Source organism: Agelaius tricolor, unplaced genomic scaffold (assembly GCF_023055355.1).
Source record: "Agelaius tricolor isolate 1412-34295 unplaced genomic scaffold, bAgeTri1.0.p SCAF_18, whole genome shotgun sequence".
NCBI classification, from domain to species: Eukaryota; Metazoa; Chordata; class Aves; order Passeriformes; family Icteridae; genus Agelaius; species Agelaius tricolor.
Genome location: NW_027269278.1, coordinates 15,207,575 through 15,276,899, shown reverse-complemented (window position 1 = coordinate 15,276,899; position 69,325 = coordinate 15,207,575). Strand labels below are relative to the sequence as shown.

At 47.8% G+C, this 69,325-nt stretch overlaps 3 protein-coding genes across 5 annotated transcripts in view; 2 read left to right on the top strand and 1 right to left on the bottom strand.

Annotated features, from left to right (window-relative positions):
• The window catches only part of LOC139597537 (pancreatic secretory trypsin inhibitor-like), a 4,880-nt gene extending 4,570 nt beyond the window's left edge, over positions 1-310 (bottom strand). The window contains exon 1 of the mRNA XM_071442965.1: positions 256-310. Coding sequence (XP_071299066.1) covers positions 256-310 — 55 coding nt within the window. The remainder of the gene's footprint in view (positions 1-255) is intronic.
• Positions 311-37,238: 36,928 nt separating this feature from the next.
• On the top strand, positions 37,239-53,613 carry LOC139597781 (serine protease inhibitor Kazal-type 5-like). 2 transcript variants are annotated; one of them, XM_071443474.1, is made up of 8 exons: positions 37,239-37,942; positions 38,455-38,521; positions 40,089-40,216; positions 40,303-40,354; positions 42,639-42,769; positions 43,371-43,443; positions 43,917-43,978; positions 44,786-45,494. In XM_071443474.1, the coding sequence occupies exons 1-8, from the start codon at positions 37,566-37,568 to the stop codon at positions 45,030-45,032; spliced, it is 1,137 nt and encodes a 378-aa protein (XP_071299575.1). In that variant the 5' UTR covers positions 37,239-37,565; the 3' UTR covers positions 45,033-45,494. The 2 variants fall into 2 exon arrangements, with proteins under 2 accessions (XP_071299575.1, XP_071299576.1); XM_071443475.1 differs by lacking the exons at positions 43,917-43,978; positions 44,786-45,494 and adding an exon at positions 50,701-53,613.
• Positions 50,108-68,536, top strand: LOC139597780 (ovoinhibitor-like). 2 transcript variants are annotated; one of them, XM_071443472.1, is made up of 17 exons: positions 50,108-50,753; positions 54,520-54,705; positions 58,138-58,157; positions 58,949-59,085; positions 59,245-59,305; positions 59,797-59,930; positions 60,376-60,433; positions 61,421-61,557; positions 61,937-61,997; positions 62,735-62,871; positions 63,337-63,397; positions 65,061-65,194; positions 65,270-65,330; positions 66,624-66,760; positions 67,341-67,401; positions 67,769-67,884; positions 68,347-68,536. In XM_071443472.1, exons 2-17 carry the CDS (start codon positions 54,591-54,593, stop codon positions 68,390-68,392), a joined length of 1,476 nt encoding a protein of 491 aa, XP_071299573.1. In that variant the 5' UTR covers positions 50,108-50,753; positions 54,520-54,590; the 3' UTR covers positions 68,393-68,536. The 2 variants fall into 2 exon arrangements, with proteins under 2 accessions (XP_071299573.1, XP_071299574.1); XM_071443473.1 differs by lacking the exons at positions 50,108-50,753; positions 54,520-54,705 and adding an exon at positions 56,193-57,347.
• The last annotated feature ends 789 nt before the right edge of the window (positions 68,537-69,325 follow it).

Below are 69,325 nucleotides of genomic sequence, written 5' to 3'. Positions count from 1 at the left end.
ATCCTACCCCTGAAGAAAGAGCAGCAGGTCTGTTCACTTTTGGGAGCAAGTGCACCCTTTCAAAGCCTTTGTTTTGGGTTTGTTCACAGACAGGTACAGGTTTAATGCACATTGGCCACTGCAGCATTCCCTGCCAAGGGCCACAGCAAGGTCCCAGCACCAGCTGGAATCTTCCCACACTCACCTTCCCATGTGGCAGACCTGGCAGTTTTAGCAAGGAGAGGAAATAGCTCCTAAGCAAAATGTTGGACTCACCTTGGTAGAAGAAAAGAGCCAGGGAGAGGAGCAGGAAAACACCAGCTACCTTCATGGTGGAGGTGATGTTCTACTGAGCACAGCAGAGAGAAACTGGGACACTCCTGGGTGTGTCAGAGATCCTGTCTCTGGCACTCTGCTGGGACATTTATACCTTTCCCCACTCCTGGCACCACACCACAGAGCCAGCTCCACCCTGCAGTGCTGTGGTGACAACATTCAGAGCATGGGGACAGCACCAGGTGGCACCTGGCTCATTGGAGGGCGCAAGGATGAAAGCTCTGCCAGGCCAATGGAGGAAATCATCCTTATCTGCAGCAAGGACTGGGGCCCTGTCCCAGGTGTGGGGGTCAGCCCTGGGTCTGCCCTCCTGTGATAAAGCAACAAAGAGCCAAGATTGGAGAAAAGGGCAGGACAACCAGGGAAAGGCAGTCAGCAGCACTGTGGCTTTGATTAATGACCCTGCTGCTGCCACTTGCAGGGTGAAGCTCCCTGCTGGAGCCACCTCTGGGTGAAGATGGCTTTGATCCACACAAACCTTCCCTGCTGTGACCACAGAGCAGAGCTGGGGGCTGCAGCTCCCCTTCCCTCCCTGGGCAGGCGGGAATGGGAGCAAGGATGGCTCTGGAGAGCACACAGAGCTTGCTGTGCCTTGGGCTTGCCCGTGGCTGCAGATCCAGTGCTGCTGTTTTGGCTGCACATCTCTGACTGCAGACAGCAGCTGAAATGAGCTGCTGGGTCAGATGCTGCTCCCTTCCCCTCTCCCTGCCTGCATTGGGAGTAAACCCTGGGGATTTCCCACAGTTACACCACCAGTGGTGCATTGCAGAGAGTGGATCAGTCCCCTGGGGATTAGAAGGATTAATTAATGTTTCTAAAGTGCTTTGATATCTCAGCCATAAATCACTGGAGAAGTGCAAAGCAAATTATTACTAATGGGGGCTTATGACTCAAAGACAGATTTTTAATTAGCTGAACAGGAAAAAGTCAATGCCAAGAGCGATTCAAGGAGCTGTTTGAGAGGGAGAAATCTCAGCTCCATTGGCAGCTGCGCCATTGTCCAAGGGATACCCCATCCCCAGTGTGGCTCTGGAGGGTGCTTTCCCCTGCCATGAACATCTCTTTTGATTTTGCTTCAGTGGACATGGGCAGATTCCTCCCTCTTGGACTGGTTTTCCCTCTGCTCTCTCTGGGCTGACCTGCAACATGAGGCAGAAAGAACAGCTCCTGGTGGCATCTGTTATTTCATTAATTCAGAGAGTAAAGCTGGCTTTGGGTATGACCTGCTCAGCAGCTCTCAGGAGCTGGGCTGGGTGTTAGTGGACCTTTGAGCACAGAAAACAATCCTTTAGTGTGCCTGGGACAGTGGTTCAGGTGCTGTTATCACCCTCTGAGGAGCAAGGGAGGGAGGGATAATTTTTTATAGCTAAAAGAGGTTCCCCTCAGTCCAACACCGTCCCCTGGCTTTTTTCCTCTTCAATCTAAGACATGTAAATAGAGCAGTGCTGAAAAGAGTTTCTCTGATTTCCCATGTTTGGGGCGTGCCCACTCCCGGTAAAACACATTTTTCAGTTTCAAGATCCTTGTTGTAGCCAGGAAATGTGATAGTTTGGATTGTCCAGGAACAGAAATGTTTTTCCTCAGATTCCTTGGAAACATCCAGGCTCATTTCCAGACTTGAGTTTGACGGGTACATCCTCACTGTTTATGCTCTGCAGGTGGCAACTGTGCTGGCTCCTGGGACATTTCAGGGTGTGTGATGCCGTGGTTTTCTCCTTCCAATCCAGAAGCCAGAGGCATCAAAGCACAGGCAGGCTGCTGACCTTCCCCTGCCTCCTGGACACTCCTCTCTTCATCCTCTTACTGCTGAGGCTCCTGATAGCTTTGCACTGGCTGATTTTCATGTTCCCAACTGCTCCCAGAGCTGGATGAGATTAAGTACTTTGCTACTGAGGAAGGTTGAAGAAGCTCCAGATTATGCAGTGCAGTGGACTGAACTTAATTATTCCACAACGAATTGAGCCAAACCAACAGACTCAAGGGCAGTTGCCTCTGCCAAAAGAAGATTCCAGCATAGGCTGCAGCTGAACAGCAGGCACACTTGGGTTTTAATGCAGTTTCTCCCTTAGCAAATGCTCTTCCTTTCCAAGCATCTCCACTGACAGCTGTGTCTTTATGAGATGCCTTCAAAAACAGGGGATTTCAGGGCTCCTCTCTCCTGATTGACAACAATTCGATATCCTTCAGGAAAATCAAACAGAAATGCTTGGGGCTCATTTGACTGGGGAGGAATGGAAAAGAGCTGCGAGCTGCTGCTGCTGCACGGGGTGCTCCTGCGCCGTGCTCGGCAGTGTGGGCTTTCTCAGGATGTGTCACCTTGTCAGAGCAGCGTGTTCCTCCAAACACATCAGCTGGAGGAGTAGAGAGAAATGAGTCAGGTGGCTCTGCCAGCCGTGCTGTGTGCGTTGCTGAGCCTGTCGTGGAGAAATGGAGGGGCCAGGAGGGTTCCAAGGCAGGGGCTGGCATGGGATGGTGTCCCCTCGGCCACCTTGTTGGGTGGTGGCCACCACACATGGGCAAGGACACAAGATCTCTGCAGTTGCTGCTGGTGTCTCCTCCTGGGTGCTGGGAGCACTTGGAGAGAGAACTGATGCTACACAAGGCACGAGGGGAAGGGGCAGTGGGTAAGGAGGCAAATTGAGCTGCCAGGTCTGCCCCCAGGTGGACCAGCAGGAAGAGGTGATTCTCCTTCTGAGGATGAATTTCTGTATTGTCTTTTGGCCAAACTCAAGTGTTTTCAAGTTACATTCATTTCAGTAGTAAAGTGTTGCAAAGGGATAAAAAATTACATTGCAGGGCAATTAAAAATCTGGGAAACTACCTATTTCCCTGTGCTGGTCCCTCCATGACAATCTGGAGGATCACTTGTTGTAACCAGGGCTGGAATTTGTTTTTTTTTTGTGGAGACTTGATGTACAAAGAGAAAGCCACCAGTGCCCCCAGGAAACCAACGGAGTCACCAGTCCAAAGCATTCAAAGAAGATCACAAACCAGACCCGGATTATCATGAATCACAGCTTAGAAGTCACAAATTATTCTTAAACCCCTTCCAAATAATGGTGTTTTCCAACAAGTTCATTAGGAGTGGTTCACATTTTCCACCCTTCTCCTGGAGCAGAGAGAGAATGGGCTAAAGCAGGAGCAGAGCTCCTTGTGCTGTCCCAACCCTTTCACCAAGGAATGACCATGACCAAGACCTGCAGCATGGCCCTGTGCTGGTGGCATCCCTGAGCTTGGTGCCTTGGTGGAGGCTGTGGGGACCTTCCTTGGGATTCATGAAGCACAGGCTCCAGAGGTACCCGAGGCTCCTCCGTGCTCAGGGTCTCAGCAGGGCAGCTGGGCACTTTGCTGCTGCCCTGCAGTGGGTGGCATGAGTGAAACTGGGAGAAAGGCTGATGCAAATGTGAAAATTCCCAAGATGATCAAAGCTCTTTTGGGTCCAAAATGCTGCTTGTGCTGGATTTAAAAGTTAAAATGCCTAAATTTGTGCTACCTGCCAGGCCTGGATCTTGCAGGTGTAGCCAAGACCTTGCCCATGGTATCCAAGGTGGTTTGGAAAGGTGTGTGAGACAGACCAAGCCCTTTTGCATCAGCAAGGTGAGAGCAGTGTGCAGGGATCAGCTGCTCCTCTGTCCAGGGAATACTGCTCAAACACTGATTTTTCCTGCAGGAAAAAACCAAACCCAAACCATAATTTGGTCGGTAGTGATTTTTGTCTTGGATTCTTTCCCATTTAATGCTGAGAAAGCTATTCTGTTCTTTGGGTGCATGGGAGATATTGAACATTCTGACAGTTTAGGAAAAGGGATCCTGTGAGTGGCTGCTGAGAAAGCATCACATATTTTTTCCTGCTGCAGGAGAATCTCTGGAGCCCAGGACAGTATATCAATTTGTTTTCTCTTCTGTTCTGGATATCTTGGGACCTCTGGTTTCTGGGGAGGGGGCTGGGCATAGCTACAGGATAACATTACCAAAACATCATTTCTACTTTTACGAAAGCTTCTGTTTGTTATCCTTCAGCAAGGGCAGCGTGTCCATGAGAGAGACCTTTGGAAATCTGCAGGCATCAGCAGCTTTGCCTGAGCCTGGGTATTGCTGACAGCAGTGTCTAAGGACAAACACATCACATAAATCATAGCTTGTTGGGTTGTTCAGAAGAGGCTGTGACTGGATGCCAATCAAATGCTTCCCAAGGAGGATGAATGTGCTGGGGACAGCTCCGTGCTTGTAAGGATTCCTGGCTGACATTGACTGGGGTGGAGCTCCCAGCCTGGTGTGGAAGTTGCCAGCCCAGCTCCTCTGCTCTCCCACCTCTCAGTGGCACCAAACCCCACGGGTTCAGTCCATGGAACCCTTTCCCTCCTCTGCTGTGATTTACTGGTGGTGGCACGAGTCTGCTGGGAATGACTCTGGGCTGTGGCCAGCTCTGCTGACCCTGGGGCTCTGTCCCTTGCAGGTGGGACCCTGGGTCAGTGCAGGGGTGCCAGCTCCAGGACAGGCTTTCCCCCCTTTCTCCCCTGATCTCTCATGCCCCTCTCCTTGGGCCTCTTGCAGGATCCCCATGGGATGGAGAGGCAGTGAGAGCACACGGAGCGAGGGTCGATCCCTCAGGAGCTGAAACATGGAGCTCTGCTTTTCTTGCTTTCCCTGGCATTACTGAAGAAAAAAGGATCATTTTTCCCACTCCTACAGAAAGTGCCAAAAGCAAAGTATTCCTCATAAAATTGCTTCTTTATTAAATCCTATCTGCCTCCCACCCCCACGCCCGACTGCCCCTGCGGCTGCCGGGGAGATCCAGGGCAGAGTGATTAAGCACTGCAGCTGATAATTGGGCAAACACAGATTTCAATCTCCTCCAGCAAATCACTCCCCCTTTCTCCAACTCGAAGCAGCACCCTGTGCCCACTCCCTCTTCCACAGAGCTTCACCAGATGGGAAGCATATGGTCCCTGTCCTTTCGGGGTCACAGACTCAGGGGGATGATCCAGTCTAATCTGTCCTTCTGCTCAGCTCAGGCAGCTCTGTCTCTGCACCCAAGGACCACATGTCCCCTGTCCAGGGCTGGATCTCACTCTGAAGTGTGTGTGTGAGGTAACTTAAGAGCTCTGGTATGAGCCACTCTGGATAAGGATCCTGGATCTCCAGTGCCTGGTGCTGTTTGCATAAGGGATCCTGTCTGCAGCTGTTGTCCATTGCCCAGGGAAGCTGTGGCTGCCCCGTCCCTGGACGTGTTCATGGCCAGGCTGGACAGGGTTTGGAGCAGGATAAACTGTTTGGACAGGATAAATTGTTTGGACAGGATAAAGTGTCCCTGCCATGGCAGGGGGTTGGGCTGGATGATCTTTAGGGCCCCTTCCAACTCAAACCATCCTGTGATTGTCTGACCCTTTCCCTCAGGTGAGTTTCAAGTGATGATATCTGAAACTGGCTCTTTAGAAAGTTGGCTGCAGCCCAGGTGAGCTCTGGGTGCACTCTCCTGGCTGCAGAGCTGGTGTGAGGAGGTGAAGGATTAGCAGGACATGAGGAGAAGACAGAGCCAAAGCCCTCCCAGACCTGAACAGCCAGGGTGGGAGATAGCAGAGAAGCTGCAGGAAGGGTTTTGCCAATGGAATAGCAGGAAAAAACCTTCACCATGAGGGTGGACAAACACTGCTGCTGGACCAAAAAAAGTGGAGTCTTTATACTTGCACAGGTTCATAACATGACTGAATGAACTGATATTTTCCACAAAAGCTGTCAGAAACCAGCAGAGAAGCAACAGCCCCTCTGTGGACCTTGGCTAATGCAGTCTCCAGGACTAGGAGACTTTTTTAGTGGAGGTCTGAAATACAGGATATCTTCACATTTTCCCCTAATTTCTTGAAAACATTTTGTCAACAGTTTTTTCCAACCTTTTGTAATATTTTCCATCACTTTGTAAGCCAGTTGATCAACAAAACCAAATATACTGCAAATGACTTTCATCACAACCCCAGAAATATTTGGCATTTCTAGCTACTCCTGTGAGCTCCATTGGCAGCACTAATGGCTATTGATGAATGATTTGCTCCCAGAACTGGCCTAGTAATAGGAAAACCAGTATTATACTTCTGATGTCAATGAAATATATGGCTAGAGGAAGCTGAAGCTCTTTGGTCCAGCTCACTGGGCTATTTTACCCAAATAGAGGAGATGAAGTTTTTCCAGTGGAGAGCTCTCAGCCTGCTTAGCTCCACAGGAAAAATTGCCTATAAAAAAATCAGAAAGGTGAGGATAGGAAGAGAAAACTAATGCAGATTATGAAATAAGGCTTTAATTTCTGACATTTCTTCTTCCCATGATCTAGAGAGAGATTTTAAAACAAGCAGCGGGCTTTTTCACAGACTGATAGAAAAGAGATTTTGTGAGGAAAGGGAAGACAAGTAGCAGACATGAGACAGAGCTGGGGATAACATTGCTGGACTCTGATTCTGAACATAAAGCTCAGCAGAGATGGGAAACACTGAGCCTGTTTGCAGAGATGGTTCTACCTCAGAGCTGTGCCGCCACAAGGCACCGTGAGATCCATGATATTTCACGAGTCCATTCATAACTGTGCACTTCATTCTTGGGCAGCTCTTTCCCCAGCAGCATCTCGTGCTGCTGCTGGTGTGGTTTAACCACAATAAACGCGCGCTCGTTAATCGCGGGTGGGAAAATCAATATTCCCTGCGCCCTCTGTGCGTCAGCATGCTGCACACCTGCCCCAGCCCAGCCTCCCCAGAGCTGATAAATGATGGCCAAACACTGCTGATAAACTTAACTAACAGCCATTGACCCCTGGGTCGGGCTCAGATTAGATACAGCCCAATTAACGCTCCTTCTCCTAATGACTCCTCAAGCTCAGAGGCTGAGAGTTTCCTGCAGCTGAAACAGGGGCATGGGGCGTTTGGATGGCTGAGGTTTATTGTTCCCACAAAACTGCTGTGTTTTGAGTGCCAAGAGCTGCTCCCTGGACACAGATACAGGATGTTGGGGGAAGGATTCAGGGTATAAGAGCATCAGCACCTGCAGCCCTGCTGTGAAAAGCGACGCTGCGGGAATTGTTGGCAGCTCTCTGTGCTTTCAGCCTCGGTCAATGGCCTTGATTAAAGAAGGAGTTTGTCTTTGATTTAGGGAGCCTTTGAACATAGTGGCTAAACATTTCTTTTCCATCAAGGGTTCCCTTTGATTTCTGCATGTAGTCAGCTCCCTGTATCCCTCGGTGAGTTTTGCACTTGAATTGCTTCCCTAATAAATGTGACATTATTTTTGATGCCTTGTGTGTTTCCAGCCCGGTTGTGAGAGCGAGGTGCTTGCAGTGAAGGCACTGTCTTCAGCCCATCAGGGATATGAGGAGCAGTCCTTTTGCTCTGGTAACAGAGATGAAAAAATCCACTGCAGAACCTCCTTTTCCCCAAGCAGCTTTTAAATTGGGTTTTTTCCTTCTACAAGAGGAAGTGGCTGCCAAAGCCCATGGCTGCTGCCTGCAGTATGCTTTTCCTTCTTATCCTTATTCATCCCTGCCAAGATCCTCTTTTCTTCATTCCTCCTCATTTTCTGAGCTTCTGGAAGCCCCTGGCTCACAGTTTCAAGCCCCACTTAACCAAGAAACTTGGTTTTCCAGTTAAAAAATCAGCCAAGGTCCTCATGCTATGCTGTAGTTTCTGTAGGAAATACTTGGGGATGTTGCATCTTGTATTTTTCCCTCTGTGTATTTTGGAGGAAGGAATCTAGCCTGCTTCCAAGCTCAAGGCAGCCTCACAGTGCCTGCACTTGGGGCATCTCTCTTCCAGTGCTGAGGTGTTTGCCAGGAGCAGATGGTGAGGGGTGTGCTGGAGGCAGCTGATGATGCTGCATCTGCCTGTTTAGCTGAGCCATCCCTGAGCTTTGTGCTCTGCTGCTGCTCTGCTCAGGATGAGCCACAGGGCTGCTGGTGGCAGGTCCTGCTCTCCCTGGGGATCCTCCAGGGTTGCAGTGAGGGTGATCAGGCACTCCTGGGCTGGACAGCCCCGAGTGTGCAGCAAGGAAGGGAGGGGCACAGGAGCCCAAAGTCCTCTCTGTGTGCTGTCCCCTCACCGTGTCAGCCCCTTGACCAGCTGGGGTTCAGACCCAGAGACCTCTCCCCGGTCATCTCCATCATGGATCAGGCACAAATGCAGCTGACACGCATCCCTTTTACTCCAGGAGCTGCAGTTCCACCTGCTGGGACTCATTTTTGCATTTTGTGCCCTGCTGACATTCATGTCCTTTCACTGGATCTGGCATTTTGGTGGTTAGGAGCAGCCTTTCTCACTGGATCCAGGCTCTGCCATTCCCAGGATCCTATAAATTCAGCTTTCAGCCATACAGAGCCCTGGGATTTTTATGGACGTGGAACAAAGATGCATAAATGATAATTAAAACCTCTACAGAAACATTGTTAGGGCCAGAAGCATAAGTCATAAATAATTATCATGATGGCCAGCTTTGCATTATGATGATGTATTATTATTACTAGAACTAATGTTATGAGACTGAGAAAGTCAGCACTGGACTGGGGAAGTAAAACACTTGGAGGAGGTCTCTGGATTCTTCCTGGGAACAGGGCAATGGACTAAATGACCCTGTGCTTTCAGGGATATTGCTTTTATGCTGTTCCATTAGATTAATATTTAAATGGGGCGTTAAAACATTGATGACACCTAAGAGCTTTACTGCCTGTGCATTATTGGGATGTAGGTCTTGCTCTGTCTGGAGTTTCAGGATTGTCCACACACGTGGACCGAGGAGCCTGTGGTGTTTTACCACATTAGTGCACTTAACACCACCTCTGTGCATTCCCTGATGAAAAGCACAGGAAGCATTTTCAAACAAAAACGCTGTCTGACACAAACCTCCAAAGGTGAGTGTGGGGCAGGTGAGGCCAGAGGAGCCTGGGAGGGAGCTGGAACCAGGTGAGAGGCTCCCTGCTGTCCTTCACACCCCTTGCCCACCCTCGCTGGCACCAGGGTGTCCCACAGAGCCCTTCCAGCAGGGCTGACCTCGTGCCAGGTGTCACCAGCGCCTCCCTGGCATCCCCCAGCTGCCAGGAGGGCACGAGGAGCTCTGCTCCTGCTTTAGCTGCTCTCTCTGCCGGGTTCAGAGGCGGCTGGGAAATGAGAACCACTCCAAAGGAGCCTGTTGTAAATGACATTATTTGGAAGAGGCTTAAGAGCCATTTGCGGTTTCTAAGCTGTGATTCATGATCATCTGGGTCTGGTTTGTGATCTTTGAATGCTTTTGACTGGTGACTCTGTTGCAATTTCCTGGGGGCACTGGTGGAGCTTGTTGCTTCTTGCCACTCACCGAACTTCAAAACACACAAGGCTCTGACAAAAGTAAATCCTAGCTCTCTTCCGAGGGCTCAGGCAGCTTTTTGCCATGCAGATCCCACCCTGGCTGGAGAGGAACTGCAGGCACCAGCCTCAGTGTGTCCCACAATCCCCTCCTATCCCCTTTTCCATTTTGCTTGGTGGCTGCTGCATGTAGCATCCTATTGGGAAGAGCCCCCAGCTGCTGCTGCTCTGCCCCTCCATGGAGCCCTGCTGAAGCCACCCCATTCTGTCAGTGCTTCACTCACAGCAGGGAGAGGGCACTGATGGGCCAGCAATGGAATTGGGAAGCTCCAGCTCCCACCAAGCCATGCAGAGCCCCTTTCCTGGTTCTGTAGGAAATATTCAGCCCAAGATCCCTGGTTCCTGCTTGGGGTTTACGTATGGACTGGTGAATTCAGCAAACTGTGGGACCAGTGGCTGAAAGGAGCCTGTGACAGAGTGGGGAAGCCTTGTCACTTGAGGGACATCTTCTTAGGATGTGGGTCATGTTTCCACTTCTTAGAGAAGAAATTTGAATAAAAGATTTGGTGCCCCCCCCACCCTCCGGAAGAAGAACAGCTGCTAAAGGCTGCTAATGTTAAAACCCTCAATTAGGAAGAACACTAAGGAACTACACAGGAAGCCAGAAAGCTGCTCTGTAGCTAAAATAACTTCTGTGAGGTGCTGTGATAACAGAGTGAGACCGGAGGAGAAATTGCCAGAGTGACAGTGCCTTCCTGCCCTCGAGGATGGTCCCTGCTGGGGAAGGGTCAGGACCCTGCCAGGGAGTGGGAATATCCCAGTGTCCCATAACTGGGACTGATCCTCCTGGCAGAACCTCCTGGCACAGCAGGGTCAGGCTGTCAGGAGCAAATCCTACAGAGGAGGCAAACTAAAGGGAACTTCAGCATCACATGCAAGTGCTCTGCTCTTTCCCACACATGCTGGGAAACTGGGTTGGTTTTTTTTTATACAGGCATGGGAAAAGAGAGTGACTTCAGGGCGGTTTGCTCAGATCCTACAACTGGTGCTCAGGGGAAGCTGAGCTCTTCCAGGTGCAGAGAATGGGGCTGAGCAGGAGCAGGCTGGAAAGGAATTGGCTCCATCTGGGCCAAATTCTCATTGGAGGAGGAGGAGGAGAGGACTTTCAGGAAGACAACCAATTTTTCTCCTTGGAAATAAAAAGCTTCTGGCATCACCTGCTGCTTATCTTGTTGCAGTGACATCTAGTTTCTACCCAGGACTAAAGAGCACAACCCTGACTCCAATAGGAGCTTAATTGCTATTAATCCTGTTAATTGAATTTGGTTCTCCTGTGCCACTTCAGCACTCTGACTGAAGGATGGAAATTGAAAACAAGGAGACAGGGAAACAAGCTCAGCTGACCTAAGGCATGTGACTCCTCCTGGTATCATAAATATGTGCCCCCTCCCCATTTAGGGGGAGGCTGGATGGTTTGGAGAGCCAGCAGTGGGATTGCTTTGGGAAGTGCACCAGGAAGATGTGGATCCTGGCATATAATTGGCTTTGAGGGATTTGCAGGCTGAATGTGAGTTCTTAAATTAGGTTGATTTTTCAGGTAATAATGAGGCTTGGGGTAGTAGGGGACTCAGCACACTCTCAGGGATTGTCCTGCTTTTATAGAGCTTTATTTGAAATCTGGTGTGTGAATTATGATAGTTTATTTGGTTTCAAAACCAAATATTTGGGAGGGGTGTCAACAAAGCTGGTTTTTTTTTTCTAGATGGTTCCTGCCCAGGCTGGACCTTTGTCAGATGGCTCAGAGGCACAGACTTTCATGTCAGGGCTGCCTCTGCATCTGCTCCTGGGCAGAGAGGAGTTTGTTGGGTGCCAGCTTTTTGGGCAGCCCTGCTGGCTCTTGCAGGGGTTTCTGGGCTCACCAACGACTCCCCCAGCTGGAGAGCCAGAGTGGGCTCTTGACAAACACTTCATTCTCATTTGGATTTGTTGTGTTCTGGTTAAGGAAAGGTTTTTGAGAAGGGATGTTTTAGGCAATGAGTTCCATTCCCTCTTACTTGTGAGGAGTTTTTTTCTCTCTAACTTGAACTTTGTTTTATAAACGGGTTTAAGTAGCTGTCCTAGTGAACCCTTGGGCCTTTCACTTCTCAAATATGAAGAAGGTTAATGTACTGTTGGTCAAGATCTTGGTGGCCAGTTAATGGAAAAGCAAATTTGGGCTTGAGAAGGGCTTGGCAAGTAAATTTCTTGTGAAGGGGAATTCCATCTTCCAATGACCTTTATCAAAAAGAAGAGCAAGGTAAATGCTTTAAAGTTTGAGAATATGTTAGAGAATCCACCCTTCTGTTAAGAAACTTCTTGTGATGAATGTTAAGGGTCTGCTGAGCTTGGCTTTGCTTCATATTTTGATTCTGGTCTGAGCCAAGCTGCAAAAGTTTCCTGGAGGAGTTCACAGGAGTTTTGTGAGGGTGTTGCATCCTTGTGGGGTCAAGGTAACCCCCATGACTGTTATTTAAGGTATTTTGGGTTTGTGGGCACGTCATGCAATTGCAGTCTCCAAATGCTCATCTGCTCATGGTGTTTGAATAGGGTGGGGTGGTCTCCCTGCTCAGTCCCAGGGTGTTCCTGAGCAGCTTGGGCTCCTCTCCAGGCCACAAAAAAGGTGGTGAGAGGCTCAGGAGTGGAAGAGGTGCTGTCAATGCTCAAGAAAGATACACAAAACCAGGGTTTTCACTTGAGGAGGAAGACAAGGCACACTCAGAAATTGTTTATCATGTTTCATTGCTGGTGTCTGCCCTTTCCTTCTTTCCTTGGTGAACAATATCAGCGTGAGGTGTCAGATCCCAGGGTGTGCTGCAGGCTGTGGACAAGCAGTGGCTCATCCAGCAGCTCAGTGTCTGTCCCACACCACCACTGGGGAAGGGGGCAGAGCCTGATGAGCAGACAGGAATACAGCAGATAGGTAACAATAATGTAGAATATAATAGAATATAATGCTTTTTGAGGTCTGGCTTGCACGGGGGCTGTAACTGCCGAGCTGGGAGGCTGCCTGGGGGCCCCGGAGGGAGGGATGGGCCGGGGCCGGGTGACAGCAGGTGGCACTGTCTGCTGCGATGCTGTCCCCGCTCCTTGGGGCGCTCCTGTGGGAGCGGCCGCGGCTCTGCCTCCCCTCCCTGGGGCCCGTGTTGGAGGCGCAGGTGTGGCGCCCTCTGCGGAGGTGGGCAGATCTCCCTTTTAAAGGTGCTGCTGTGACTTGAGGTCTGTGCTTAGCAATTAATGCAAGGCATGTTCTGAATACCTGTTTAAAACAGTACATGTAGTGGTTCTTGATGCTAAGAAAAGCCTTCCCTTGGGATGGTACTTCTATTCCAGATCCAGCAAGGCTTCTACCCCCGCTGCCTCTAATAACTGCAGTTAGAGAATTGCATTTCATCTGCCTGAAATTCTCCTGCCACTTCAGCGAGATGCTGGACTGATTCCAGCTCTTTCCAGTATTGATCTGGCATTGCAGAGCTTTGTTTAAAGGTTGCCCCTCTCCATCCAAAAGGCTTTGGGATTCCTACATCTTCACAGGGTTTAGTGAGCATTGTGGAACCTCGGGGTGAGTGGTAATGAGTAATTGTCAGCCTTTAGTGTGAGCCCCAGCCATTGGAAATGATGAGAAAAATGAGCCAGTGCTTCCCTGTGAGCCCTGCAATTGTGGGTTTTCCCTGCCACTGGGGCAGGAGTCCCAGCCTGGGTCAGTGGTGTTGCAAAAGCAGAGAGACTTTCACTCGCATGCTCCAAGGAACCCTGGGGACAGAAATTGCTGCTGAAGTGAAAGGGAGCTGGGAGCAGCACCCCAGCCCTGCCTGGCCCGTCCCACAGTGTCACAGGAGGAGCAGGAGCTCTCCTGCAGCTCAGGTCCCTTCTCCCCAGACAGCAGTGACATCCCTGAAAGGGTTTAGTAAACACAGCCACCACTGATGGTGGGCTCTGGTGTTCAGCACTGTGCCTGTGTGCACCCTGTTCTCCCTCTGCACAGCTCCTGCCTCAGGGCTGTTGGGAGCAGGGTGTTTCCTTCCCCTCTCCTGAGCACTCCTGGATGCAGGGGAAGGGAGGAGTGCTCATGGGTTCATGCCTTCAACAAATAAATAGTTATTCCAAGTGAGAAAATACTATTTTTTTTTTTTTTTTTTGCTGGTTGCACCTCAGAGGTACAGGATGGACCTGGTGAATGTGGGTGCTGTGCTCTTTGTTGGCAGTGTTTGGGTGAGTCCTGGCTGATGTAGAGGGTGCTGAGGGGGAGCATCACTCCCAGTGACACGTGTCCCACCCTGAGCGCGCTGCCACCACGCCTGTGTGACACCTGCTGGATTCTGCAGTGTCCCAGCTGAAGGCCAGCTCCCCTTCCAGCTCTGTCTGTACTCAGGGGTTTGTAGGGCTCCCTAAACCAAGCTTTGCCTGAGCTGGAGGAAATAAGGGCCATTTAAAGTGCAGAATGAGCTGGGATGCTCTGCCCCAGTTTTTAGCAAAGGGGAAGCACTGCCAGTAGCTCAGGCTGTGTTTTGGCTGTCTGTCTACCTGTGGTCACATCAAAGCTTGTCCCCTTACTCTGGAACCATCCATGCTGAGCTCTGTCTCTTATTGCAAGATGTAGGACTTGTCCTGGCTTATTAAAAACACTTACAGTGTGTGTGTCCCTGGCTCTCCAGCTGGTCCTGGTTGCTGTGTCAGTGGCCTCCTCTGTCTTGCTTGTCTCAGATAATTTTTCTTCCAGGTCATTGACTCACGATGAACAGAAAATGCTCCAAAAGCTGAACCATGTGGGGCATGGAGAAAACCAAAGCTTCTTGATTTAGGTGCTGTGATTCCTGCAGCGTTTCCAGTGTCTGAGGTGCCACCTGTCCATCCCTCTGATGGCCCCAGCCTGGGGCTGGGAGTCAAGTGCAGACAGCCTTGGGAGAGGCTCTTAACTCTCTCCTTCTCATTGATGGGCAAACAGATAAAAATAAAGATGCTCACCTCCTTTGGAGGGCAGTGAGAGGATTAATTGGTTAATGTTTCTGAAGTGCTTTGAAGTTGAAATAGGGCAGATTGGTGCTAACCTGGATTGCAAAAGCTCTGATGTGTCATAAGGAGGGAAAGGCTGTGCTGAGAAGGCACTGGAAGCCTTAAAATCCCTGTCCTTCAGGTGTCAAGCACCTCACAGGCTGATCTGGTCAAAACCAGGGATTAGGGACAATGGCAGTTGCAGCAAAGGCCTTTTCCTCCCCATTAGCCCTTGGCCAGCCCCACTCACAGGACATGGAGTGGTGGGGCATGGACCTGCTCTGCCCAGCCCTGGGACAGATCTGTGTGGCAAGAAGGGCTGGCACGTTTGCTGAGGAGTGAAATCTGGTTCCGGGTTCAGCACTGGGGAAACCAGAGCTGAGAGGGGTTGAGCAAGCCAGGCCTCTCCTGGGGAGGAGCATGGGAACCTGCCTCCCACAGCAAGAATGTGTTTGGTGACCCGAGTGGGACTGCCCTGCTGGAGCTGTGCTTAGCCTGGGTGTGTGTCCACCCACTGAGGTTGCTCAACAGCCTGCAGGAGGAGGCCATGCTCACTTGGCTGCTCGTGGTACCTGCTGAGGATTCCCAGGTGCAGTGGGATGGCCCAGGGAAGAGGGAGCTTGCATGGGGTGGCCAATGCTCTGGGTTTTGGACAGAGCATTCCTGGGGTTTGTGTGTCAGATCTCTACGTTGTCCAGGTGCTGCAGGGCATCCACTGTTGGAAGGAGGAGTTAAAACCCACTTTCCCTTTTGCAGAGCAAGGCTTTGTCCTGCGGTATAAGAACAGAAACAGAACCCAGCAGCAGAGCTGGCTGTCACACCCAGCACTGTCCTGAATGCCACCAGACTTGAAACTTTCTTTCTGTGAGGACAGATACTGTGCAGGTGGGTCAGCATTCACCTGCCACCTCTTATGGACCCTGTGCTCTACCTCCTATGGCACAAAGTTTCTGGGAGGCTGCTGGGTGTAGAACTGTGCAAGTCATCCCTCTGTCATCCCATTTCTCTGCTCTCCATGGTCTCTAGCAAGCAGACCACCTCCACACTGCTCCTGGCTTGGTGCCACTCATGATTCAGGGAGAAGTGGAGGTGCTGCTGGCCTTGGGGTGAGGAAGGCTGTGGGGGCAGAGTGAGCTGTGGGTGAGCCTGGCTGCAGACCAGCAGCAGGAGCCGTGCCTGCCATGGGTTGGTCACTTGTGGGCATCCACATGAGTTTCAGCAGAGACTCTTGGTGGAAGGGATTCCCAAGCATTGGTTTTCCCAAGGCATTGGTTTTCCCAAGGTTTGGGGCCAGCACGTGCTGCTGGGATGGGTGAACTTGTGACTCTCCAGTGGTCATTTGGAACAAAGCAAGAGGAGAGCAGACCCAGAACCACCTGGCCCTGTGACACCCAGAGCTGAGCTGCAGCCCTGCGTGCCCTGCGTGCAGCCCTGCGTGCCCTGCGTGCAGCCCTGCGTGCCCTGCGTGCAGCCCTGCGTGCCCTGTGTGCAGCCCTGCGTGCCCTGTGGGCAGCCAGACCCTCCTGGAGCACCCGGGCTTTGGCAAGCAGATCAAGGGGTTTGAGTGGGAGGGGATGAGCAGGGAGGAGCTGCCTGCTGGGGCAGGCTGGGGGGCAAGGTGGAGTCTGGAGGAGGGTGCTGCAGGTCTCTTTCACTTTCATGGGCTCCTCCTGTGAGCCAAGAGGCAGCACCTGGTCCTTCCAGGGAACCTCCTGCTGTCCTTCCCTGCCTGCAGAGCAGGTGGCACTGCTCTGCCTGTGGCATGTGTGTGCCTGGTGGTTACCCTGGTGGCTCTGCCCCATTCCTTTCCCATGAGAAGGATCAAAACTGCTGCTGCAGCCTTGGCATCCAAATGCCTTTGAGTGGGGAAGAGCCTGGGGACCTGTTTTACAAGGGTCAAACAGATGTAAATAGCTTTTCTACAAAGATTTCTGCTCCATTTCCCCCATCCCAAATGCTCTAACAGCCCCTGAGGAGGTTTCTCTTTGCTTTGGTTACTGTACCCCGCTGAGTACTCAGCCCACACAGCCAGCTTTGGGCTCTCCAAGGTTTCTTGAAGAAAGCAGCCAAATGTTTGTTTTGTGGACACCCTTATAATGCATATGGGTTTTCCAAGGAACAGCCAAAGGCAGGGGGGAGGGAGGAACCAAGAGGAACTCTTCATCTGGGTTGACTCATGCATCTTGCTTCAGCTGGGTTTATTATTCATCATGTACCCATTACTGCCTGAGGCCTGCTTAGCTCCATGCTCAAGAAAGGGATTTTTTTTCTGCTTAAACCACATCACTGAAGTGCTGCTGAGCCCTTGTTTGCTGTTGCCATAAGTGCCTTCACTCCAAAGCTCTGGGACAAGGCAGGAGACACCGAACTTCTTCCTCCTTTTCTGTAGAAAAGGGTTTTGTTTCTGGGCAGCCCTACACCACCCAGCCTGAAGAAACTTTCCTTCCAGCAGGAGAATGGTCATGCTGAGTTAAATGGCATGCAAATGTGATGGTCTCATTTGTGTGTTTTTGTAACAACAGCTGCAAGCAAAGGGTAAGACTGGGAGGTTGAGTTTTGCCTGCAAGGCCTCTTGTCCTGAGCACTGGTTGGAGGAAGGATGATTAAAGGCAAAACTAATCTTGTTTGAAAATGAGGATTTCCCATGGAATGACAACTCTGCTTTCTAGTGCTGTTTTCCACTGTAATTGTGCTCATTTGTGTGGGCACTGGGTTCCCTCTGAAGCCCCCAGACCCACCTGCCCTGGAGGTCCATGGTGCAGGGAGATGCTGCCTTTAAGGCAGGCCCACTATGCCTATTAGAGGAAATCACCAGAACCACTACCTGGGCATTATTTGTGATGTTGGAAGTTCCTGTGGAAGCAAAATCCAGTGATGATGTGCTAGTCCTGGGAGAAGTGAACCCTCAGAGAGGATGCTCCTAGGGAGGGTGGGCAGGGAGAAAGGATTTAAGGCCTCCAGGGAAGCAGTGATTCCTGATCTACTCTTGTGGAGCTGAACTATTGGAATTACACTTTTTGGCCGGGGAATTCCTACCATACTGAAAGCTTCTTGTTACAGAAACCATAGTGAATGAAGAGGGATGGAACTCTCAGCTGCAGCTGGGAGAAATGGCAGCACATTGTGAGCTCTCCCAAACCTTGAGCTGTTATCATGGACCTCAGCAGATGAGTCTGAAAAGATGATGGGGACAGTGAACTGAATCCCAACTTCAGCTCCAGGCAGAGAAAAGAGCACCTTACCTTAAAAACTGGCTTGTTTGGTGGCCACTGGCAAATTTCTCCTTTTTCTGTATCCCAACTGATAAAAAAACCAGATTCTGCTCCAGATCAGCCCCTTCAGGCTATGAGAAAATTGGTTCAGATGGTGTAAAACCTCTGGGAATCGATGGCCAGATACCCAAATGCCACATCTTTGTGTGCCCTGATGGAAGGGCAGCACCAGGGGCTCCGGGTGCAGTTTGGTGCAAGCTGAGCAGGCAGCACCTCCCCAGCCAGATGTAAGGGTGGCTTAATTCCCAAGGTAAGTCCTAAACCAGAAGGAAGACAGTGATAAAACCATGCTTTGGGGCGAGTGAGATCCTGGGCTAGGACAGAGTGGCCTACTGATGAAGGACAAACTGCTTGTTTTCTTGCCACTAAATTCCTTGTCCCTTGCTTGCTGAGGGTGCCCTGTTGTCTACAACACAAATGACCCAATTTGAAGGGACTACTTAAACCTTTGAGCTATGCTGATGAAACACTGAAAAGATATAAAATCTTAGACCATGCAAAACATCTTTTCATTTAGTTTCACTTAATTTGTGGAGGGCTGGGGTTAAAAGTGAAAAATGAAGCTCATGATAGAGAAGCCAAGTTCATGGATGTCCTGAAGTTATTCGAGCACCTTGAGAGTTCTTTATCCAGGGCAGGGGCAAGATGTTCCCACACCCCTTTGTTTCTTGCAAGTTTTTTGTGCTTTTGAGAGCTGTCTTTAGTCTGAGCTTATTAATCCTGTTTGGTGCAGTGGTGCCACGGGAGCCACAGCCGCTGGCGTGAGGAGCTCTCAGTCTAATTTGAAACAAGATGTAACAAGGGAGCACAACCCAGAGTGGGAGGCACAGGGTGTAATGAGATCCCAGGTTTGATAACCTCTGTGTTGCTCAACATGATGTGCTTGGGCACCTTGTTTGCAAACTTGGGCCCCTTTTATAAGTTTTGGGGAAAAATGTCAACCCGAAGATCAGGATCAATATGTGGAGAATAAGTGTTGGTTCCAGCTGTGTCTGAACTATTGATTTTTAACTTCTAAAGTGATTGATGAGGTAGTAATTTTGGAGATGGATTAGCCCAGAAGAATGTTGTGGGGTTTTTTTTTTTTGGTTTGGTTTTGTTTTGTTGTTTTGTTTTTTTTTTTTAAACAAGGGGTTCAGTGGTGCTGCCTGAGGAGAAAAGTTACAAAAAGAAAAGAACTTCAGAGAGTGCTGGTGCTGTTGAAGCAGTAACAGCACATGATACAAAACTGAGTAAGAGCAGCCAAAGTAGGGAACTACAGCTCGGGGTAAATTTAAAGGTGAGGAGGGCAGTGCACTGGTTTTAATGGGGACATGGGGAGTTATTAAAGGAAGGATGAGGGATCAGCAAGGATGGAGCTCATCAGCTGCCTTTAAAATGTAGGATGTGGGAAAACTGGGGGAAATGTGCTGGCATCTATCCCAGGCTGCTCTGATTTATTTTTAAATGAGGAATCTATCATTATGAGATGTAAAAGACATACAGCAGCTGTTCTCTGGGCAGGGATGTGAAAGTCCTTGGACATCCTGGGAGCCAAGTGGAACTGAATCTTCCCTCTCTCACTCCCTATTCCTCCAGAGTAAAAGTTGATCAACCCCTCCCTGCCAAAAGTGATGTGCTGAATGTTATTTATTCCTTTTATCATTAGCTTCCCTCTGTCCTTGCAGCATAATCTGGTTCAAAATGTCTGCAATTACCCTGGTGCTGGGGCTTTGGCATTGGGATTTGGTGACTCATGTAGTTCCTGAGCCCAAGGCAGCCTGCAAGCCAAAGGACCTTGTTAGCCTGGCCTGTGTTAATCTGGGAGCTGGGGTGGCTTTGAGAGCTGGGTTGCTCTGTTACATGAGATTCTTTGAGCTTCTTCAACTCACAAAGCATCTAAAGGTAGCAGTGAAACTGCAGGAGGAGGAGTAGTAAAGGATCCTTTGTTAGAAGAACTGGGCTTTGGGGTCAGATCTGAGTGTTTTCTTCCCAATCTTGGTGCAAGGGTGAAGCTGGAGCTCAGAAAAAAGCCAAGTGCGTGGTTGTTGGCTGGCTACAGAGAGAAGGGGCTTTGTGGGGAGGAGAGACCATTGCTGGCTCTGCTTTGGCTCCCAGGTGCTGCTCCAGCAGCAGCTCCTGTGGATGTCAGGGTTCAGCTCTCCCAGGCACCAGAAAAAGGGATTATTTCCACCACACATAAAAAGATTGCAGAGTTTGGCATCTGCTTTGAGGTTCCCGCTGCCAGGCTTAGTAAAGAGGCTTAGGAGTGCTCAAACCAGAGAAATAAATCTGCCGCACCTCTTATCAAAAATAATGGATAGTAGGCTTCAAAGGAAGAGGAAGAGTCTTTGTTTTGTAGCCTACTTATGTGTCCGGCCTGATCCTCACCCCTTGCACCGGTGTAAGAGTCAGTGTGGAAAACAAACAGAGCTGATATGTCTAGGAATGGACTTGGTGAGTGGGTGGGACACCTCGGGTGCTGGGGAGGCTTTTCAAAGAGGGAAGAAAGGCTGTCTCCACCTGGGCTGCTGCCGGGGGCTGGGGCTGGCCGGGATTGCACGCACTGCCTGAGGGGGATTTTTATGGAGCAATCGTGGTCATTAGCAAGCACGAGTTTTTCCACGTACCAAACATTGTCGAGGGCAATAACTCAGCCCCGTGCTTGTTATTGTAGTGAGCGTTGGACAGGAGTGTCCTGGGAATTTGTCGCATCCCGAGTGGGGGGAGCCCATCAAAGTGTCCTCGGGTTGCTGATGTTGGCTTGCCACCCTGAAACAAAGGGCTGATGAAATAGTGTGAGCCAAGCTGGTCGCTAATGAGGGCAAAAGAACATCTGGAGTCAGGTTTTGTTTATAGCTCTTTGTTTTGTCATTGTTAGGGAGACAGAAGAGGAAGTGTCACTCATAGTATAAATCACGACATCCAAACAAAGGGCTGACATCTGGGTGTGATTTCGGATTTCATGTCCTTGGAATCTCCTGAGGTTTAAAGCCCAAAATTTTAGCCTAAGATGTTGGTAATCCACCCTGTGTTCAAAAGATTAATGTCACTTCAGGACAGGGACAAAGAGGAAGTCTAGAACTCCAGACCAGAGCTGGCATGTGCTGAGACCTGAAAATGCTCACTTCAACTCTGGGAGCCAGCCCCAGCTTGGAAAAACTTGGAATAACCCAGTACCTGGGTCCATGGTTGGCTGTGGACGTTGAGGGGAACAAACAGGGCAAGCACAAAGTAAATCCTCCTGTGATAAAGTTTTGTGTGGTTCAGAGACTTGTCAGCCAGAGGCTGCATCTCATCATCATGTTTAACAGCCACTGATGGACCTGTCCATGAATTTGTTTAATTGACTTTTGACTCTCTTGAGGTGTTTGGCACCCACAACATCCTGGGGTGATGAGTTCCACAATGCAATTACATCTTGTGGGGAGGGGAAAAAGAAAGCCCTTCCCTTTGTTTGTTTAAACCTACTATATGATAATTTATTTAGTATCCATTAATTCTAGAGCTGTAAGTAATTCTGAACAACAGCCTCTTTATTTTCTGTGAGTTCCTCCTGATTTTGTGGACTGTCATGAGCATATTCCCTCTATAGCCTGTTTTCCACTGTGGGAGTTGCTGTGAGTTTGGACAAAAGCCCTTCCCATTTCTGCTCCTTTCTGTGGCCAGGGGAGGTGTTCCCTGTGCCCTTTTACCTCTCTAAATCCCTGTTATGATGATGAGGAAGGCCACTGTGCAGCTGGGCAGACCTAGCAATCATAAGGCAGCATGACAGAAGAAATTTGTTTTATCCTTTCCACGTTTCCTAACAGTTCCTATCAGGTGCTAAACCTTCCTGATTGCTCCTCTGGCAATGATGTGACATTTATTTGTGACCTTAGCCACAGAACTCCTTAATACACCCCTGACAGTGATGGTTACTGTGGAGCTGTAATGTGCAGGTAGAGCACAGCAAGCTTTTCTCCCCTCTCTTCATTTTTCAACGCTGAAATTTTTCTGCTGCTTTCTTGTCCAGCCGCTGAGTCCTGAGTGACTTTTGGTTTTCTCTCAGTTGACTTGAAGCTTTGAACTCTCTTGAATCATTCAATTTGTCCCTTTGCTAATTGCCTTTTCATAGTCATTTACAAAAAGCTGAGCTGCAGAGATGCCTGCCAGGTCTCACCTCCACTGGGAGAGCTGACCTCTTATTACTGCTTCCATTTTTAACCATTTTTAACTCAAAGAAACTCTTCCTTTACTTGATGGCACCTTACTTTCTTGTAACTGGTTCATTAGGAAGAGAAGTTCATGGTGTCAAGCAGTGCCCACGTACGCACACTTCAGAGGACTCAGATGGAAGATGAGGCAGGACTTGTCTCCCAGAAACCTGTGATGAGTCTTCCCCAGTCTGTCACTTCTCTCTGTGTGCTTTGTTACTTTGTTTTTATGAGCTTTCCTTCCTTTCCCCCAAAGTGCACTACGGAGCCTGAGCTGGGTGATTGCACATTTGAGCACCTTCAGTGCTGCTGAGAGGGGGATTTAATCCCTCACTGTGGCTCTGTGTTATCAGGATTTATCAGCTTATTGTGAATAAGTTAATTTAGCTTTTCTACTCTGCTGTTATCTTCCTTGGAGGCTCCCTTAGCCCTGTGATCAAGGACTCTTCAATGTGTTTTGTTATTACTGCTGTGGCTTGGAAAATTCTTCTCAGTCTTTGGAGTATTTTGGCACAGTTGCAACTTTAGATTTTAGTCTTGGTTTTTACATTTTTGCTATTTGGACAGTGCCTCTCCTTAGTCTCATTTTACTGTTAATTGTCTCACTTAAAGCACACTAGCATTTATTCTGATTTTTTTTTTCCCCTTAAGCAATACACGTTTACTCTAATGACTTCTTCAAATGGTCTTCCCACCTCCTGGGTGTGTTTTTCCTTAAGGGCTTTTCCTTTTTAATTTTCTTTGAACAAGTGCCTGTGTGTTTAGGCAGAAGCCTCTTCAAGCTAAGTCACAGTAGCAGGTTTTCAAGGCTGCCCTCAAGATTTGTCAGTTTTAAGGTGCAAAGAGCCCTTGGCCATACACTTGAAATCAAATCTGCTGGTTCCTGGGTGCTGCTCAGGATGTGCTGAAGAGGCTCTTGTGTCAGAGGTCATAAATTACTGCTGGAGGGAGCAGTAACTTTCCATTTTCAATGTAAACATGTTCCCTCCTGTCAGTAATCCCATCTGTACAGGGATATCTCCTGTTTGTGTTTGTCTCTGCTCATATCCATCACAGCCTCGCTCATCTCCCTTAAGGTTTTGCTGTTGTTGGCCTGTTCTGGGTGGGTGGAGGATGGAATAACTCCAGCACTATAATGTCTGGGCATGGGACTGCAATCCTAACAGCATCAACTATTTGTTGCTACAGTTATGTTGGTTGAGCTCTTTGATGAGCTCTCTTTGATGCTCAGCTCCTCCACCTGCACAGCCCACTCTCATTCCTGTTTGGTTTGTACCCACTCATTACCATGTTCTGCTGCTTATCTTCCCCCCACCAGGTTTTCAAGGTGCTGGTTATGTTAATAGCCCCATCTGAAACCAGGGCACTGCTGTTCACTCCCCTGCCCTTTTAGACTTGCCTGGGTAGAAATGCACACCTGGTGTCCTGTGCTGTTCCCTCTCTGCAGCCCTGACAGGGCTGTCAGCTGGCCCTGCTGTTTTCCCCTGACTGTTTTTGGCTTCTCTCCTATCCTTTTCTTCAAGGATACTAAATTTTCATGACTGCTCCACTGGAGACTGCATTTTCCCAAGCCACATGACTTGTCAAATAGTTGGCAGTCCCACAATATTTAGTTTAAAAGACTTTATGTTCCAGTAGCCTTGGTCTGTTTTCATTGGGATTTAATATTTGTATCTTTACTGTGCAGGTCCTACCTATTCAAGCCTGTCCTCAGGGTGCTACACTCCACACCTTGGGGTGACCCTGGATTTCATTAAATGGCACTTGGGGAAGCATTTCTGAGCATTTTATTGAGTTGGTCTTGGCCTGAAGCTGAATCTTGCCTTCAAGATTGTTCTCTCCATCCTGCTTTGGTGGTGACCTATATAGACCCCTCCAGGAGTTGTTCTCCAGCTCAGAGAAGTGAGAGATGAGAGATCACCACATCAGCATTCAGCACACAACTGCTGTTTTGGTCCTCAGTTGTCTGTCCCCATTGCACTGAGTAGGATGTTTGGAGAAGGCCTTTGGATGTCCACTAAATGTGGAAACTTTGAGTAAATTATAAATTATTCCCTTGGACAGTGCCATAATCATGTATAAATACTTAGACTCGTTTCTTCTTATACAATTTTTGCATTTTGACTGGTCTGTTGCATTTTGAGGGGTCCCACAAATTTCCAACAAGAAGCTGCAGGGATGTCTTCATCCCTCAGCAGAACTGAGCTGTTTGTCCTATTGCTCAGTGCAAGGTGAATTCCTGTCCTGTTACTTAGGGATTCAAAATCCTCTTGATTACATTCTTAACACAAATTCATGATCCCTTGTGTAGAATGTGCTGTCATTTCTGGGTAATTCCACTAAATCACGGAGTCTAAGCATCCCACACATAGCTGAAACATAGCCCCATGGAATGAAAATGTTTATTTTTGTGTGTGTCTGGGATATTGCAGTGATTTGCAGTTGCTGTTGCAGTGATTTGAATCATTTAAGTGAGGTATTTTGGGTTTATGTGAAATGTGGAATATAGAAAAGCTCAAGAATGAAGGAAAGCATCTTATTTTGCCTGAAAAATAATTTAACTCCCCTCAAGTCTTTGGGTTTCTCCAGTGTATTTTTTTTTGTCTGGAACTGATAATGATCAGAAAGTGAATCTTAGCACCACTATAACCATGGTGCAGTGTATACATGTTTGTTTACAAGAAATTATTAGAACAGAGGTTGCCCAGGCTTTTTAGTGAGTATGAGAGACTTATTGTTTGTTTGTTATTCATTAAATCTCCAGCCTGAAGATATGCTAATTATCTTAGATGTCAGTCTAATCTGCGAGAGGGCATCTTCAAAAGCATGTGAGAAAAGGGCACATGCATATGGTAATTTTTGGTTCATTATTTGATGCAATACCTTGAAAACAAATAATAAATTCCATTTAACTCCTTGCTTTTGTAAACCTGGTGATGGGCATAGCACTTAGGGTGGGTTTTAAAGCTGCAGAGGATTCTTTAGAATTAGTTCTTGTTTTGCTCAGAGCAGTGTTTTGTTTTTGTTTTTTTTTCTTTTTCTTTCCTTTTTGGACCTCCTCTTTCAGCTTGTTGATTTTTGGAAGGGAAGCTGCAATTCCTTAAAAGATAACCAAACCTAAACCCAACCAAACTTCAGTAACTGTATTATTACACAGCTGATGCAAACTGCTTTTCTTTGTTCCTGCTCACAAACCATGGAACTGCTGTCCAGACGTTCCCAGACTTGGTTTTGGAGTAGAAAGCCATGGATAAAATGGTCTTGGCACAACATTCAGGCTAGACTGAAAATCTGTGGGTGACCTGGGGTGCCCTGGGCAGACCCAGGCACCGTTAAATGGTCGCCCCTTGTTTCCAGCCTGGCATCACCTCTGGATCCTGTTATTCCTCTGCCAGATGGAGGAGCCCATTAGCTGTGATAGGCCAATCAAACAGCCCTAATTGATCTAGTGATGTGGTTACTGGTGATGACAAGGAGATGAACTTGATGACCCAGGAGGTCCTTTCCACTTTTGTGCTCTGTGGAGGCTAATGCCAGAGTGATTCACAGACATTTCTGTCCTGCATCTTTGGAACCAGGCTCCATGGCATCTCCAGCTGTGCTTGGCAAGGCTAAGTGTGTCCCCTAAAATCAGCACTCCAGCCAACAGCACATGGACCAAACACGTCCATGATGGATACAAGACAAAAATAGCATTTGGGCCCTGAGTGTTGTTTGCTGTGTCTAATCCTGAGCCAGTGACAGGAGGACAGACCTGGACAGGCAATAACTCAGCCAAGGATGAACCTCTGCACTGAAGGTAGGACAGGCAGCAGCAGGGATTCAGTGAATGTGCAACAGGTTTAGAAAAGAAAAAGGCTCTGCAAGTACAGGAGACCTTGCTGCAAGCAAGGACTGGAGGAAATGAAGGGGGAATTCCTGAGGCAGCAGCTTGGTCTCTGCTCCCCATCCCCAGGGCTGTTTGTTGCTAGATCAGTGCTGCAAAGGGGAGGTCTCTCTTTTTATTTTTTTTTTTTTAATTTTTATTTTGTGCACGTTGTATGTGGAGTGTGCTCCCATTTGTACAGACGTGCTCCTGTGCAACAGCTGGTGTATGGCATCCTCAGCTCCCTAAAAAGCTACAAATACAAGCTTTATGCAAATTTCCTCAATCCTATTCAGAAGGCTCTGTTCCTGCAGCTGAAATGTTGCATTATGGCTTTATTTTCAGTTGGGAAACAAAGGCTAAATGCAATCCCACAGACTGGCAGATCGCAATGGTCTGCCAGGAAAGACTATTTTGTGGTTCTTGTAGCATTATGGACAAACAGCTGGAATATGTTCAGCCAAAACATTAGATGCTTTGGGACAAATTGAACATCAAAAGGAGCTGAGCACCCCTGCTGCCTATTTGAAATTTTATTGGTTTGACCAGTCTGTCAGGCACTACCTGGTGATGAAAAGAGCTGGACCATGATCTGGATGTTCCTTAAAAAAATTGAAATAGCACCAATTCAGGTCTTTCCTTGTTTCAGCTCTAGGATGCTGTTGCCTGCCATGTGCCACTCCTGGTAGCCAATTTCCAAATCAGTCAGTGCTGGTGGACATGTTGGTTCCCACTGTTCATCAATTATTTGTTAGCTGATCTCCACCATTATCCTGGTGACTCAGCTGCAATGGGAAATGGGATGGTGTATTGGGCTGGATATGGGTGCTCAGGCTACTGTGCTGTGGGAAATAGTTTTAAAATGGAAGCAAAAAGCCCCAGGTAGCTAAATGTACCAAGGTAACCCCTGGGACTTCCCAGGGTGAGCACATTCCTGCTGCAGGGATGAGCTCTGTGTCACGGGTGTCACGTTTGTGTCCTGGCTGGAATCTGTCACGGTGTCCTTGTGCTGCTGCCAGAAAGGGCCTGGCAAACACTCCCTCGTGGGCACGGGGATTATCAGCTCAGCAGTGAGTGCACCAGCTGGAAATCAGTACAAACCTGCAGGGGCTGGGTGACTCTGGCAGACACAGTACAAACCTGCAGGGGTGTTTGACTGCAGCACAGGGGGCAGATTCCAGCTTCGTGTTTGCATGAAATTTGGGTTTTGGTGTGTGAGTGAGGACTGAAAGGAGGTGCTTTAAGTGCATTAGACCTCAAGTGACTCCCCAAAATACTGATGCATTTCTGGTGATTTCTCTCTGCAGCATCAAGGGCTGTGCCATTATCTTTGATAAGGCTGAACTGCTCCTTCAGCAGCCAGAGTGATGCTATTGAAGGTACTGATGCTCTTTGGAAAAATGCCTCCCATCCACAAAAAAGTGTGTTTAAAGCTTTTTACATCTTGTGTATAAAAGGAACAACTGTCCTTTTCCCCAGGTACTGCTGCATCACCAGCACACTGGAGAAAGGTTGTAGAGTGACTGAAAAGTGATAATTTTGGATGCCTTTAACAGATTCTGCAGCTTTCAAATTAAAAATAGGGTGTTTGTGTCAAATTAAAATATTTATTAGTTCTATGCTCTCCCCTAAATTTGGGGGATATGGATGGGAGACACAGGTCGTGACAGAATGGTTTGGAATGGAAAGGACCTTGAATAGAATCCAGTTCCACCCCCTGCCATGGGCAGGGACTCTTGCCACTATCACAGGCTGCTCCAAGCCCCCTCAAACCTGGCCTTGGACACTTCCAGGGATGGGGCAGCCACAGCTGCTCTGGGCAACCTGTGCCAAGGCCTTGCCACTCTTATAGTGAAGCTTCTTCCTAATATCTGACCCAAACCTATTCTCTTTCAGTGCAAAGCCCTTCCTCCTTTGTCCTATCACTGCACTGCCCTTGGAAAAAGTCTCTCTCCAGTTTTCTTATAGTTCTACTTTAGGTACTGGAAAATCTAATCTATGGAAAATCCATACTTGTCACACAATCTCATTCAACTTTCAGTTGCTGTTGCCTTTTTTTTTTTTTTTTTCTGTGAGGAAAGTTGATAGTTTTCATTGGAAACTCTCCCTTTTGGCTGGCAGCTCCAGTCACAATCCATGGCAGCAGATGCCTCAAGTAATGACACTGTGGTTTTCTATCATGTCCTGAAATGCCTTATTCTCAGCTACCTTCTACAGGGCAGGGGAATTTGGGGTCTCACCTTGCTGTGGGCTCTTGTGGAGGAGTACCTGGAGCTTTGGGGGATCCCATGGGTGGCTCAGGGCCCCAGCCACGGGGCTGGCTGTGGCATGGGGCAGCGACCAGAGTTTCACAGCGCAATTAGGAGAGTGGGGCGTGGTGATACTTCAATCTGAGAGCAGCCACCACCCACACGGGGCATGTTTTTGGCCTCCTGCTGTCACTGCAGCCATGGGTGCTGGCACTTAGGCCACCACACCCCCTCGGCCAATTCTGGCACTATGGGGCCTTTGCTGCTGATAAAACATAAATAATAATTCTGCAGAGGGGAAAAACACTGTGTTCTTGTGGCTTGCTGTCCAGGTGGGGTGGGTGGGAGTGAGGGTTGCTGGGGGGCATGGAAAGGCTCAGCTCTCACTGAGGGGGGCAGGTGGTTGGTACCACTCATGGGGCAGCACTTAGAGGGTGCAGGGGCTGCACAGGATGGGGCAGAGCTACACAAGTGCAATCCTCAGTGCTCTCCCCTCACTTGTCCACAGGAAAATGATCTCAGGACAGATTTTTCTTCCTCTGTTGAAATTCTGCTGTTTCAGTAGCCTAGTGACAGTCATTGTCTTTCATTTCCATGTGTGAGTTGAATCCAGAGTCAGAAAAATTTCTGCTTTGTTCCCAAACAATAGGGCTGTGCTGTTTTGCATGATGGCTCTGGCTTTTCAGCCGGTGTGCTGTGCTCTGCTTTTTGCTGTGGTCCCGCCTGGTGCTCAGCAGAGGCTGGAGAATACCCACAGTGAATCCTGGCAGTTGTGCAACGTTCCACACGGAGTAAAACTCCTTTCTAACCCCTGCAGGCGATCAGTTTACACCCTGAATGATGAGATTTTGATTACCCTTATCTGAGCTACAAATACTGCAAGGGAGGTGAAATCAGCTGGCTCTGGGAAGGATTGTCCCAGCACAGACCTTGGTGGCCTTGGAGGCTCCAAGTGCTGGGCAGCTCCAGGGGATGTCGTGGTGCTTTGCCATGGGCAGTCCTTTCAGTGTGCAGATGTTACTTGCTGAGGCCTTGTAGATCAAACCCCAGCTCCTGCCATCCCCAGCCTCCAATTTTCAATGAGCAAAACCCGCCCAGGAGAGTGTTGACAGCAGGAATGGCAGCTGCTTCCTCAGAGTCGGCAGGGAGAGCCTGTTGCCTCAATGCTGGATCTCCCTCTGAATGCAGAGACCAGTTCCAGCATCCCCAGCCCCACATGGCAGCAGCTGCAGCTTGGGGAGCAGCCCTGCTCTCCCAGCAAGAGCAGTTTCCCAGGGCAGCTTTATTCTTCTGTGAACAAAAGCTGTTGAGCTGCAGGGAAGCTCCTGGCTGGAAGGTGGGTCCTTTCCACAGCCAGGCTGAGACTGAGGGGTGGAATGAGACTGGATTGTGTGCTGAACACTCAGATGCATCTCTCCTCTGGGTTCCTCTGTCTTATATTTCTCATCTAGAAGAAAAGTACTTTAAAAAAAATTCAATCCAGCTTTAAGCCAGAGCTGCTTGTACTCCCCGGCCTGATTGGAGGGAAGGAGAACTGATAAGTTAATCAGTTTTCAAGGTCAGGAGAGATCAATAGGACCAGTCAGTCTGGTGTGCTGTGCAAATCAGACCCCAGACACAGCAGTGGTTCCTGGAGCAGGCCTGCCTGGGAGATAGCAAAGTTGTTTTTCCTTGTGGGAGGATCTCTTGCACTGCAGGGATGAGCTCCAGTATAAGACCAGGGATGAATAGACTGAATTAGGTGTGACCCAGAGGATAATGCAGCATTCTGCATCTTAATGTATCCATCTATGAAATGCAAATAATAATAGGGGAACCCTGCAGGGATTCATTAGTCCTTTGAAGATGGCATGTGTTACATGCTATTATTGTGATCTTCCGAAGTTGGCCTCATCCCTGCCTTTTGGACCTACACCTCTCACTGTTGCTCACTTCCTGATTCATTTCCCCCTCCTCCCTGGCACTGTCAAGCCAAATCAGCAGTGGCAAAGGGCTGTCCAGGCCAGTCAGCCACATGTCATGGTGGCTCATGGCCTGGGGAAGGTTGCAAAGAGGAGTCTCAAGCTCTGGTTCCAGTACAGGGGGCTGGAAATTGCTGCCATGGCTATGCAGGTGTGACAAGGACACCTGGGAGATTTCTGTGCTGGAGGATGTTCAAGGGGTGTGTGGTCAGTCCATAACCCCAGATGACTTCTATGACTTGCAGATGAGAGTTAAAAAGGTGGATTTGGGTGGGAAAGGAAGCCTGGTGACAGGGAGGGGTGTGACTCATGAGACGCTGCGTCCAGAGGAGGTTGCAGCAGATGCTGGATTTAGGGAAAATTCTTAAATGCTCTCAGTGCACAGAGATTTGCAAAGCAATTATTCCAAATTAAGCTTATCCACTTTGTCTCCTTTTGGTAGAGTAAGTTCAATTGACACAGATTTATTATTTTTTTTTTTTAGTGTTTTTTATTCTTAAGTAAGGACTTGCTGTGCTCTGGGTGTGTTTCTGGAATGCATTTCACTGAGGCTTGGTGGATGCATAACATTCACTGTGCACTTGACTCTCAGAAGTGGATGAAATCAGGAAATTCCCAACATTCCTGTCCTGGCCTCCAGCAATTCCCCCTCCTTGGTGAGCAGCCAGAGTAGGAGTGCTCCAGGATGAAGGGAGTTAACCTGCAGCATTTTCAGGGATGCAGCCAGCAATTGTGACCAGCCAGCAGCTGGGCTGCACACCCAACACCATGCTGGGAGCTCAGCAGCCTCTGGGGAAAGACTTTTTACTGTGTCAGACTGCTGTAGCTCTGCTTTGGGCTCTGGAAACTTTCCAGGCTGAAGGGAAGGGACTATGGTGGCCTTGGGTACCTGCAGTGACAGTGGGATTGCCAGAAATTCAAACTCCCTTCCATCAGCTTGGGGTTCACTGCCTTCTTGGCTGATCAGCACCTGGAATTTGGTCTTGGAAGGGCCAGAAAAGCTTTGTCCAGCATCATAAATCTTGTTGTTGCATGGGATGTGTGGCGAGGAACCTCCTAAGCTCTGCTGGGATGGGTGAGACTTGTAGCTCCTCTTGCAGCAGAGTCTGGCCCAGGGTGGGTGCATCAATGAGTGCCTTGGACAGGGAACCACCCTGTGTCTCTCAAGTCCCTCTTTTTGGAATGCATCACTCTGGAGGTATAAGAGGGTAGGTTTGAGTTGGGTATTAGGAAGAAAATCTTCCCTGTGAGGGTGATGAGGCCCTGGCAGAGGTTGCCCAGAGGAGCTGTGGCTGCCCCTGGATTCCTGGAAGTGTCCAAGGCCAGGCTGGAAGGGGCTTGGAGCACCCTGGGACAGTGGAAGCTGTCCCAGCCCATGGCAGGGGATTGGAATGAGATGATCTTTAAGGTCCCTTCCAACCCAAACCATTCTGGGGCTCTATGAACTCATGAAACTGCTGAAGTTGAGAGCTCTGGATTCAGCTTTGGCTGTGAAGCAAAACAGCATTTTGTCTGTGCTTCCTTTGTTAAATATGCCAAACAACTCTGTCTCTTCCCTCTTCTCCCTGAGGATCTCTGGATTGGAGAGGGCCACAGTGGTCAGCTGGAAAATAAAGCAGTTTCAATATTTTATAGAAATTAGGTGTTGAGCAGTGGTGCTGATGGGGTTCCTCAGAAGAAGAGAGAATGGTGGGAGGTAAAAATTGCATCAATCAGGACAGAAAAGTACATCTATGGTGGGAATGTAGTCATGTCTGTAGTTTATGAGGACAAATGGTGCTGTGGAAGAGACTGGCACTGCTGCCAGGGAAAAAGGGTGAAATGTGGGCTGGAGATCCTCATCATGGCTTTTTGTCCCACTGTGTGGTGGCTTTGGAGGCCTGACCCAAAACACTGCCTTGCTCTGGGGTGAGAATGGGACAGCTCATGTCCTCAAGCATTTAGGGCAACTTCAGAGCTGCTTGGGCTGGGGGCTGGCATTCAAACAGTGAAGAGCTACCAAAGCACAGATGGATTAACAAAACCCACAAACCTAACCAAAAAAATCCCCAAGCAAACCCTCCCTCTACTGCCTTAAAAAGAAATCCCAAACCAAAACACCCTAAAAAACCCCAAACCAAACATCACCTCCAGCATCACCATCCCAGCCAATTATGCTGCCAGGAAGCTTTTCCCTGGTAAAAATATCCCTAAGTGATGCTAAACCCATTAGGAAGGAGGTGATAGTGCCTGCAAAACAGTGCCATGTCACTAATGGGAAGAAAAACAACTTCCTGAGTGGACAAGGCATCTCAATTATTTTTCTCTGTCTGTGGATATATTTTTGTGCAGGCACAGGTTGTGAGGGAAAGAAATATGGGAACATCAAAAAAGGGGAGAATGGCTGTAGGAAAAGTGTGATGTTCATCACTAATTAGGGTATAAATCATTTGGCTGCTTATTGGACTCCCTTCCCCATTCTCCTTGGGGCCCTGGAGAGGGAAGAGGTGAATGCCCACTGTGGCTGTGTCCTGCCTGCCACAGTGCTGGCCCAGCTTGCTGGCTGCAGGGTTTTTCAGGGTTTTTGGGTTTTCAGCTGCCTAGGGGTTCCCTACATTTCATGTTATGCTTCTATTTTTTTCCTGCATTTTTCTAGTTACTCCTTCATGATTATTTTTATCCCGATTCCTGTTTTCATAGCAGAATGTGGTGAAAAATAGACCCAGTGAGAGCTGTCCTACCAGGCACAGCATCATTATATGCTGTTTACTTTTCCAAATTTTTTAACTGAGACAAGTACAAAAGATACCTTTGCAGTATCTCTTTTTGCCCTCACCTGCTTTTCTCAGTGGCATTTTGCACTTTGGCTGTTTGGCATATATTTGTAAATTAAGATTAGCTAGGTGCTATGCTAAAAATATATTAATAAAGCACCAGGATCATCTCTCTTCCAGATCCAATCCTATGGGATATAAATTCCTATGGAAATTAATGGGCTGTCTGGGTTCCAGTGCAGGATTGAGACTTCACGGTGTAGATGGATCAATACGGTGTAAATTGATCAATACAGGCAATCAAGGGAGTCAGGCAAGGTTTATGCTTAATACACTCCTGCTGTCATCCCTCATTGTGCCCAGGTTTGTGTAACACAAATAATCCTGCAAACCATGAGGCATTGCTGGGCCTCTCCTTCCCTTCACATTTCATTCCATTACTGGCTTTTTTTAGGAGGTTGTTGTTGTGCAGTAGTAATTAGGCTGAGAATCCTTTTTATTTTTTCCACTCTTGAGTTTTGTTACTGAGTGTGCATCTGGTTTTGGTATCAAGGTGTGTTTGGGCCGTTCTGGGCTTCTCCCACATGTTGGTGTGGGTGTGATTGGTTGAGAGGGGGCTGCATGGTGGGAATATGGGAGAGTGGGGTGGTGACAAGGCCAGTGTGGGGTGAGGACCTGTCTCTCCTTTTCCTTGTCACTCTGCACTGCCAGGCTGGGAGCTGCTCTCACCTGGCCAGTCTGACCTGATCTGGCACCCACTCTGCTTCCTTCAGGAACAGGGCAGTCAGCCAGCTGTCTTAAGTTAGGGAATTGTTTCATTTCTCTGTCAGAATAGAATTTTTGGAGGAAAAGAAAATTTTAAGAACAAAACCCTTTTCAAAAATGCGCTTCCTGTTCCCAAACCCTCCCACCTCATGGCTGACTCATGGGCAGACGCCTCAGGAACAAATAGCATCTTTTGTTTTTTGTCCTTCAGATAGATTTCCAAGCTCTAACCATTTAAACTACCATACACTTTATTTTTCTTTTTGCCTTTTCTCTTCCAATTCTCCCAAGGATTTACTGACACATGCTCAGTCGGTCAGCTTAGTTTTCCTCTCTTCCTGTTGGCCTTCCCTCCAATTCCACGCCCAAATACGCATACAGGAATTATCTCATGATTCAGGACAATACACAGCCCTTCAGATCTGCCATGAACCATCTGCATGGCCTTGGGCACTTTGCTACTGTATTGCAAACTCTCCACTGTGAACCTGCACATGATTTCAGTTGGAGTTGAAGAGAAATGTTGGGGTGACCACACTTCAAATGAGGGCTGTGCTGACTTGGCTTTGTCTCCAGTTGTGAACACGAGCAACTGTTCTGATCTGAGAAATGTGTGGCAGCAGTTTATTACAAGGATTTATACTGAGCTCTGCTGGCCTCTCTGGCCAGGCACATATGTCATGCAGAAGTATGTTTTCTTCCTCAGATGGTGCAGATCTGCCTCTCTGCAGAGCCACAGCCTGTGCTCGAGCCCCTCATTGCTCTGGTTTGCTTGACTGACTCATTTATCCACCCCTTTAGAACCTTGCAAATGACTTTTCTCTCCAAATTCTTCTCTCTTCACTGGAGACAAGGCACACAGTGCTCTTGTCTTCTTCCCACGTAAATCACATTCCAAAACTTTGATGTCATCTTTATTTTCCTCTCTTGGGACTCCTGAGAAACCCTGCACAGGATGATAACTTTCATCTTATCTCTTCTTTGGGAAAGCCCAGAGCAGGGCTGCTTTGCTGGACCCTTTAGCATCAATAACAACACACCTCAAAGAGCAGCATCTATAATGGTCTGCCAGATCCCACTGGGCTGAAGAATGGTTTTCACTAATAACACTGCCTTTTTATTTTTTTTTTTTTTCTGAAGACAACAGAGAGAAACTGGGAAAAGATGAGGATTTGGGAGTATGGTTTTATCATTAACACAGTGCTATGAGAACTGTAGCATCAAACCCAAAGAATTTCAACCAAGCCTCAAACTTGATGCTTTTCAATGTTTCCTGAATGTTTACTTTTCAGGTTCATACTGAGGTGCTTTAATAAAAGCAGACTGACTTCCAGAGGTTTGAGTGACCTGGCCTTCCTGTTGTCTCTTCTGCAGCCAAGTTATTAAAATAAAACCCTTTCAGTTATTTGGTTGAGATATGAAAGGGTGTTTGTGGTGTGGTGGCTGGAGTCCCACTCTCTTATGAACCACCCTGAGGGTGGCAAGAATCCCTCTGGTTGCGTGGGGATCTGAAGTGATCTATTTATAATTTTCTTACCTTGACAAAACGCAGGGAGTGACTCAAACGTGTCCCATCCTTATGGAAATTAATTGTGTTAATGGGATCATTAGAATTTAGAGTAGTGTCAAACTGGTTTTTTCAGCTAATGATGGTTCTTGGGAAGGTTATGTCATAAGGAAGGCGGAGAACTGGTCACCTATATATACGTGATCAGCCCTGAGCCCTTTCTTTGGGTTTCATTGAGCAATGCTCTAGTAGAGTCAACGTAGGCAAACAGCTGCCAGCACCCTCACCATGAAAATAGGAGGTGCCTCGGTGGTCCTTGCTCTGGCATTTTTCTGCTTCTTCTCAGGTCAGTAACTTGTGATGTTCTCTGTGCTGGAATCTGGGACTGGCAGAGGACGCAGCCTGGGAGTGCCCATAAATAGAGAGCCCTTGCTTTGTAAAAAGCCTGGTGGTATAGCAGAAGAGCACATTTTTTTTTGTTGTTCTGCATGTATTGGTTTGATATAACATGTCTTGTTAACTGCTCTTTCTTTTTCATGTAGAAATAGTGAAGTTGTATTGGTAGATGAAAGCATCTATTTTTAATGGAATTAACAATTTAAGAAGAAAACAAAAAAGCCAAACCCCCATTTAACTTCCATCCTAAGTGGAAGAATACCAATTTCCAACCAGACTGAATTCTTCTGTAAAAAGCCCAACTTTGAACAAAAATGTAATACAATTTTTTGTAAATTCAGAAAAATGGTAATGTCTTGTCAACACATGCTAAGGAAGGCATTTTCACATGACTGCAGTAATTTGGCTACAATAGATAGACTTCAGCAGGAGTTAGGTTTGAAGCAATGGTCTTTCAATTTCCTGCCAGTTTCTATTGAAAAAGTGCTAATGGAAGATTTCTTGACAGTTCTTTGCAATGCCACTGATGATGCAAAGGAGGATGAAACATAATATACCAGCTTTAAGTGGCTTAGTAGAAAGAAATAGGTATCAGCTACTCACCTGCTGACTCATTATTAATTTGATAATTTGTGTGAAGTACTGCAAATGGAATGGGCCTTGAAAAGGAATTTGTCATTTTGGACAAACAACAATGGCCTAGTTCTGGTATCCCAATTTTAAGGAATGGTGAAGAATGCCGAAGAATGCCAAAAATGTTTGTGTGGGTTTGATGCAGCTACCTAGGCAGGGGTATAGAATAATGGATAAACAGTTACTGGGCCATCCTTGGAACTTGGATTTTAAGCCTGAGAAAAGTAACGCAGTAAAGAAGGGCACAAAGACACTCAAAAAAAATGGATATGATTTTGCATTTGAATGCAAAAAGTGCAATGTTCCAGAAAGGACTGGGCATTAGAGAATTTCTATCAGTGTGAAATAATGCATTGGATTAGCTTTTATCAAGAGGTATTTGGATGGATTAGGAAACTGCATCAAGTATTTTAATTAAATGCTTTTGCTTTAAAATTTCCCTTCAAAGATTTTTGTATGGTTTCATTGTTGGTTTTTCTGTCACAGATGTTGCCAGTCAAGCTTCGATTAAGGCGAGTCCAACCTTTTCTATTCTGCTTCTCCCTTTGTTTTGCCAACTTACACTGCTTTAATGCATGCTTTGAGCAAAGTCCATTTAGATGCACTATACTTAGATATTATAAAGCTTTTTCAGTGATGGAAAAAGCAGTGAATCTCTCCATATTTAGAGACAACACTTAGGTAATATGGCAATGGCTCCAGCTGACAGTGTGTGTTTGGTGCATGATGATAACATATCCAAACAGCTCTGGGCTGGAAATCTCATGAAATGATGTTAGAAATGGCATGAATTATATTTTTAATGATATTTTAGAATGTAGCTTCTGATCCAGCAGAAACCCCTGCTTCTGATAATTCCTGAGTTTCATAATTAAAAGAATTAAGGCAAGTCCTTTGAGTCTCAGAAAATAATTTGATTCAATGACTTAGAAGTCAGTTCCATTCATGTTTTAATCAAGCAAGCTTGTCTCCTTGGTAAAGATCCTTTCGGGAAACACAGTAGCCAAAAATAACTAAACGGTTCATTGCTTCTCCCTGGTCTGCATCTCAGTTACCCAGCAGAAGATGCAATGGGCTGCTGCAACATTGCACAATATTACTGCTCTGCTTCCTGAGAGGGTTGTGCTTTTCTGTGCTTGTCTTGCATGTGAATCACTCTTCAGTCACTCTGGCCCGTTCATTCCTCTTGCATCCCTCTGGCACTTGCAGGGTTGTATTTTCTACTCTTGGCTAACTTTATAACGTGCAGTCCTCTGCTGTAGCGGGCAGCAATTTGCAGCTGCATGTAAATTAAACGTGTTCCTTAAATATATATTCCTTTCCCCATGATTAATGGTTCTTGCGATGGGTTTTGAACTTTCTCGTTGTCTTTTCTGCCTCAGGAGCCACGAGCAGGGCATTGGGTGCAGCCTGTGCCACGTGTGGTGTGTGGCCAGGGATGGGCAGGAGGAGCGTGGTTTGTGTGAGCAAACTGGTGCTGCTGAGAGCCTGCAGCACACCCAAAAAAGATTCAGCGTGAACAAACAGTTCTCAGGATCTTGCTGGGAGCCTCCACTGATTGCCCTCCTCTGTGCTTTTCAGAACGAATGCAGGAATATTTGGCCACTCCTGCGCAGCGGGAAGTATTCCTGTCCCATCACCAGGGAGACCTTCAGCAGCCCAAATAAAAAAGGAGACCTCAACAAGTGCATGATGTGCCAAAGGCTGCTGTGAGTATCAGCTGCCTGCTGGCTCCAGTGGCAGCCCTGCCCACCCACAGCATGTCCTCTCCTCCCGTAGCAGGGAGCCAACTCTCTGGAGGCTCTGTGCTATAAAGTTGTTGTCCCTGGCCAGCCAGACCAGTTTGTAGCTCTTCAGCAAACCTGTGAACCCAGTAGCTCTCCCCAGCTCATCACATGGTGAGGACTCACCACAGGACGTGAGGAACAAATGCAGAGTGAAAACTTAGACAGATTAATCTCTTGTTTCTCTAGATGGTGTTTCTTAGGATGGGGAGAGCTGGGTATTAGGCAGGGAGAAAGGGTGGCACAGTGACCCCAGAGCAGAGATGTTGAACACTCTGGACATGTGTCAAGGAGCTGAGCCCTGCTGCTGGTCTGTGCTGCTGCCTTGTGCAATGGGGAGGTGGGGTGGGCTGGACTGGCCTGTAATCACCCCTTGTTTTGGCTTTGTGTCCAAGCACTGCACACTGCCCTGTCACTCACTCCTCCTTTTCTTGCAGGGAAAGAGACTCAAAAACCCAAGGGAGTGGTGGAGAGGCGAACAGGAATGTGAACTCCTTGGGAAAGGTGAGGTGAAGCACGGCTGCTGAAGCCAGTTTTATTGGCGTTGGCATCTCGTCTGCTGCCTCTGACCCGCTGCCCAGGGTGCTTCCTCGTCTGCAGCGTGGGAAAGGGCCCTGCAAAAGGGGAGCAGGGCAAACGTGCCCAGCCTTGGGAAGAGTCTGAGGCTTTGTGTCATCCTCCAGCATAAAAGAAACCAAAATTCCTGGCGGCTCCTACCAGGCAATCACGGCAGCCCCGGTGTGTGCCTGACCCAGAGCCTGGCTGAGGAGGATGCCTGCCTGTTTATAAGGCACCACTGGAATCTGGCAAATATTTAATAGCAAGGTTGGCACATGTGAGCTCTGACTAGGGCAGGGTGTGGGAATAGGCTGGCTCTAATTGTCCCTTGTTTATCTTGTTGATGCACCTGTGGTTTCTTTTAGCCATAGCTGTTTTTCTAGGTAGCAGGTCTTTATGTGCAGGAAACTGGCCTTTTAGCCTTGGGTTTTTATTCTAGATGGGAGCAAATTGGTTTCCATCAGATAGTGTTGGTTGTGGTGATTGATTTATTTATTTTTTTACATCTGGTTAAGCAGGGAAGCTTTCTAGCTCTTGTGTGTCTGGACAAATTAAAGGCTTTGTAAGGCATAGCTGTCCTAAGGGAGATCTTTTTTATAGACATCTGACTTGCCAAAGTGTGGTCCTGAAGGCATCAGGACAGTTTTACAGTGTCAGGAACAGACCTACACTGAATTTCTTTGTTAAGCCATAGATTTTCTGTCTGGCTTTTGGCAAGTAATTTTCTAGGCTTGACTTCCCCATCTGCAGAACTGGGATAAGCTATCAAGCCATCTCCTCTACATGGTGTGAGAGGAAAAATGTATTGCAGATCACATAACAGATAAGGTTGTAAGTGCTGCATAAATGAACCTGAAGACCTTACATGTTCCATGTGTTTCTTATGCTCCAGACTTGCCCTGAAACTTATAGGAAAGCTGTTCAGAGAAAAGTAAAGGCTGGGCTGAAATGCTTAAACAGGCTTTGCTACAAAAGCCTTTTGTGAAATAGAGTGCTTTGGTTCAATTAACACATACCATCATATTAAGTGGAAGGTAAAAACACCCACCTCTTACTCTCATATACCTGGCAATAGGAGGTGTTCAAGGATTATATTTTCTTATGCCTGCAGCTTCATTTTTTTACTGTGCATGTATTTTAAAATTCTTTAATTTTAGTAGCACGTTCTCTCATGAGAGATGGGAAAACTGACTTTCTCATTTAAAATTCACTGAAGTTGTGGATTTTATACTTAGAGCAGAGCTTAGGTCCTTCGGGCAGGCTCTTGCATGTGTTATCTGTTAGAAATAGCAACAAGGCTACCCTGGATGTGAAAGACAGATCTGCTGATCTAAACATACGGATTTATTTGTTTTATGCTGCATGTTACGGTTTTCCACCAAGTTACGCCTCAAGGAAGCAAAATAACATTTGAAATGTAATTCATTGGGTGGATTATCCTTTGTGGATTTGTGGGAGATGTTCCTCTCTGTCAGCATATCTGTGTCAAGCCATGCTTTTGGTGTTTGCACAGGATGAGTGTCGGGAGTTTCGGGATCTGTTCAAGAGAGGGAAACTCTCCTGCACCAGGGAGAACGACCCCGTCCGAGATGCGTCTGGGAAGCAGCACAGTAATAAGTGCATCATGTGTGCAGAGAAGTTGTGAGTAAAGGAGAGGAGCGTGGGAAACCTCTCCTCCCTCCCTGGAGCACGCTGGTATTCACTTTCTCATCTCTCTTCTCTTCCAGCAAAAGGGAGAATGAGCAGAAGTTGTCAAAAAACAGACAAGGAAAGGATAAGGTGAGATTAAAGTATTAGGCAGGTCAATATGGAACTTTATTGGATTTTCACCCAAGACAGAGGAAAAGGGAATGTTATTCTACTCCTTTGCTCTTTCTCCTCTGACTTAATTTTGAGATCCACTTTCCTTACGTTCTTTATTTCTTATTCATGCTCTTGAATCCCTCAAGCGAACAACTTGTGCCTGAATATTATGGTCTGTCCCAGTGACCCGTGGATCTAGGGACAGGCAAATCCTGACAGAGCAGGAAGCCAGGTGTGCTGTGCTGTCCCAAATTTCAGCTCTCAGGTGGAGAGGTCAGTTCTGCTGAGGCTGCTAATTAGGTGGAAAAGGAAAATGTGTGAAAAGCCCTAAATCTGACCTCTGCACTACTTAAGAGATCATTGTGTTCTGGGAGATGTCAGCCCTGCACTATCTCCAGACCTGTGGCTCAGTTTTAGCTTTTTTTTTGTTGGAAACTTTCTTCTCATGGAGTTGTGATTTGCCACCTTCTCCCTGGCATGCTGCAGCCTCCATGTTGCTGTGCACTGATGCTTTGCTGGCAAAAGCAGCCCAGTAAAGGGAAAATAGTTGCTTTCTACCACTTTCCTCTTGATTCCTGCTATGGCAGGGACGTTTGCAGCCTCCTTAAGCTTCAGTCTTGGGGATAATCCTGTTTTAGTGCTTTTTCTAATGACTTTGGCACCAAAATATAGAAGTGTAAGTGAAATTTGCTGATGGCAAAGCTGGGAGGCAGTATCAGCAGAGGAGGATCAGCAGATCACTCAAGACTAATTGGATAGTGCTGAGGCCTGGAGTAATAGAAACAAGATAAAATGTAATGGCAGTGCAAGATCACACAGTCAGTGCTTAACAAGAATTTCTACTCATTGGCTAGAAGTGACAAAGGATAAGAAAGCCCTGCATTTATTAGTGGGTCAGGGATGTTATAGGCCACGAAAAAGGCAAATGCAAGACTCAGATGTACTCAGTGAGATTTTTGCAGCATAGGTCAGGCCTGAATAGGGCTCCAGAAATGCTGGCTCAAAGAGAAAACGTTTGAGAGGCTCTTAGGGGAAGTCAGATCTATCAGCAGAGGATTGGGCTGCTGAGCTGGGCTGGTCCCAGGGAACAAGGAGAGCTTCCCTGGGCTTGTTGGGGAGGGAAAGCATTGCCTGAACTGTGCAGGGGTGTGAGCTGGTGGTGGGGAGAAGCAGTGAGGCTCAGTGCAACACTGACTTCTGATGGAACAATGCTTTATGGCTGTTGGCACAGCGGGAGAGGCTCATCCAGGGCCAGACCATCTCTGCTACCTGTGGCTGGGGTGACTCTAGAGAAATGTGGGGCTTTGTACTGAGTGGTTTGCCAGCATTACCCTCGTGGGAAAGCTGAGGAGCTAGAGGCTGGGGTGCCCTGGATGGGATGCAGAACAACACTGGGGAAACCTTCCCCTGGCAGAGAGGATGAGGTGTTGTAAACTTCTGAGCAAAGCAAAGGGTGAGGCCAGTGACCTGCCAAGGACCTTCATGAGAGCCAGCAAAACTGTGCACAAAATGGGCAGAAAATTGCGAGTGTTAAAAGCTGCTTTTTAAAAAAGAAAAGGGTGAGCGGAAGTCACTTCCTTACCCTTTGTACTTGCTGTTTGGAACTGCCTATTGCAGTATGTGAAATAGTTGAAATTAGGGGGACTGAATGTTTCCATCCATGTTACATAACAGGGGCAGGTTAACACAGTTTCTGTACAGCAGTTTTGAACAAGGAACAAATTAATCATCCACTCTCCAAACAACCTTCCTGTGCTCGTGGGCTATTAAGTGTGTTTGCATTGTGCTTTTATGTTTTAACTGCTGCTACTTGATTGACATGTCCCAAAGTGTGGCTGGTTTGGAGGATCCTACGCGCTTTGTAAAGAAAATTATCTTGAGCTACAATCTGGGAAAAGGCTGTAGCTGTGTATTAAGGATGTTGGGAGAAAAGGGAGTGACTTCATTGCTGTATCGGTCACATCACTGGCATGCTTTGGATAGCCCAGCCAGGAGAATAATAATTAGTGGGACCATAGCATAGAAAACTCCCAACACGTGCTGTGCAGGCAGAAGGACCCGGAATTTTTCTGACTCACCCCTCTGTTTATATGCTAAGTGGCTGGTACTGCACACCCTCTTCTCTCACCCCCACCCAGACTCTCCTGTGAAGCATTTGTGATGGTTCCATGCTTTCCTGGCAGGAAAACCCCAGGTTTCTAAGGATCTGATCAATAAGGCAAGGAGGACAGAGTGCCCTAACCCTGCCCTCCTTCCGCAGGATGACTGCAGCGAGTTCCGCTCCCAGTTTGAAGCCGGCGGCCGCCTGTCCTGCACCAGGGAGAACGCCCCTGTCCGGGATGCCTCTGGCAGGCAGCACACCAACAAATGCCTCATGTGTGCTGAGAAGTTGTGAGTACCCCTTCCCCTGAGCAGCAGCATCAAAGAGGGAAACTTCTGACTGCAGAAGTGCAGCTTCTGCCTGTGAAGCTGCCTCTGGGCAATGCCTGGGGGAGTCCTGACTCCCTGGCCCTCTAAGAGGTGCTCTGGCAGTAGGGCTCCTCTTCCCCATTCCCTTTCAGCACTAAGGGCCCAAGGGCAGGTGAGAAGCAGTGTGGAGTAGAGGAGGAGAAGCAAGAGTGACAGAGAGCAGCCTCTGTCCCAGGGGACTCTTGGGCATGGGCAGCTCCTGAGGAGTTTCTCATGTGTGTACTCTGCCTTCCAGATGCTCTCTCTCTAGTCCCATAGAGCATATGCAGAAGCAGATCTGATATGAAAGCAGCCACTGGGACCCTGGATGTAGTATACAGTGGGAATTTGGAGGAGAAAGGGAGAAGTCTTAGGGGTGGGAATTAGGAACAGGACCACCAGGAACAGGGACTGTGGATGGGGAAGGTGGAACATAGTGCCGTGACACTGGCTTACACTGTCTTACACTGACACTGCCCCTGGGTGCTGGTGGCACTCACACTACCCATAGCACTCCATTTTTTCTCCTCTTCCCTTCTTCCAGCAAAAAGGAAGCTCAAAGAGGGGGTGGAACTCTCCAGCGCAACAAACTGCCTCCTTCAGAGAGGATAAAGCAGGTGAGATGGAGCTCAGAGCCTATGCAGAACTCAGAAAGGGCCTGGTGAGAGTCTGTGGGATCAGGACAGCCAGGGGACTGCCTGTGGTCAGCCTGGGGTGATCAAGGTGTTTAGGATTCTGCAGCCAGCTAATCATGGGGGGGAGAAGCTTTTGTATTGCAAAGTCTCCCTCATTTGTGGGATGAGCATACAAACTGGACATGTTTGCAGCTGACAGAACTACCCCCTCACTTTCCCAGTGATGTGATGCCATATAAGAGATAAAGGGCAGGTTTAGGCTCCCCACAATCCTATAAAAGCCTTGGATGATAACATTTGGTGGGTATGGAGTGCATCAAACCTGCTACTTTAAGAACAGAATTCTTTGGGTCTGGGAGGATCAGGGGGCAGGGCAGGAGCTGCTTTAGCTTCATTTCCCTAGTTGCATAGAAGTTGTTTCTATGGTTGTTGAGTGTGTTCTGCCCCTTTTGCAGAAGAACTGTGGTGGCTCAAGGCAGGGTGTAAACGAGAGGCGTCCCTTCTCCTCGGGCAGAGGGTGAGTTCAGCAGCACCTGGGCTGGCAGCCTGTCCCCACACACACCACCAGGCTCTGCCCCCTTCCATGTACTTGTATTTTTAAGGGGTGGTTTTAGGAGATAATTTGAAGCAAGAATAGTTTGACAGCACAGTAGCAGCATGGCCTGGGATGGAGCAGTGCACATTGTGCTGTTTGGTGCTCACTACAGCACTTCCCATGGGCTGAGCTGGTGCTGAGGAAGAGACACACACTGGGGCATGTCTTTCATGTAACCATTTTGGCCTTGATGCTCTGTGTGCGAAGCACCAGTGATTGCTGTGCTCAGAATCCCTCTCAGGACATTCTGTTCACTAAAATCTGTCTCCTGGCAGTGCACACGTGTGTGCCTGGCCCTGGCTCAAAGGCAGTGCCTGGTGCACCACGTGCTTTCTAGGCAGGAGCTGTTTGTTTTGTACCTGTTGGCCCTGAGCAGGACTCAGCTGCTGCTTTTTCTGGGGCACGCTGAGATTTCTTGCTATTGCCTGGTGCAATTCCTTCATGTCCCCCTTCCACCAAGTGCTGGCAGCAGACACAGGCCTGCAGAGCCCAGGGGTGGTGGTGCTCTCAGGCTGAGCACAGGGCAAGGCCATGTCCTGCTCTTGGCTTCTTCCCTTTCAGCACGTTCCTGGGGGGCTTCCCTCCTCTCCTCTCCTGGGGGTGGGTGGATGCCATGGTGCAAACAGCCCTCCAGGAACCATGGGGGTCTGCAGGGAGGGTGGGTTTGCACTCTGCTCCCCCTGTTTGGAAGGAGGTGGTGCTGAATTGTATCTCTGCTCTCTCTGCCAGCCCACAAGCGCAGCGTGGCAGGAACTGCAACCGGCCACCAGGCCGCAAGTCCCAGAGCAGAGACAGCCACGAAGACCCCATGGTAAATCCCCTTCCTGCCCCTCGGGGGGCAGCTGTGTGGGCACAAATCCCCCTCCTGCCCCTCGGGGGGCAGCTGTGTGGGCACAAAAGGGGACCTCTCCCATGGGGTGCTCCTCTGCTGGTGCTGAGCCTCCTTTCGCAGCAGCTTTTCCTGTTCTTGCTTTAACCCTGAAGCTTTTCACTTGGCCTCATGTCCTTGGAGGGGTTTGAATGGGTGAAGGTACCTGTAGCCTGCTGAAAGCCCCTGTATCACCTGGCATGGAAACAGAGGGAAGGGCTTGGCTCCTTGTGGAAGCCCCCTAGCTCTGGGGATGTGGGTCTTGAGCTCAGGCTGGAATCCTGCCCCACATATGGCCAAAATAAGGTAAAGAGTGCTACCTCCCCGTGCTGAGAAGGTGTGAGATGAAGGCCATGGTCAGAGCAGGGTGGTGGAGGTGACCAGGGGATGAGGACAAGTTTGGCAGAAGGAAGGAGTGCTAAAGGGGGAAACACTGAGTGGTAGATGACAACTGGGTACGGAATACTGTAGGAGGAAGGTGGGGGTGTCTGCTCTCCCTTCTCATGAGAAGAAAATGGAATAGTTCCAACAAAGCTAAAAGTGGAAAATGTGAACTAATAAGAGAAAATAAGTTACTGTAAAAAGGGTGACTAAACTGTGGATCTCGCTATCACAGGGTGTTGTCTAGAGGTAGGATGGTTAAAAAAATACCTGATGTTTTAATCCCTCCAGACTTTTCATACAGTAATTTAAAAAGCATTCTGGAAAAGATGGGAAATGTTTCTATGGATTTGGAGGGATCTTACTACCAACTGCTGTAACTCTCTCTGAAGCCTTTGCCACTAACCACTCTGAGAAAATTTGAGTTAAAAACCCAAAAGGTAGTTCAGGTGCTGCAATTTTGATACATTCCAGAGGAAGCATTAGGTGTAATAAGGCCAGTCTACTTCAGGGCTTAGTGGTATTTCCTGGTAGCACCGGAGGGGGAGTGGATGCCGATGAGCCTGACAGACCAGAGGTGATTCAGGGAGCAGATCTGCTCCTCTCCTCTTTGCAGGGCCACTTGTGGGTTTTGTCACAGACAATTCCCAGACCCAAAGAAGTGGTGGCACTGGCTGCTGGCACCTGTGATGTGTGGGGCTGCTGGAGAGGTGGCCTCCTGCCCTGGGCTGTGGTGCAGGTGGCAATGTCTGGTGCGTAGGAAGGCATCCAGCAGAGGCTTGCAAAGGTCAGCACTGTGTGCTCTCACGTCACTGATAATTACCCAGATGAGGGAGGAAACAGCACATTATGGAAATTAGCAAGTGACGTTTAACCAGCAGGTGCTATCACAGCACCCCAACATCACCAAAACCTCGCCTGTGCTGCCTGGCATGAAATCCTCCTTCCCTGGGGTGCTTCCTGCTGCTGATAAACCATCATTTTTGTGCTAAATGCTCCATCTCCAGGTGGAGGGGGAACTGGAATGTTCTCTCAGACCCATCGCACCATTTGCAGCTGTTGCACCACATTTTGTAGCACTGGAAAAAGTGGGCTTGGGATCCCGTTAGTCGCTTCTTCGTCTCGGTTTTTTTTCTGTTCCTGGGGCTGAGGAAGGGGCTGTGCGTGCCAGGGGCCAGACTGTGCTATCCCTGACCTCTGCTGTCGGAAATCTGCTATGACTGTACAAACACCCTCTCCTCTCCGAGGGTGCGGGAGGCTTTTTGGGGGATCCCTGCGGGTCACTCCTTGTTCTGCCGCTGTGTGCTGGCTGTGGCACGGTGCGGTTTGTAGGGAAAGCTGTGTCTGAGCGTTGCCGTGCTGGGAGGAGGCAGCGGGAGGGCACCCCCGTCAGTCACGGCCGCTGGTGTCCCCGGCGCGGTGGGCGGCAGGAGCGCTGCGTGCCGCACCGCCCGCGGGCAGCGCCAGCCGCTCCCGGCGCTCCGCCTCGGCTGCGGCCAATGCCTGCGGCTCAGCCCCTGGAGATAAATGGTGTGAGCATACTGATAAGGAAGGCTCGGTGCAGGTAGAAGATGGATGCACTTTGAGAGAAATAAGTCTTGTCCCGGCCCATAGTGTTGGGGTGGGTTGGTGAGCGCGGAGTGAGGGCTCTGTACCCCGAAGCTTGGCTGGCTGGTCCAACAAGAGATGTGATGTCTTTCCAAGTGTGGCCTGGCTGGATGTGATACAGGACAGAGGGGCCTCAAGCAAGGCTTGGTTTGTGAGCACCTTCAGGTCATGTAAAGGAGGGTCTAGCAAGTGAACTCTGTCACCAAGTGTGATTTCTTTCTCTCTTCAGCTGGACTGTGATCGAATTCTGCATGGGGTAAAGGGTGGAAGGATTTTCTGCAGCGAATCCTCACAACCAGTCTGTGGCACTGATGGGAAAACATACAAAAATGAATGTGACTTGTGTTCAGCTGCCATGTGAGTAGGTGGAGAGATTTCAGTAATACAGGGCCATCCACCATTCCCGAGTGTCTTTTGCAGAACAGTGTTTGTTTTGATACATCATGACTCACTATCAAGTGTGTCCTTGGTGCTTTGCTGTTAAGCAAACATAGATCAAAATGCCTGAGATTAATCTGATGACAGCTAATTAAGATACACAAGTTGCCAGGGTCCCCTATTCCCTCTCTGCCCAATCATGAAATTGTTTGGGGAGTAATAAATGCCATCACATTGGAAGTAGCATCAAAGCATTAAGGAGCCCACAGAGGACTGTCATGCCAGCAGCTGAGAGCTGTGGCATTGCAAGTGAATAATAAGCAATGTCTTGTCCTCCCTTTGCAGGAGAGCTTCAAACTTCATCACGGTAAACTATCGAGGCGAGTGCCGAGAGCCTGGCCCTGCAGTGGTAAGCAGCAAACCACAGCTGGGCTGCCAAACATCAATCTCTGCCTTTCCCCTGGTGGAAATTCCCCACTGGCACCATCTCAGCCTGTGGTGACCGGATCCAGGCAGCCACAATAGGCAGTGAGGAATGAGGAGTGGCTGGCACTCGCCAGCTGCCCACTGTGCCCTTCAGCAGGAGCTGGGTGTCCACAGTGGGACCTCGCTGGCAGGTTAACAGAGTCAGATGTTCCTTCAGGTCACAGTGGGCCAATTAAAGGCATGCCCTCCAGCTGCTCTTCAGCCACGTTGGCTGGGAGGGAAGAGAGGTATTGAGGCTCCTATTTCTATTTTATTTTGTTCCTGGAGTGGAATGATGTCAAGAGGTGAAGAAAAGAAAGTGCCTCTTGGCAGTGTAAGCATCCCACTTTACTCCAAGTGCCTGCTGGGGAGCCAGCCTGGCTTCTGCACCTGTGACAGGATCCTTAGAGCCCCAGGAATGGATTCTCATGGTTCAGATGTTTAAATACAGGTTGATGCTCAGATTTAATGCATAACCTGGGTGTAGTCTCCATGTTGTGCCTAGGCTGTGTGGTAGGAGTGTGATGTGTCTGGGAAAACAGCTGAGTTTCTTCCTGACACTTTGATGGAGCTAGAAAGATCAGAATGGTATAAAGGGCTTGTTCCCTGAATAGTATCTAGGGAGATGGTTGGGAAATTAAGATTATTCACTAGGTGGCACACTTTCGGGAAAGGTCTTGAGCCTTGACATCTTGTGCAATCCCACAGGGCAGATGAGTTAAACATTTCTTAGCTGTGCTTTGTCTTTCTACCAGTGGAAGCTGGACAGCCTCCAGCTCTGGGATTTGCAGCCAGTGTCTCCCAGTTTGTGACTGTGTGCATGGGATGTCCTATAGCACCTGGGGAGGACTGTCCTCATTGGCATGAACTCTTGAAAAACTGAATCTTCATCTCCTGTAGATTCCCTGGAATCTTCATCTCCAATAGATTCCCTGGAATCTATTTTCAGGGAAATAGATTGGTTCCCACTCTAAACCTGTAGACAATCCAAATATTGAACCTACCAAAGAGATTTCTGTGGAGTTTTGGGTGGGAACATTGGCTTCTGAGTATGGATGTGGTATCCATGTGTCTTCAGGCACAGTGGGATGTGGGCTATGAGAGAGCCATCCTGCCATAGTGTCATTCCATGCCTTCCTCTGCTCAGTGCCAGGACACCAGCAGATCCCCCAAACACAGCAAATCTGGCTCCTTTCCCCCTCTTCTCTAAAGCAGCAGAGTGTTCTAAACTTTGCTTAAAGTCAAAGAAATTGCAGTGCAGAGAGAAATAATTTTGCCTGTGACAGTCCTGGAGGCCTCTGTGTGTCAGTCCTTAGGGAGATGGAGCTGCTGCTGGCCTGTGGGTACAGGGAGATGAGGCACTACAAGAGTCTGTCAGTGGCTGTGTCCATGACAGAGAATGAGACTGGATACACTGTGGCAACTGAAAAATAGACAGGATTCCCAAAAAACTGTGCTTGGTCTGGAATTCCTTACTGTCTCACTGAGCTGTTACAGCTCTCAAGCCCTTGCAATAAGAGGGAGATGCCATTTACTGGAAGTCAGAGAGCTTGCAGCTGTGTTAAGTATTCCAAGGAGAGATGGATGCAATTAGAAGTCAAAGTGCTAAGCTTTTTTCTTGAGGCAAGAAAAGCTCAAGCCCCCCTTCACAATGATTTATTCTTTATGTTTATTAAAGTCACCTGAAGAATCGGGCTGGAAATTTATGGGGGCTTATAAACAATGTACAGAGCAATGTTATTTTCAGCACTAAAATTCATGCTCACTTGCAGTATAATGAATTTTTCTTTCTGCTGAAGATTCAGGCACTCAATATATGCTACTAAAACCCAGAGGAAAGCAGCTCCAGCAGTGCTTTTGGCATCAGAAATGGGTTTAGAGAGTTGCAATGTGCAGAATGTGAAATACTTTGGAAGAAGATAAGAAATTGTTACCCAAAAATTGTAGTATTTCCTTGAGTTGTATTTTTAAATTACCCATGGAGAGTGCTGGGTTGCCTGAGAAAATGTGTGTTAAAGCTGCTTCATCCCTTTGCAGCCCAGGGCCTGCAACCACTCCTGCCTGCAAAGCTCCAGCTGGATTTCCAGGTGTTTCTGGTGGCTCTGGTGACCTGATGGCCATCAAGGAAGGATGTTTGTGGGAAGGGTTGGGAGCAGTGTGGTTTGGGAGAGATCTGACACTAAAGAGTGTATCTGGGCATGGCTGGGGTGGAAAACCTTGCTGCAGAGAGAGCCTGTCCCCACTGGCCAGCACTGGGTCTGGCCACCTTCCCTGGGAGGTCTCTGCCATAACTGAATTCCTTTGATCCTGTTCTGCTTTACTGATGACAAATATAGGTTGGCATTGTGGGATATCTTTTTTTGGTAACTTAACTGGCTGGTAGGTCCTGCAGGGCTGTGTCACGTGGATGAATTGATTGTGGGTCTTTCCTGCACATTTGACTTTTAATCCTGCATATCTGCAGTCCCTTTACTTGTTCAAAGGTTTTTCACACTAATCACCTGGGCAGTAGTCACCAGCCTGCCCACACTGCTCAATAGATCCGGGGAAAAAGGGGTTATCCAGGGTTTCTCCTTTTCTTTTTTATACCTGTTTCTCAACAAACAGATAACTCCCACGTTTGCAATGGGCAAGTCCCAGTTTCCTTACAATGCTCTCTGTTTGGCCATGCTACTTTTAAAGGTAGTGAAACGAGGGAAAGAAAAAAAGCAGGACCTTTCCCAGATTAGAAAATAGGTGTGGAAAGCACCTAGCTTGAGACTGAATTTACTCTTGTTTTCCTCAGCTGGCAATGGCCCAACCTGCCTGTCCTTGTGCCAGGCTCTGCTGCAGTTGTCTTATGTGGCACTGAGCTGGGCTGAGGGGCTGTCACACCGATACCAGTGTCACACAGATGTGGTCAAGATTGGGGATGGGCTCATTTTTTTTTGCTTTTCCTTTCTAGGAGTAATGGAGTATGGACTGCCAACAAACACCAGGGATCAGCTGTGACCAAAGGTATGGACAGAGAGGGGCAGTGACTTAGCCCTGCTTGGCCAGCCTGTCCTTTGGAGGTTGTGTCCCACCTTGTCCACACAAGCTGCAGGGCCAGGACAGAGGGTTCTGCAGATTTTTTTCTCTCACTGCAGCCTTATGATGGTGGGGCTGAGCCTGTGGGGACTTGGGCTCTGCCCAATCCTTTCCCCTGGCTGTTTTTTCAGCCAAGCTGTTCCTGCAGAGCAGGGAGGATGCTGACAGAGTGGTCCCACATCACAGAGAGGCAGGAATGGCCCAGAGCCCCTGCAGAGCATGAGAACATCACAGCTTTAAGGTTTCCTCATGGTGCTTTCTGGGATTACAGCAATAAACTGTCTGCTCTCTGTCTCTGCAGAGCAAGTAAAGGAAGTGTCGATGTCGAGCATCAGGGGAGCTGCTGAGCCCCCAGGACTGCCAGAGCTGCCTCCATCCCCTTCTGCAGCACGGGGGGCCTGAGCTGCCTCCATCCCTTCTGCAGCACACGGGGCCTGTCCTTGCTCATGTGGAGGGCAGGAGGCTGTGGGGACCCAGTGGTGCCTCCCAGGTGTGCCCCGTGCGTGTGCTGCTGTCCCTGCTGCCTCGCTGTGTCTAAACCTGCTTCCCCAATAAACGTAACTCCTCAGCTTCATGTCACTGTTCTTCACTCAGCCTCAGGGGGGGACACACCAGTCCCTGCTCTGGCTTTGCACCACGTGCTCCTTAGGCAATGAGCACCCTGAGGTACAGCAGCTGCTGTAAATACCTGGCAAAGATGTTGGACCCAAGGAGGAAGAGTGTGGTCTGGGGTTTTGTGAGGAGGGGTCAGGGGTCTCTCTGGCTCTTTATGGGGTCTTGGGTCAATCACTTCACTGCCCTGTCAGCCCTTTTCTCCTGCCTGTAAAACAAACATTAAACAATACTTACCTACCTCAGAGGGTTGTTTGAGATTTGTTTGGTTTACATTTGGAAGCCTACAGAGGAAAATTGGTTTGAAGGCCCCCCCGTGTCTTGGGCTGGTAGATTAGATGATGCACTAAGTGTCCTCTTCCAGGCCTCTCATGTGAGGTGCTGGGAAATCCAGACCTCACTTTGGAGCAATGCTGGGAATTAGATGCGTGTTGAGTGGTCGTGTTAGGAGATGTGCTGAGCCCAGAAAGGTCTCTAGGATCTGGAGGTGTGAATTTGGCCAGTATTTTTTGCTGTGAGAGGGCAGAAGCACTGATGGCCCCCTCAAGGCAGTGCAGGAAGCTCAGCCATTGTGGTGGCCCATGGACCATCTGCTGCTGGGTCGCCCTCTGCCTTGGCCTGGAGTTCCCTGTAGGCTCAAGTCAGTGCCTGTCTCAGGAACCATCTCCTGCAAGGAGAGGAGGATCCTTCCTTTGGGGCTCTGGTGCTGGGGCACATGGAGAAGTGAGAAATTCCATGGTATGGAACGGCTTAAGCTTTTTAAGGAGAAGTGGTGTTGTTCTGAGATGTAACTGACCTACAGATGATCCCAGTTCATTTATATTCTGGAACTGTGTCCAGGTGAAGCCAGGCCTTTGAGCCAAGGGTTTCCCTGGTTTTTTTGGAGTCAGTTGATCTGGGGCTGGGGTGGAGTTTGCAGAACAGGAGACACTGATGGTGAGTTAATAGAAATCTGCTGGTGGTTTGCACGTACTTTCTGTACTCTCTTCTATAGTTGTTTCTTAAAGCAAATAGGTTCTTTATTTGTATAAGCTTTATTGCAGGACATTTCCAGAAGACCTTGAATGAACATTTGCAGTGTTTGAGTCCACTTTAGCTGTGACCTGATCTGTAAACACTTTTCTCTTGCAGATAAGGTTGAAATGACTTTCAGATTTTGACAGGATTTTACCTAATACCAATTAATTTCACTCCCACCAAAGATGTAAAATTCTTTCAATTAAGTTATCACAGAGGGTTGTTTCTACTGCACTTAATGAGAATTGATTATGAACTCTCAAAATGCTTACGCATGCATCATGTTTTATTGCAGCTGATAATAATAAAAATTGATTTAATTATCAGCAGACTTTGCCATGAGTGGTTGTTAATAGGTTATATGCTTATTTTTAATGTGAGCAAACACTATGATTTAGAAACAAATTATAACTGCCTCTTTCTACATGGAAAATCCCCACATCAAGTAGAGTCATGTAGGGTGAGAGTCACCAGTTTGGGGCTGGTTAGCTGTTTTGGGAGATGCAGATTTTGTCTTTGAGCAGAGATGAAACAAGTACATTCTTGAATGTTATTTATGCAGCCTGAGAGTGATGAATGTCAGACGGTAAAAATGTTCTCTGATGATGTCTGCTCACTGATTCCAGCTAACACCATGTGCAGGGACATCTACATGATTTCATAAAAGCAGTGCACAATTTGTGGCTTAAAATAAATTCTTGCAAATGAAAATCAGTGCACTTGAAAGCTACTATGATTTGTAGTGATTTCAGGTATTTAAGTTTTCAAATAATGACCCCTAAAACCTTCATTAACTGTGCTTGAAAAGCAATAAACTGATGAAGACTGCCCCAGTAGCCTCTTCTGTCAGTATTTGAGCACCTTCTAAATTTCTCCTGCTGCCAGCCAAAATTACCATCCACAAAAATCACAGCTGGTGATAAGGGATCGTTAATCAGATTCTGAGCCCATCTGCTGAGGAGGCACAGGACAGGGACTTGCTCAAGCTGCCTGGGCTGCTGCGAGCAGCAGGGCTGGCTCTGTGCTGCTCCCAGCAGCCTGCCTGCTTGCTCTGCTCTTGCTTTCAACCCCCTTCTGCAGGTTGTTCCAAGGGCTGCCTGGTGAGGAGTGTCCCTGGGGGCACAGCAGAGCTCCAGAAGGATGCCACACGTTGTTACTCCTGGGCAGGAGGAGGAAAAGGCTCAAGAGGTGCTGGAGATTTACCACTTTTTCTTTTCTGTTTGCTTGTGGTTGCCCTTTGTGTTCCCCTTTAAAATGGTAACAAGGCCAAGCCAGTCCTCTGTGAAGCTGGAAAGGTACCAGAGCTCTGGGGACTCTTCGGTTTGCTGTAAATTACACTTTATTAAGGGTGTTGCTTGCCAATAACCACAGACCCCATGTGGTTCACAGCAGTTCCTGAGGTTTTGCAGAACTGGCATTATGAACTGACTTTGGTCTCCAGCCTCTCAATGCCATTGGGTTTTGAGCTAAAATGCCCCCTGCAGGAACCTTAAGTGTCTTAGTATTTTTTTCCTTCTTTTTTCATAGAAGGTGTCAGGATCTTATGCAACTTTTCAGGGCGCACAAGTGCTGCTCTTGGTAGAGAGTGAGGACTGTTGACTCTGGCAGATGCCTCAGCAGACCTTGAACTCCCTGTGGTATTTTTCAGTCCTCTGTCCATTTGGAGCCTGGGAGCTCTGCCCAGCAGCTCCCCAGCCACACTGAGGGAGAGCCCTGGCATGGCTCCATGGTGTGCTCTGCCCAGGGCACCTTTTTCAGGCTGCCACAGCAGACAGTGCTGGAAGTCTTGCAGTTTAGGGGCATTTGTTCCTTTAAGAACTTGGTGAATTGTGACATGGAGAACTTGATGCTGTTTGTGCAGGGAAGCCCCTCTGGCTCTGCTGCAGAGCTCTCTTTTCTGGCTCTCCCTACATCCCTGTGATGCTCAGTCCCACCACACAACTTCTGCTATGGGGACCTGGGGATTTCAATGTTATTTGTCTTGATTATCATAATTTCTGCTCCATGGCCCATCTGCTTTCACCTTGGGGACTCATGAATGGGCCTCTCTCTCTCCTCTCTCTAGGGCTTCTGTTTGGCAGCTGTTAGAACATCTGTCTTTCCCTTCAAGGCTCTCCCTGCTACAGGGAGCTCTTCATGCAATTTCCTTGGGATCTCCCTGCTCTATTCTGCTGCAAGATCTCTCCTTCTGCCCAACTCTTCCTCTGGAACTGCAACACAAAAACTTCCAGTGCTTTCCTCTGCATGAAGGGTGAGTAACTCCATGTAAGTTGTTCGCTAAAAACAAGATGCAACTGCTTGAAAATTAGGAATACAGACCCTTGATGTAGAAGGTCTCAAAAGAAACACTTAGTGCTGGGTGTAGTAACAACCACTCCTGTGGTTTGAGGGTGGGAAGCATGGAGAATTTCTGCATATATTTCTGAAAAACAGGTGAGTTGGCTTTGTTGCCTTCTTGCCTCAAAGGGGTTGCTTCCTTTCTTGGCCTGTGTCAGTGAGATTCTGCAGAGATGGAAACAGATGAGTCACAGCTGGGACCAGAGGTAACCTGGAGAGGCAGCAGAAGAAAGGGGTGGAGTGCTCCTGTCCTGGGCTGCTCAGCCAGGTGGGATTTGCAGCAAAGGAAAATAAACAGGTAGATGTCAACACAATATCGCTGCAAGTGGGAGTTGCATAAGCAGAAGGGTGTAAACACAACCAAAGTTCTCCCTGTCCAGTGTGGGTGGAATGTTCTGCACCTGCCTCTCTGCTCCTGAAAGGCTCTGTCCTAAAGGAAAAGTTCCTGGTTCCGGGTGGAAAAAGCTTTGCTTGATCACTCTCTGTGAAGCAGGCAGCTCACTGGTAGGGTCACAGCATGGATCTTCCTTATGCACAAGGCAGGAGCCCAGAGCTGAGCTCTGTGTCCCTCAGCTGACACAGGGGACAGCAGACACGTGCTGTAGCTGCAGTGTTTTCTAAATCCAAATTCCTTCTCTAGATCCTCGACAGGTGTTTGCTCTTCTCTCCCTTTACTCTGTCTCCTATTGCAAACTACTTCCCAAATTTAATAGCTTGGTTGGAAGAGAATTACTTTGCTCTTGACAGAACATGCTGAGTCAATCCACTTTAACTGCAGATTTGGTTTGCAAATAATATCTCCTTTCCGATAGGGTTCAGGTGTCATCGCTGTGGACATTGGCAGGAGTTTGCTTGACCATGACAGCTTTTACAGAGCCTGGCAATTAAGTTGTCAGGAATCATTTTCCACTGCCAGGAAGCATTAATGGATCCTGGCCTTGGCTGGAATAAGCCCTGGGAGATGGATATTGTAATCGGGATGAGAAGGGGTCCTTGTAGCCAAGGTCTGCATCGATCCAAAGGTCTGGAGTCCTGGACACTTGGTGGAACTGAGATAAGGGAAAGGTCAGGAAACACAGGGCAGAACACCAGGGGGAAGGAATGAAAATGAGGAATATGAACAGGGACACCATCCCTCGTGTTCCTAACAGAGCAGGAAACGTTGGCATTTGGAGAGGTTTTAGTTTTGCAGATGCACACTGCAAAGTACTAATATTAGCAGAGCTCCTGGATATGAAAGCAAATATTTTTCCACTAGGTAATCCCTAAAATTGTGTTGTTGTGGATTTGCTTTTCAAGTGAGAAAGATGTTGGAAATTTCCTTCTCTTAGAAAATAAAACTGTGATGATTCAACACAAGCTCGCTCTGTTTAAATTGTGTCAAAAAATAGATCTGCAAGCAAGGATTTTGATTACCAAATACAGAATTTGAAAAATGATAAGCTAGTGAGAGATTGGGAGAATTTAGGATTCCCAACTGAGAGGTCTACAATTGATATTAATCCAAAGAATTGCCAAAAATCTGCTTACATAAAGGACAAAAAAGCATTCAAGGCCAATCTAAGTTTCATTACCTGAATAGTGGGCAAACCTTGAGGAGATATTTGAAGAAAACTAAAGATATAAAGCGTAAAGAGATAACGTACACAGTGAATTTTCAGGAAGCAAACCATGCGTGGGCTAATACCAATCTTTGCAAAGTTGGCTGACTTCCTAGGTAAAGGAAGTACAGTACATCTAGTCTGTGCAGATATTAAAGGCATTTGGCCTGCTGCCCCGGGGGATGGTGTCACTTAGGCTCAGCAAGGTGGGTCAGGCACTGGCCATGGGGGAGGTGGTAGCAGATGAGCAGGAGGTGCCATGATAGTTTTCAGTGAACAGCCAAAAAAGATGGATTTTTAGGACCAAACTTAGTATTTTTGCTCCTTGCTGTATTACAGGAAAAGTTGGCACGTACAGCAGAGTTTTTCAAACATGAGAAGAGCAGGATTCCTCCCGCAGAGCACAGGGTGACCTTCTGGGCTCAAATTGCCTGGGCTCAAACTGGGCTGAGATACAGCAGTGAAGAGTACAAAACCACCCTCTGAGGTTAAATAACAGGGGGTTTGGCTATCAGTTGGCTGCTCAGTTGAAAATTATAGCTGAGGAGAAAGTCCTAATTGCATTTAGGTAGGCACAGGGGAGATGTGAGCCTAGGATGAGGGGAGCCCAGGCTGGGCAGAGCGTGCGGGAGCAGAGGGGTCCTGGCATGGTCCCCACTCACCTCGAGGCACACGAAATCCCCTTCTTGGCACACAGCCTTGTATCAATCATTAGCCAGACATCCAGAGCTGGGTAAACACGTTTTTGGCTTTGAGTGGTGATGACAGGCTGGGAGCATTACCTAATGAGGTGGGACCACTTGATAGCGTGGTGTGCTATATATTCCTGCTCCTCCCTGCAATCTTCCTCTCCCGCACAGAGAGCAGGCAGGCTGCACTGGAGGGGTGTCCCTGGCTGTCATGAAGGTGACAGGACTTTTGGTGAGGGCAGCTCTTGCCCTTTGCTGCTGCTTGGGTGAGTATTCACTGGGGTACTGCAAAGATCGATTTGGCAGAGTCAGAGTTGAGTTTTCATTTCAGTAAAAGCCTTTGGGTCTTGCAACATGGAGGAGAGCCTTGTTCCATGAAGAAATAACCTTCCTGAGGGAGGACAGCAAGGAAATTAGGTTTCAAGACTGAGGTTTCAGCAAACACCATACAGCTGTTATCTTCTTGGTTTGTAGGAGCAGTTCTAGTGCAGGGTAGGGGCTTGCACGTGGCAGTCCTGTGTACACAGGCAAAATAAAACTGTAAAAATGGCATTATTACCCATGTGAGCAATATAAATGCAAACTTTAACCTCTAGGTTGAAGAGTAAACTCCCATTGCACTGAGAGTTTACTGTGCTACTCCTGGTAACTGAGAATGATGTATTTGGAGATGGACAGTGCTGGTGGTGATAATTATCTTCAACATGCATGTCCAAACTTTTGAAAGTCAAAAGTCTCTTAGGAGAGATTAAAATCCAAGAGTATAGAATTGAAAGTACTTGTATCACTTACCAGTAACATTTTAGGGGTGGATAAATAGATGTGCTCTCACAAGGTTTATCACCCCTCAGAAATACAACAAAACTGTGTTTAGTAACTTTTAATACATCCTAAGGCCATTTACTGGAATAATATAAAACTCCACATTTTCCTAAAGAAAATAAGTGAGTGTTAACTAATCACTGAATTAACTTGTTTCATGAGAATATTTACATATGTGTTCTCTGCATATTAATAATTTGCGGTTCTTTTTCTGTCTCCATTTTTTTCTTTCAGGTGCTGCCTTTGGAGTTCAGGTGAGCTACACATGTATTTATTATGTTCTGTTCAGGCTTCTGGTAAAGTAGAAGCAGTATGTAGCTACCCAGTGAGCACATAGGTTAAATCTAATGAAATCTTTGCAGTTAAAATAATATTTCCCAGTGCATGGTTGAACGACATTTCCAATTTCACGAGAAAGTAAAAGATCCCCATTTTTTGCAATATTTTCGGTTCATTAAATAAAATGAAAAAACAAGAAGTAATTGTACACTCTTATTATATTAACTCTTAGGCATAATTTAGTTACTCCCAGCCAAAGGCAGTAGCTTGCCTCCTTGTGAGGAAAACTGTCTTAGGATGACACGCTCGAAAACATCAAACACCGTGACTCTGATAATTGCTTCCATACAGCAAGGCGCAAAGAATTCCTTGCATAAATGTCTATACCTATATCACAGAGAGAAAACCAGCAGGGCCTGAGCTGTGGATTTGTCTGCAGGTTCCTCCCACGCAGCTAGGAGCCTCCCAGAACTCTCAGGAGTGCAGCACGATCTGGAAGGATCCGCTGCAGAGCCGAGGGGCTCCCAATTACCACTGCCTTCATTAGGCACTGTCTCACCCACAGCCAGCCTGCCTCCCTGGACCCCAGCAGAAGTGCATAATCAGAAATTTCTGTAGGGAAGATTCCCTCCTCCTGATAGCCTGAGCAGATTCCCAATAATGGCTCTAATTTGCCTCCCAGCAGCAGCTGCAGGCGTGGTGGTGGTGGGAGGATGCTGGGGGGTTTCATTGCAAAATTGAGGCTGATTCTGAGCTGCTTCCACAGCTTGATTGCAGCCAGTACTCCAGTGGCATTACCAAGGATGGGAGGTCCTGGGTGGCTTGCCCAAGGGACTTGAAACCAGTGTGTGGCACTGATGGCAACACGTACAGCAACGACTGTGGGATCTGCCTCTACAACGCGTGAGTCCGGCTGGGAACCCCACAGAACCCCACAGGGGCAGGGGTGGCAGCTTTGTAGCCCAGGGATGAGGAGCATGTGCCTTTGCAGCTGGTGACAACACCACCAGCCTTGAGGTGATGCTGTTCCTTGATCCCTGACACAGCTCTGCTTTCTTCCAGGGAGCACAGCGCCAGCGTGGAGAAGGAGCACGATGGAGAATGCGACCCAAAACCTGTTGTGGTAAGACAAAGTCTGTAATGGGGACAACTCAAACACCATGCAGATGTAGGACAGGATGTGAACAGCTGATCTGCACAGCCCAAAATAAAATCTGGTGATAACCAAAGCTGAGAGGGTTTTTATAGGTTATCTGATACCACCTCTGTTGTTTTCTACTTCAGACTTCAAACCTGTCTAATTTGGAATAAAATAAAAGTAATATATTGGCTGAAGGTTGGATCTCACCACCTGGATACCTCCAGCAGGATCCTATGAAGGATCTCACAAAACCCAAATCACAGTCCTTCTTAATATCCCATTTGCTTTTTTTTTCATTGGGAGAGAATTCCCACAGAATTCCTGGTTTCTACTTTTGATAGTGAAATTGGTTTGATGCTGGATTTGTCCCCAAAGGCTGAGGGAGAGTGAGAAGACTATGCAAGAGCGTTATATTTCATATCAAAAAAGTGTTTTGGTTTTTTTTTTTCTCTCTATTCCTGCTATTTTTACAGGTTGATTGCAATAATTACCGTAGAGCTGTAGTAGATGATCACGTCATGGTAGCGTGCCCAAGGATAATGAAACCAGTCTGTGGCTCAGACAGCTTCACTTATGACAATGACTGTGGGATCTGTGCCTACAATGCGTAAGTTGTGTGCATGGAATGTCCTTCTGGATAATCAGCAAGTTGAGGCTCTCAGAAGCACCTCTGTAAAATACCAGTTTTAAGGCAGATGCCTCTGTAGGTCTCCTTTCTTCTGGCTTCTCATGATTCTTCAGCCAACTTGAGTTTTCTTCCCCATTTTTTTGTCTGTGCTCATTAAGGGAATCACAAAAAGAAGCAGAACAGAGACATGAGCAGATCAAAGTGTTGCTTGTAACACCTAATTACTCCTAACACTTAATTCCCATGGGAGATGGGAATATCTGTACTGTTAGCAGCTGCCATCTGCAGGGCACATTCAGAGAATTCAGGCAGTTTGTAATGTCCCACAAGGAGGGTGGGACCCTGCTTTGATGTCCCAGTGCCTGCAGGGTCATTGGGAAAGTTATTCTCAATGCTCCCTAACCAAAGCTTTTCTTCCTTTCAGAGAACATGACACCAACGTTACCAAAATACATGAAGGGCCCTGCAAGGAATCTGTTGCTGTGAGTGCAATATATGGCAAAAATCAATCTGTTGGGGCTGCTAATAAAATCCTGAGGACCTCACAGATTTTGCTAGGAAGCTGCAAGAGGTCCATAGGCCAAGGTGTTCAAGGGTCTCAGTCCATTTTTTGCTTTTCTGCATGGTGGGGGTGGGTTTGGCATCCTCTCTGCTCCAGAGAGGTCACCCCATGCTTACCACACCAAACTGAGGAAAGAGGAGGGAGATGGATATGAGATGAGGAGTTGACTTGTGTCCCAGGAGGAGGTGGAGGGACAGAAGATTTCTCTTGCCAACATGCTGTGCAGGTTGGAAGTTTTCTCTCTGGAGACCACAAGTGTTTCCACCCTCAACAGCAGGGATTCAAAACTCCCATGCTGGTTGTATTCACAGATGTAGTGAGACTCATAAGAGCCCTAAGCATAAATATTTATAGAGCATAGATTATTGTATCTTTGTCTGAGGCCAACAGTCTGATGCCTCAGAAGGAGAAGCTTCTGTATTACAGCACTAAAATTCTGGGATGTAGGAAATCCATTCTCCAACAGATAGATAACCATTCTTTCCTATCCTTTCAAATCCTGTACTGAACTACAGGGAATCTGATGTGAGAAGTAACCACAGAGTTGGAAAAGTGTGGAGAAAACCAACACAAACTGAAACAGCATTATTCAGATATCCAGCTGTTGAAAAATGTTTCTTACTAAAGTCAAGATTTTTTTTTTTTTTAATGAGACAAGGCCAAAAATTTAGTACATGTTCTTGTGCCTGAAGGACCTCTTCTCCAAGACAGTCCTTTTTCTTTACTCCTGGAGAGCTAGGATAATATTCAGAAGTGTAATTTCTGATTGGAAGTTTAGCTTCAGTGTAACAAGGCTTTGTCTTGTTACAGAAACAGTTGAGGCTGAAATAAGGAACAAAAAGGTTTTCAATCAAATTTCCTTGCATAGCAAGGGCTCCTCCAGAGTGATTTGTCCTTATTTTGCCAGGTTGACTGCAGCAGGTACCGAACACAAACCGCCAAAGATGGAAAAAGCTTGGTATTCTGTCCAAGGGACCTGAACCCAGTTTGTGGCACAGATGGCACCACCTACGACAACGAGTGCGCGATCTGCGCCCTCAACGCGTGAGTGCCCTGCCCTGAGTGCTCCTCCTGGGTGCCCAGCACTGCTGGGCAGTCTTGAACTGTCCTGCTGCATTTCTGCTCCTATTTCTTCAAGTCTCTTAGAAATGGGATGGTTTTGGGTTTGCCTTGAGGTTTTCTGGTGCCTTCTGTGTGCTCATGAAGAGTCATAAGGCATCTCCTTGGATGAGTCTGTGGGCTGAGCAGAGGAAGGAACGATTCAGGATATTGCTTTAAATTGCACATTATGAGGTGGAATGGGCTTGGTAATGAGTGAATTAGCAATTCTGAACACTTTTTAAAAGTCTGCTTCATGGTTTGCTTCATTTTGAACATGACTTCGACCAAGAGGTTAAACATTTATTTTGCTTCCCTCTTCCAGGGAGAAAAGGACCCATGTTGGCAAAAGGCACAGTGGACGATGCAGAGAGAAGACTGATGAGGTAAGGGTTCAATATAAGGTTTACTCCTCTTAGCTGCATCAACTGAAGGGTTCCCCGAGGTGACATCTACTCTGAAAGGGAGCTGGCCTGAGGTCTGGCTTTCTCCACCTGTCTACAAAGTCTTGTCAGCTCCTTGTGTTGAGGATGCTGACAAATCCCACCTGTCCTGAGGCAGGTGTCCTCTGTGCTCTCCTTGCCCAGCAGCTCTGGCAGAAAGGCTGGATGAGAGCTATGCACAGAGTCCTCACAATGAATTAACACCTACAGCAGCCTCTGGGGTGGGGACAGATTCTGAAATGTGGAGCACACCTGAAGTTTTGATTGGAATGTATCAGCTGCTGTGTAGGACATGCTAACACACAAATGTGGAAGTCATTCAGTTTGGGCTTTGATCCTCCTTTAATGATGCCCTTCAAATGCAAAGTCCAAGTTCTTCCACAGCACAATTTAAAAGGGGTCATGTTTTAAATTTTTTAATTTTTTTTTTGTCTTTTCTGGCATATCTTCTAGTTGGGACTGACCAAGGTGCTTAAGCCAGGGATTTGGCAGTTTACACACAGTGCTGTGCAGTTCCCCCCTGTGAGAGGGTTCAGGCAGAGCTGACTCAGCCTGGTTTAATAAGAACTGAGTTGTGGCACTGGTGCTGTTAGAGACATGGCAGGAGATTATGATGGAATTTTTTTTTAAATTGGAGAACAAAGTCTTCCTGAGGTTTGATGCTGCTGCTTTTTTTGTAGCTTGACTGCAGTAAATTCCCAAGCAGAAAGGTGAAGGGTGGCAAAGACCTGGTGCGGTGCCCCAGGATCCTGCACCCGGTGTGTGGCACAGACGGGTTCACTTATGACAACGACTGCAGCATCTGTGCCCACAACGTGTAAGTATTGCACACAGGACTCTCTTCTGGAGTGGCAAGCCAGGGTTAGTGCTCCAGAGGGCTTTTCTTTTGGTACTAACATATCTGTGCTCCTCTGAAGACCTTGTCACCTGGATTTTGTTCCCTGATGTTCTTTTTGCTCCTTGGGGGAGTGTGGGAGAGCCAGCTCTCAACCTGAGCACTCTGTGGGCACTGGGCAGGAGAAAGAGTGGATGGGACTGTGGTGTTTGGGCAGAAGAAAGAGTGAATGGAGCTGTTATATAACACACAATGAGGAGACCTGACTAGTCTGTTACCACTTAGAATTACACTTTCTAATGATGGGGAGAAGCTGGTTCAGCAAGCAGTCAGGTGCCTCCTTTATCATATATAGTGGTTATGGGTTTGGTTTGCTTTCTGTGGGCTCAGGTGGGCTTTCCCAGGGCTCAGGTGGTGAATGTGCTGACCCCATCCTCTCCCTTTCAGGCAACATGGGACTGATGTTAAGAAAAGCCACGATGGAAGGTGCAAGGAGGAAAGCACTCCTGTAAGTGCTCTTTTAGCTGTTAAATAAGCACCATCCAGTCTCTCTGCAGTCTCCAGGAAGACCCTGGCTGGGCTCAGTGCACCCAGGGATGGTGCACAGGGCTCATGCTGATGCTGTGCTTCTCCTCAGCTGCTCACAGCTGACAGTGTGCTGTACAAGAGGGAAAGAGAGGATGAGAACAGGCCAGGACTTCAGAAACAAAATGTCCCAGTACTGCCAATCTCTGAACAGAAATCATCAGAGGCAGCCCAAGAACCATGCAGCCCATTTTAGCACAGTAGGAGAAGAGGCAGAAAGCTGTGTTAGATGTCTGTGTATTTATTCAGTGCTAGGATTTCCATTGCACTAGACAGGCAGGTTAAAAAAATCCTTTTACTCTGGTCAGCCAGGACAAATCTGCTCTCAGGTATGTGTACAGAAATAGCTTTATTATCCTGCACAGTAACAATATGTGCTGATAATATCTCAACACATTTATTCTGCTTATGCAGAGCAGCTCTGAAGCACCAAAAATAATTTCATGCATCCTGAGGGACTGCAATATATTTTCTGTAGAAAAGGCACGTTAAAATGTGGTCTTTGCTTTAATTTGTTCTTGGACCACATGGGAAATATGGATAATAAGAGACAGTGCACTGGGGAGACTGTGCAAAATGACAGTGAAGTGTCAGTGATGCTTAGCTAATGTAGAGTGATTTCCAGTAGGTGTTTGTCTATTGATCCTCAAATTTTTAAACTTTTAGATTTTATATATTGTAAATATTTTCGCAACAGAAGCTGGTGAAACACTTCTTGCTGCTCTTGGAAATGCTGTAACAAAATCTTGGATACAGTAAACTGTGTCAAGCTGCACTCAATGTCCTACACTTCAAATCAGGTTCCTCAGGCTGAGTTAGGGGATGTTTAGTTTAGAAAGTAGGAAAAAAAAAATCTTCAGTGAAAGTCTTGTCAGTAAGTGGAACAGGCTGACCAGAGAATTGGTGGAATTGCTGTTTATTGGAGCTGATCAAAGGGCGTGTGGATATGGCACTTGGACATATGGTGAACATGAGGGTTCTGGATTAATGGTTGGGCTCGATGATTTAAGAGGTCTTTTCCAATCTTTATGATTTTATGAATACTGGATTTAAAACTTGTGCATGTTCTGCTCCAGCAGAATAATCTCTTTTACCAGCTGTTCCCTCTGCTAGCAGAAACCACCAAACTACAATTACATAATCAATTTCTAATGCAAGTCTAAACTTTTAAAACCCTCTGATTTTCCCCTGACAAAGACCTCTAAAATCAAGAGGACCAGAGTGGGCAGACTGTTGCCCTGTTCTTCTAAGTTCTTCTAAGCCTTCTGATGTTTACATTTTTCTAATGCAGTTTCTCACATGCTTTTCATGTAAATAATGATTGTTTTGCATTCTTTTCTGGAGGAAGAGAGAATTGATAGACTTTTAGTTTGACCAGTGTGGTTGGAGAGGTGGCAATTTCATCCTCCAATCCATGGTCACTTGTGAAGTTCTATAAATATCGGAGTTCAGAAATAAACTGCCCCTTTTTACATTAGACATCTCAGTGTGTGCATGTCATTCATTTAGTGCTGTGCTGTGACAGGCAGACTGCAGAGGGGACTCTGACCCCAAAAGTGACCAGGGTTGCTGTTTTATCTGTGCAGGTTGACTGCAGCACGTACCTGAGCGGGACCAAATCTGGAGAGGCCATCGGAGCTTGTCCCTTCATCCTGCGCGAGATCTGCGGCACAGACGGCGTCACCTACAGCAACGACTGCGCCCTGTGTGCCCACAACATGTGAGCCCTGCAGGCCCCCCTGGGAGCCACACGGGGCTATTTGCTGAGCGTTCTTAACTCTGCTTTCTCTTCCAGTGAATATGGAACCCAGGTTGCCAAGAAGCACGATGGAAGGTGCATAGAAGAACCTCCTCAGGTAAGTGGCGCCTGAAGGACAGGGAGAGTTTGAGCAGGTGCCAACTGCACAACCTGAGCAAATGCTGGGTGGCCTGGGGGGTGTAGCCTCCACGGGGGTCACACCTGTGCTGCCCTTCCTTCTGTGGGTGAATATCACCCTCCCATGAGCAGGAACATTGTGCACTTCCTGCACACCATCAGGGGAAGAAAGAGGAGAGGACAGGTGAGGATTGAGTTATGAGACAGGGAGATGATAAATGGTTAAAGGCTTTACAGAGAGAATCCTTTTCCTACAGCACTCAGTCATAGCTGCTGCAGGAACTTTGCAGAATGTTTTGGCAATATGGGCAGGGGATGCAGAGGGCCCAGGGAACCCAGTGCTCTCTCAATGCTTGTGTTTTACAAAAGGATGTTTTGCAAAGATTAGAAAATTGCCTGTGTTTTGAATTCTGATACCTAAGGTATCAGGGGATTCAAACCCACCTCTGGTTTTTGGTTTGGTGTAGGTTGCTTTGTTGTTTTTTTTTTTTTTTTTGGTAAATGCAATGTAATCTAATATATACCAACATGAATCATGTAAAAATACCAGATTAGCTATATTTGGCCAGCTCTAAACTATTTACTCTCACTGGGGAATAGAAGAACAAAGCCACCTCATTAGCATGTGTTTGAAAGAGTCAACATCCCGAGTCAGATATTTCATTTCTATACAAACAAACTATGAAATGTCATTCCTTTGTTTCCCGAGTACGCTCTGTGCTCAGGCCAGTTGAGATACATAAATCAGGAATGAGGAGTTCACACTGGAGAAACTGGGAGTGCTAAAACACAAGGCCAGCTCCTCAGCTGACGTAAATCAGCTTCCACTGCTGTCAGTCCTGCTGGCAGCTCTCAACACTGGGAACCATCCCATTGCAACAAAAGACCTGTCAGCACATCTCCCCTCCATTCTTGTGGGCCTTGAAAAACACCTTGGTCACAGTCAGCCCCCTTGCAGGAAGTGCATAAATCGTGCCATTTTGATTTACAGATTATTTCTGAGCTGCCTGTTGTAATATCCTGGTGGGTTCAGTAAGGTATAGGGGCATAGTGATAAATGCAGGGCTCAATGAGTAATGTCTACCTTCCAGCCTTGATTCAGTCTTCTCCAGGGAAGGCTGTGAAAGGAAATTGCTAGTTTTCCATGAAGAACGAGTTAATATATAACCACAATTTGTCATCTGGCAGAGGCATAAGCAGGGGGGATGTGCTGGGGGCTTCCTTGCACTGAGCAGAGCCGTGGCAGAGCCTTTGCTGTCCTTGTTTTCCCCAGCTGAACTGCAGCCAGTTCCGCAGGACCACGCTGAAGGATGGCAGGGAGCTGATGGCCTGCACCATGATCTACGACCCCGTGTGCGGCACTGACGGCGTCACCTACGCCAGCGAGTGCACCCTGTGTGCCCACAACATGTGAGTGCTCCTCTTGCTCCCTGTGTGCCCACAACATGTGAGTGCTCCTCTTGCTCCCTGTGTGCCCACAACATGTGAGTGCTCCTCTTCCTCCCTGTGTGCCCACAACATGTGAGTGCTCCTCTTCCTCCCTGTGTGCCCACAACATGTGAGTGCTCCTCTTCCTCCCTGTGTGCCCACAACATGTGAGTGCTCCTCTTGCTCCCTGTGTGCCCACAACATGTGAGTGCCCCTCTTGCTCCCTGTGTGCCCACAACATGTGAGTGCTCCTCTTCCTCCCTGTTTGGCTCTGTGGGAGCTGGGTAATCTGCAAGGGCTCTCTCTGAAACCTTGTGCTGAAGGGATTCTGTCTGTCTGTCCCCGTTTTCCTGCTTGCCTTGCTCAGTGTTTGATATGAGTGTTCAGCCCCACAGAGGGGTGCACCAACAGGGGACAGTGTCTGGTCTGTGAGGGCAGGTTTTTGTTAGTGCTGAGCTGGTTGATCTGGAAATGTCTGTGACTCTGTGGGAGTGAGGTTTGTTCTTGCTCTCTGGCTGTAACAGGGAAGGCTGTGGTTAATAACAATCTCTCCTTCCTCCAGGGAGCATCGGACCAACCTTGGCAAGAGAAAGAACGGACCCTGTGAAGAGGATATTACAAGGGTGAGTGGGAAAGGATGGGAATGAAGAATGAAATTCAGTGTCTTTTACACTCCTGGGGGACTGTCTTCTGCTCTGGGCTACAAATCAGGAGGTGGTGCTGTGCACACCTGAGGAGATCCCTTGGGGATTTCACACTGCTCATAAAACAGCCAACATCCATCCCACTGCTCTGCAATAAAGCAGGAAGAGATGTGGCAGTGAGCAGAAACAGTACAAGATCACATCTGCCATCAGGAGGACACTTGGAGTTGGTTATGATGATGTTACAGCCAGTTCCATTTCTCAGTGGGTTGTCATTCCTTATGCTGGGGGGGGGTCACACTTTGCTCTCAGGCAGAGGGACTCAATCCCTACCTTCTGTGTGCAGGCCCTTTGCAAGGACTTCAAAGAAGTCTCTCCTATGTGCACCCTGGAATACATGCCCCACTGTGGCTCTGATGGCAAAACCTACAGCAACAGATGTGCTTTCTGCAACGCCTACCTGTACGTATAGCAGTGAAACCTTTCCTTTCCTCATTGATTCCTGCACCTGTGTGAATGCAGGGCTGACTCATCATGCCTTCTGTCTAACTGCTTGGGGCATATGCTGGACATTCACAGGTTTTTTGCATTGTAAGGGAAATGAGAAGGGCCCATTTCTGTGATCTGTACCTGGCCTCCTGTTTGTTAGCTTTAGAAGTATTTTATTGATTTTCAGCAGCACTCAATCTGTTCCACAAGCTCACAAGGGTGTGTGGAAATTACTTCACCAAACCAACTGGATTGTACCAAATGAATGAAAACATTTATCTTTCCTTAAATTAGGATAATGAAAGGGTTTTAAGGGGTTTTGGGGTTTTAAGGCTGTTCTTTGTCTCCAGTCAACCCTAAGCCAATGCTTGGGCCAGTGAAATGAGGAAAGGGGCATCAGCCATGTCTAATTCTCCTCTCTCCTTTTCTCACCAGGGAAAGCAGGACAACTCTCAACATCATGAGCTTGGCTGAATGCTAAGTCTGTGCTGGACTTCAGCCCAGGAAGACAAACTCCCTTCCACGTGTCTTCCCAAGGGCTGACCTTCCCTCGTAACATCCCTTCAGTCTGCCTTGTTTCCTTAGCTCCTGAAGCACTTGTTCAATAAACTGACTTGGCAACGTTCCTCTGTCTCAATGCCACATCTCTTCCCTTCTGCCTCATCTCTTCCCTGTCATGGTTCTTCAAGTGCTGGATGTCTATTTTTCTATTGACGTTCTCCACTGCCAACCAATGTGGATAGAATTTTCTGGCCATGTGTCAGTGCCAGCCCTGCTCTGGTGAGGACCTGGGCTCCCCTTGGAGCTCTCAGTCCTTTCCTTGCTACTCAGAGTCTTCTTGTCAGTGTTAATCTTCTCAAACCATGATATCTCTGTGTGACCTGACCACAGAGTCCCTCTCTACAGTCAGTGCAAGGAGGCCTTTGCCTCCAGAGCATGGTCCACCTCCTCCACAGGGACATGCCAAGGATGCAGGTGGTGATTTGCTCTTGAGGAGAGCACTTTTTGCTTGGGCTAGAAAGGGAAATTGGCTGCCTGGGCAAGAGGTGCCCTGTCCTTGTTCCCACCGCCTGTCCCATGGCAGAGACAGCAGCTGCTGCCAGGAAAGAGGATCCCAGCCTGCCTCCACTGAATTTGTCCACAAGGTCAAGTGCAGTTTAAGGATGTAATCTACAGGAGGGGAATCTTGAGCTCCATTCAGGTCACAGGCAGCAGAAGTGTCCACTCATAAAATAACTTTATTGATGCAACAGAATATCTCCAGGGCAGCTGGGCAGTGATCACCCCTGAGGTGGGGGACAGCCCTGGTGCATCACTGAGCTGCTTTTTAAAGTCATTTGGAAAGGAAAAAGACACAGAGGTTCACTTGTGACCAGTTTTAACCAAATGTATAACAAGTCATAGGAAAAAAATT

What these genes read in the sequence shown, in the direction of transcription:
- LOC139597781 (XM_071443474.1), top strand. Translation starts at nt 37,566, where the DNA reads ATGGTTCTTGCGATGGGTTTTGAACTTTCTCGTTGTCTTTTCTGCCTC. An exon ending in ACAGACAAGGAAAGGATAAG is followed by an intron (nt 40,355 to 42,638) that starts GTGAGATTAAAG and finishes CTCCTTCCGCAG; the next exon opens with GATGACTGCAGCGAGTTCCG. An exon ending in CTTCAGAGAGGATAAAGCAG is followed by an intron (nt 43,444 to 43,916) that starts GTGAGATGGAGC and finishes CCCCTTTTGCAG; the next exon opens with AAGAACTGTGGTGGCTCAAG.
- LOC139597780 (XM_071443472.1), top strand. Translation starts at nt 54,591, where the DNA reads ATGCAATTTCCTTGGGATCTCCCTGCTCTATTCTGCTGCAAGATCTCT. An exon ending in GCAGAGAGAAGACTGATGAG is followed by an intron (nt 61,998 to 62,734) that starts GTAAGGGTTCAA and finishes CTTTTTTTGTAG; the next exon opens with CTTGACTGCAGTAAATTCCC. An exon ending in GCTTTCTGCAACGCCTACCT is followed by an intron (nt 67,885 to 68,346) that starts GTACGTATAGCA and finishes TTTTCTCACCAG; the next exon opens with GGAAAGCAGGACAACTCTCA.